We start from the raw sequence: 61,545 nt of genomic DNA, 5'->3' as shown, positions 1-61,545 counted from the left end.
TGAACGATGAGGGCTTAAATAAGCCTTTCTCAACTTTTTTACTGTTGAGAAACTGCTGAAACATTCTTCAGGCTTCAAGAAAGCCCAGAAGGGTCACAATGGAAAACACAGCAGTCTACACAAACAAATATACGTCCACCTGAGGTCCCTTTCCATCTTATCCCCTCTAGGCCCATCATTGGCCATTTGGGGAGGGAGGACTGGTCAACACGACTGTATATGGTCATTCAATAAATGCTTAACACATTTTAAAAATATATAAAACATTAACTCCTACCCATTTGGGAAACCCAGGGCTATCAAGAAACTCCCAGGATTTCACAAAACCCTGGTTGAGAAAGCCTGGTTTAAATGGAAAGTGTTTGCTGGATGCTACTGCACAGCTGTGATAGGACAATTGCATAATTTGGATGCCCACCCACACACATAAGTGACATTTCCTCCCTGATTTAGGAAAGTGCTTTGTGTGTGTTGTTGCTTCAGAATACAGAGAAAAAATAATGCTTAAGATCCATCCTCCACCAACTGCAGTGGCTGCCAGTTTAATTCCGGATCAAACTAAAGGTTCTGGTAATTACCTTCAAGGCCATACGCGGTCAGGGCCCAGTGTACCTGAGGGATTGTCTCCCTGCCTATGCCCCTCCAAAAAAAATTACACTCCCCCACTACCAACCGGCTAATGGCCCCTGGCCCAAAGAAGCCCGCCTGGCCTCGACCAGGGCTACAGCATTCTCTGTTCTGGCCCTCACCTGATGGAATGAGCTCCTGGAGGAGATCAAGGCCCTGATGCAGCTTGAACAGTTCCGCAGGGCCTGCAAAAAGGAGCTCTTCCGCCAGGCATTTGGTTGAGACCAGGCACAACCAACAGCGACTGAAGGGTCTCTGCTCCCCTCCCTCCCAGAATTCCCCCAGAGTGCTCTGGACCTGTTTGCACTGTTGCATTGTCTGCACTGTTTATATTGTTACCACAATCAGTTATTAGTATTATTGTTATGGTTATTCATATGGATTGTTTCATGTATTGTTCATACGTTCCATGTAAACCGCCCTGAGCCCCTGGGGAGGGCAGTATATAAATATAATAAATAAAGACAGGCACAGAATCCGAAGTCAAGCTTAAAAGCTTACCGCTCAGAAAATCTGCAGAGTGCATATCAGGCTGAAGAACCCAGGGCTTCCCCTCCACTCTGTGTATATACCCAGCTATAATCAAGAATGTGGGAACTACACATAAACAAAACAATGCAACTAGAATGTCCAGTTTCTGTGATCTTTGTCAGTTATGCCAGTTGAACATATTGGAATAATTCCTTAGTTGGCATGATATATTCTGACTTGGTTTATCCAATAAAAGAGGCTTCGATATCAAAGTTATTGTAATCTGTGTATCAGAATACATTTTTTTATGAACTGCACTTCTTGGGTTTCTGGGTTTTGGTGCTGTTCGTGTGGTGCAGTTTATTCATTTAGAAAGTTGGCTTTCCCATAAGAAAAGTAATTATGATAATTACCATTTATGTATGTGCTATCTCAAGGATTCAAAGTGCTTCATATACATTATTCAGTAATCCTTGCTCTCTAAATACATAATCCTTTCTGCAGGAATCATTTTAGCTGGAGTGGGAGACTCATGGTTATATACTAAATTCTGTACAACAGATAGTAGTAGTAATTTAAAAGGACAAGAAGTACATGTTCTTTTATGTCACGTATTGTGGGCTAGAAGCCAGCTGTAGCATTAAACACAACATGTTTAGTGGGGCAGGAATGTGGAGCGTTCAACCTATGTTTAATTTACACATCCAAAGAATTCTTCTTGTTCCCATGGAAACAGATGCTGGTCTGTGAAAACCCTTCCAGTGGGGTGGCTTTCCCCAGATTAAACACGCAGATATGAATCTATAATCTAGCTTTGTTTTCATAAATCTGGGAGCAATTTTTGCTCTCAGCTAATTTTGCAAACAGGACCTGAGAGACTGCGTGGCTCCTTTGGTGCAGCCAGAGCATCTTGCATCATAAAACATTCAGGTTCACCTCAGACTCATCATGGAGCAAGCCAATCTGTGAGACCCAAGTAGCGGCTAGAGCCAATGGAGCCTGCCCTCTTAGCAGTGCACAGGACTCCTGATTATATTTCAGCTTAAAAAGCAGCTATATACAAATCTTTCCCCGCTGCATATCTCACTCTCTTTTTCTCTCATTTTCCTTTCCTTGAACAGCCTTGCTCTTCACGTCTCTTTGATGAGTTTGTTTCCATGGCACTAACAGTGGCTGTCTCTTTTTACACAAAGCATCTCTCCCAACCTCCCCCCCCCCCCCCCCCAGCATTCACAGGAAGCTCTAGAGACTGTCATTTGGCTGTGTTTTTTAACCTTTAGAAAAGGACCTGCTAGACAAAGCCAGCTTCTGTCTTTTTGTATCAAGAGCCTGATATTATATAAGCATTTCTCTTAAACATCCATTGTTATCTAGTTTGTCAGTTCTGAGCTGAGCATTAAACCTGGACCGTGCAGCTTGGATTTGGTATTATGACTGAGATGATCGTCTTTCTCTGGGATGCATTTCTGTATCTAACACAACCCAACTGCCTCCTCAGCCTTGTTAGATCTCTTTGTTTTGTTTGAGTTTGTTTGCACTTGATAGTCTGAGGCTGTTATCTTCTGCTATGACAAGGTAAGACCATTAAAAGAATATTCTAATTGCTGCCGTGGACATGAATGACTGGAACATTCATTGTATGTTTTAAATAAGGTAAACAATACGCTTAGAAAGACAAGAGACTAGATTTATTTTTCATCATCTGCTAAAATTAGATCTCGTGGTTAAGGATCTGCAACTTGCTGCAGAGGTGCGGCCTACAACTGGAGATGCTGTAAAATTGGGCTTTGAGGATCTGTGAGACTTTTGTACAAGGTGCAGAGGAGGAATACTATTAACTTATTAATGCTAAGTAATGGTGTATGATTTCCTGACCAATAATCGTTTCAGTTCCAGAGGGGTATCTCTGTTAGCCTGTTGAAGTCAGAGCAACAAAAAATGCCCTAACAGGGACAGTCTTATGCTGCTGCCACTGTCAATACATTGCCGGGGCAGTCCGTCTTCTGCATAGTACATTCTCCCCTAGTTTCCCTGCTCCATTCAATGACAGCAGCCAATGTCCTTCACACCACCAAGGCATTTCACCTTGCTTCTTAAGCAGCAGTTGAATATCATATTGTTAACAATCTGTGTATTGGGTCCCCAACATTTATGTTTTTAAAAGTAAATCTCTAGCCATTTTCATAGCTGAGGTATGTTTTCTCCTTGTAGTTCTGCTACAAAAGGGACTAGTGACTTTAAAAAAAAGGAAGAAAGAGCAAGATGAGAATTCAGAGAACCTGAGATAGCAATCTTTGTATTGATATAATGATACAATGATAGTCAATGGCTGATTTTTTAAAAATCCCATGGGGTAGGGAGAGGAAATGGCTGCCATGGGCACAAGGGAAATCAGTGGCATGTAGTCACGATGTGGAAAATGTTAACTTTATTTCCCACACAGTACTTCGTTGCAACCATTCCCAAAACTTCAGAGCAAAGCAGGTTTTGGAAAGACTGGAAAAAAGCTGGGGAAACCCCAGGAGGCACAGAAATCTGCCAGGATGCTGAGGAGGGATGTGGTTCATGGTCAGTGGTATATCTCCAGTACCTGGTTTTACATTTTATGGCACACCTGGCCTGACCCAACAAAGTGACATTTATCAGATTTGGGCCTTGTAACAAATGAGTTTGACAACTCTGCTCAAGAACATCTCTTGTTGATGTTCATAAGCACTGGGTCTCAGTGGGTGTTAATTAATTTATCGGGTTTATATACCACTGATCCCGGCTGGGCCCACGGCGTTTTACAAGGATAAGAGAATAAAATGCAATAAAACCCCATAATTCCCCTTAATAATGAATATTATTAATACGAAGGTGGCAGGCAAAAACAACTATTACCCCTTGTTCAGCCAGGGGACAACCATCCTGTTCTCCTAGTGGCAGTGAGGCACCAGATCAATCAGAAGGACATAGGGAGTCCTAGGTCGAATGTCGGGACCCCACCCTGGCCTCAACCATATGCCTGGCGGAAGAGCTCCGTATTACAGGCCCTGCGGAAAGCTGACAACTCCGACAGGGCCCTTAGCTCTTCCGGGAGCTCATTCCACCAGGTTGGGGTCAGGGCCGAAAAGGCTCGAGTTGCACTGGCTGCACCATCATCATTTTGTTTTAATCTCTTTTAAGAAAAGAGGAAAGATGGAGAACTAAAGAGAAGGGGAAGGAGTCATACTTACAGGTGAAATTTTTTTTAAAAAGCTCCAAAGTCTCTTTGAAGAGTTGGTGGCTATCCACTTAATCTAGTATTCTGTTTGGTAGTGTTGAAGCCCTAATGTATGCATCACTTTCTGGACCATAGGGGTAGTTGTATCTAGGCTATCTATGTATTGCCACGGTTTAATATGTAGGGCTCCAACTCCTGCTGTAGGCATGCCTACATAAACCTGTACAGGACTGCACCCTGATTGTCTGATAAAATCACTGTAACCTTGTTGTTATTGTTATGTGCGAAGTGGTGTCTGACCCATCGCGACCCCATGGACAATGATCCTCCAGGCCTTCCTGTCCTCTACCATTCCTCAAAGTCCATTTAAGTTTGCACCTACTGCTTCAGTCACTCCATCCAGCCACCTCATTCTCTGTCATCCCCTTCTTCTTTTGCCCTCAATCTCTCCCAGCATTAGGCTCTTCTATAACCTACTGGACCCAAAAGCAGCTAGATAGTTTGTGTTTTTTCCTTCTTTATATGTGGCAAATACAGCTTAAATTGGCATTTTTTACGATTGATTGGTTAAATTCCTAAAAAATTCTATTTATATGCAAATTAAATCCTCCCTCTGGAAAGCTAAAGGAGACTAAAATAGCTGTAGGGGGATGAGAAACTGACCGGATCTGAAGCCACTATAGTCAGCTTGTTCATTGACTTCTGTCTTTTTCATGACCTGTTTTACTTTTAAAAACAGAGCTGAATTCTTGAACTGCTCAGCCCCTGGACCAAGCTACTCTTGGTGGTAGCAGAAGACAACCAACCCTCTGTTGGCTCTTCAAAAATGTGCCTGGTAGCTTTCTTAGTTGATTATAGCCAAATCAACAAAGGTTCTTGTGACACTTTAAAGACTAACACATTCCTTGTCCCATAAGCTTTTGTGAAAAGGGGGATGCTGAGCTAACTTACAATTGTAGCTCTCAGCTCTTCCGGGAGCTGATTCCACCAGGGGCCATCTCGCACATACTGGATAATGCACTTTCAGTATGCTTTTGCTGCTGGATTTTCCTGAGCAGAATAGGAAAATGTACTTCGAAAGTGCATTGAAAGCACATTATCTAGCATGTAGGCCCAGGTTGGGACCAGGTTGGGACCAGGACAGGCCCTGGTTGAAGCCAGACATCCTTCTTTTTGGGCCAAGGATCACTAATTTATTTTTATTTGAGGATCTTAAAGTCCTTTGGGGAGTATATTCAGACAAGTGGTCCCTCAGGTATACTGTGCCCTGACTGCCTATGGTCTTAAAGGTCAGCACCAGCCCATTGAACCAGATTTAGAATTCAACTGTGAGCCAGTGCAGTTACCACAGGGCAGGCCAGATGTGACTCCTCCATAGTGTCTGAATGAGGAGTCGTACCGCTTAAACTCAAGCAGTCTGGGTTCTATTTAAATTTATGCAGTGACTGCCTGCATTCTAGTTTTGCAGATGGAAACGTCTCTTTAGCATAATTAGCTCTATCAGTGGGGTAGATGCAGTTCCTGATAGGACTGGTCATCACAGAGTTCTGGGTAAAGTCCACATTTTGCAATTTCAGTGGATGAGAGGAGTCTCCCAACTCTCGAATAGCAGGGGCATGCAGTACAGGGGCTAGAAAGACCGAAAACAGACAGAGGCCATTTTCAAACTTCCTTTGTATTGCATTTTAGTAACTAGTTGCTAATAGATTTTTTCTGTCATTTCAGTCAGACCTGTTTTAGTAGCCAGCTGCTAGCAGAATGTATTTACCTGTTCATAAAAGCCCGCTTGCGTCAGCTTTTGAAGGAAATGGCTTTCTTCATTTTCTACCCCTTCGTTGCACTTCTTTATTCGATGTGGTACGCTATTTAAAATGTCCATAGTGCTTCCTACAGTGCAGCTCCCCCCACACCCTTTTTTGCAATGCAATCTTCTGCAAATGTCTTTTTAAATATTTTAACTGGAGCACTGTAGTGCTAAGCCAGTATAGCACTTCAGTGCAATAGCAGCACCATCTAGATGACTCAACTCCATTTAGAAAGGTAATGTGAAAATCTTCATAATTAACACCAATGTATAGGGCATCTCAGCAGGAAGACTATCAGTCTACAGTGGTTTGCTATTATAATGCACACTTAAATAATGTATTTCAACTTTGCTTCACATACAGTTTCCCAATAATCCTTGTAATAACCCTTTAAAATAGGTCAGTAGTAATATTCCCCACATTACAGATGAAGTGGAGCTGAGAGACAGTGCTTTTCCTAAGGCTATCTACCCAAATTTAAATCAGGGTCTTCCAGTTCTCTGCTATTAATTTCTTGGGCTCATACAAGATGGCATGGTAGTTGCATGCGCTCATTTATGCGCCAGCCTCACTCATGTGTAAAGTAAAGGCAGAGAGGAGGGGACTGTTGGCCTACCCAAGTGGGGGAAGCCTTTGGCTCCCTCTTCTTCCCTCAGAATGTTCTTTGTATGAAGTGCTTTCACTTGGAGCATGGGAGTTAAGCTGAGGTGAAAGTGCTTACAAACACTGACCTGCATATTAGTTGGATGGGGCTCACCCATCACACTTGTATTGTCATGCTCAAGCAAAATAGATCTCCACCCTCACTCTACATAGGACCAGGACAGCCATGTGAATAAATTTACATGGCTGCTCCCATTACATCTGCTTCAGTCCTTAATCAGTAACCTACACTAACACTCTGACATGACTGGCATGGTTTTTCTTCTTAAATATGCAAATGATGTGTGGACAATTACCCGTTCTCCAGGGTCCTGTACACAAATTATTTGCCACAGATATAACTTGTGTGGCAGCACTTCTGTGCATATCACCCCCCAAAGAGTTAAACAACTATGAAACCTATTTGCATTCTGTTAAGAACCATTTACATATAATGACCAATCTTTTAAAAGCTGGCTGATCGTAACTCCTGGAATAAGAGGCTTGCTGTAATATTTTTGTAAAATATGATTCAGCGTTTTCCCATTATCCTTTAAATGCTAACTACGGCATAAATAATTTGCATAAGTGCCATGAAATCTTTACTATCAATCACTTATGAATAAGTTTTTCATATTCAGTTATTTGTGGCACTTAGTAATATGCAGAATAACTGACCCTCAGGAAAAGGCTTGCTGGATGCTGCTGTAATTCTCAGCTGGAGAGTTTGCCCCCCCCCCCAAGGCTGGAGTTCAAATTGCAGCAGATAAATGCTTGCTGTTGCTGACTGTGAAGGATGAGGGACCAGGGAGACTTGAGTTCCAATTCCCACTTGACCACGAAGCTCACTGGATGACCTTTAGCCACTCACACTTTCTGTCACAGCCTAACTCATTTCACAATGTTGTTGTGAAGATACAGTGGAGACAGGCAAAACCATGGGTGCTACCTGACACCCTCTGAAGGAGGACAGGATAAAAACATGAAACCATTTTCGCACTAGCGATATTGTCCAGATTTGCATATTTACAGGTCGACTTTTTTGTCGACCTGTAAAATTTGCTTCTTTGGGAGCAGTCTCAAATTGCCTCCTCACTTACCCTGCTGCAAAGGAATCCCCAGAAAATAGGATTTCGTTTTTTTAAGTAGTGTCTAATGAGGTCTAATTCAGGATTACCCAATGCAGATATGCGTGCAATTGGGTTTTTCCCCATGCCCACCATTTTGAGCCATTTGGGAACACCCCTTTCTTCGTTGCCAAACTGAAGAAGGAGAGCTCAACGGTTTATGGCATTCAGGGAGAGGAACAGGCTTAGTAATGGTCATTGCTCTAATGCTTCTATTTTTCCTTTCTTAAAAGCAAGCTCACAAAGTGCCTCACTTCTGGGCTCTTATGCCTTGAGTCCTGGGACAAGTGGGATGTATAGCTGAATAGTCAGTGTGTCATTTGGGGGCACAGTTGGCATAAAGGACGCAGGAGGTGGAGAGCTTGATATCAAGAATGGAGTCCAGTAAAAGTAGCTGGTGTAAACTGATATTAACACATCATTGTTGTTTTTATTTTACAGCTGTATACAGACCCCTGCATTTTGAAATATATTCGAATTATTTTTTCCTCTGTCTCTGACATTTTCACCCTTCCCTGCCTCGAATCCCCTCCGGAATTCTCCCCACCAGTTTGCCATATGAGATCCTGTTGCAAAACTTCCTGTGCAGCCGTGGGAGCCATAAAAAGGCTTATTCTGGCTCTTGTAATCCAGTGCACAGAAACACACAGGCACGCTTTTCTCGCTGACTCTAGGCACTGAGTGAATAGAGGTCACTAAAGCAGATGGGGATTCCTCCGCATGTAATTGTCTTCCAGTTCCTGTAACGAAAAGTGAAGATTATGAGAGTTGGATTTGTGCAGCTGGGTGATCCATTCCCCCTGCTCCTGCTCTACCAACATACAATCAACACTTCTTTCGGATCACCTCCTGTTTACCAGGGACGGCAGGCTCCCAGGAGAAGGCAAGATCACAAATGGTATGTGAATAATTATGCGCACGTTTTGGTGGAGTGTGGGCTGCAGGAATTCAAGACTCACAGTGTTTAGGAATTTGGAGTGTCTTCCGTTAGACTCACTGCTTATTCTAAAGAGAAAGTCTGATTTTGTGAGAACATACAGGGCTGCTTCTTGAAAACCGTAAATGCAAAACCATCTTGACGCATTCCTTGGCAGACAACCAAAAATGCCATGCTTCTTAGAGGTCATCAGGTTATGTATTTGCGTGTCTATGAATATATTATTATTCTGTGCAGGTCCTGTCCATTTAGCACAGTTTTTGAGATGACTCCTGAAATTAATCAAATGCTCCTGTGAAAAAAACTGTGTGTCAGTTTGGTAAATTGTTTTTATTTGTTGATAAAGCTTTATCATGGATAATGTCAACTCTTAAGGTTGCACTGCACCATAATTTGTCAGCTGTTACTTGTTCAAGTCTCTATGAATATGTTTGTGGGTTTGCATATCAGGTCACATTTTTTGATCCCAAAGTAAGATGCATTTTTCTGTTCTTCTCTGAATTTTGTTGCTTGGTTGACCTGTGATTTGGCAACTGGGACTGTTTTTACTTGTGAAAACAGACATGTGACAGTGCTTATCCCATACTGGATGCTTTCTAAATCCCAAAGGATTTCCACAGTATATAAAACATCTGTAATGTCTGGTCTGTGTGGGGTAAACACCGTCAGAGGATGGCAAATAAAATCAGGGAAAGACAATAAAATCAGAGTCCAGTAGCACCTTTAAGACCAACAAAGAGTTTGTGTTAAATTATTTTTTCTTCTTCTGTGGGACATCCATTTTTCAAGATACTCAAATCCTGACAGGAATTTAACAGTCCATTACAATTCCATATGGTTCTCACAGGCCTTCCAAAAAAGCAAGATGAAGAGATTCTTGGGCTTCTGAACACAGGGCCAAATAACCTTGCCTTATACAAGTCCTCTGATACATCGGCCTCTGCAATGTGTACCTCACATTGGCCCCATCTCAGGCATGCGTATGGGACAAACCATCAGCATAGTAACTTTTATATACCTACAACCTCTTTCATGAAACTCGGAAAATTTTAAACTCTTTTTTTTTAAAGATGAATATAGTATATTGGTGCTATATGACAGATGAACTAGGAAGTCCATGAGGAGTCTTTGCTCAAATTCTTCACCTGATGGTGATAGCAAGAAATGACAAGGCATAAGAAGTCATCATTCCTGTCTGCATCTACACCCTTCTGATTAGTGCAAACAGGAAACAAATTGTGTAATGAAGCTGAAGTGAACAAAAGAGTAACTCAGGATCTGAAGTTGTCAGGCTCCTATTCAGAACTGTGCAATCCAAAATATTGAGAAGCGGAAAATAGTCCAAAATTTAGCTTGCACTGAGTCAAAAACAGTCAACGGCAACTCTTCCATCATTCCCATTAATTAGACCAAAAGCAAACTGAAAGATGATGTAAACCAGAGGCATTTGTTCTGAACTTAAATCTTAAAAAGCTAAACTAAATTCATGCATCACAATGCTATCTAAACATGATTTGTTCTGTGTTCTTTGTTTTCACTGACTATTATCAGATTGGTTAGCTCTCTTTCCATTTTCGTCTGCATAAAAAGTTTTACGATTGCTATCAGATTTGTCCTTTGGGAAAATATTACTCAGGAATAGGAGTACAAGAATCTGAAACAAAGCTAAAACTTATGTTGGGGTAGTGGTTAGGAGTGCCGACTTCTAATCTGGCTGAGCTGGGTTTGATTCCCTGTGGCATGTAAGAACCATTCTCCTCATCATCATCCTCATCATGGTATTATACATAATGGTATTATAGCATACAGTCCTGTTGCCCTTTATAAAAGCACCTTCTTGAGTAATTTCATTATAATATAGCTTTATTACCATAATAAAAGCAATTTTTACATAACAGAATGACAGAAGTGTAGACCAAGAAATATACTGAGTCAGCTCAGCTGGATCAAAACTGGAGTGCTTTGATCAAACCAGCTTTCCCCCATCAACTATCTGGGAGCTTGCCTTTGAATCAGCTGGAGTATATGAACATGCTGTGCGATTGACTGGAGTGGCAATTGTTGGGGACAATCAACTTTTCAGACTTCTTTTAAGAGAGTGATAGTAATAACCCAATAACAGGGTGACTAATTTGAACAGGACATTCGGAAACACCAAGGCTTTGTAGTTGAATTTACTCTAACTCAGTGCTGATCTGTGTCTTTGGCAAGATCTCCTTGAACAATTTCTAAAAAGTTACATAATGCAGGAAAGTAAACAATCTTCCTTGCACTGCGCTTTAGTTTATTTAATACAAAACTCAGTGGCATGCAATGCTCTTCCCTATATAGTCCCCTTTATGTGGGCTTTTAAAGACAATGATGGAATCACTTGTGTGTTACACATATGAAAAACCTTGATAGTCATTTTTATCATGAATAGCATTTTGGGGATGGGGGTATTTTCAGTAGAGTTGCTTAGAACTTTTCCCGTGAGTTCTTTTTCTGTTCAGCATTGACTCTGGTGGCTCCAAGTATACATTTTGAAGGATAAAGCGTATCTCATACCCAGGGTGAGTGTGTGTGTGTGTGTGTGTGTGTGTGTGTGGGTGTGGAGAAGGAGAAAACTATTTTGTGCAGAAAACAGCTGCTCTATTCAAAATAGTCTTATGGATTTATTTATTTATTTATATATTAGATTTATTCCTATATATATTCCACCTTCCTATAAAATGGAGATCCAGAGCAACTTATGGTGTTCTCTTTCTTCCGTTTTATCCTCACAGCAACCCTCTAAGTCAGGGGTAGTCAACCTGTGGCCCTCCAAATGTCCATTGACTACAATTCCCATGAGCCCGTGCCAGCATTTGCTGGCAGGGGCTCATGGGAATTGTAGTCCATGGACATCTGGAGGACCACAGGTTGACTACCCCTGCTCTAAGGTGCGTTATGTTGGAAGAGTGTGGCTGGCCCAAGGTTACCCCATGAGCTTCCATGGAAGAGTAGGGATCTAAACCTGGATCTTCCAGACCTTAGTTGAACACTCTAAACACTTGACCGGGTTGACTCTTTGCCATTTCTCCTTTCCAGGTTAAATGACAACTACTGGGGCTTCCTTTACAGTATCTGAACGTAACATATAGTCCCCCCCAAGAATCTGATAGTAAATAAATAAATAAGTAAATAAAATGCCCAACAACTGTTCACACACTCCATACTGGCACAGAGAGATCCCCATCTTGTCATGTCCTACCTCTGAAGATTTCAGCCACAGTTACTGGCAAAATGTCAGGGCTTAAACTACCAGAACAGGCCACAGAGCTCAGAAAACCTACAACAACCAATTTGATATTAAAATCTCCGAGTTGTTGATCTCAGGACTGTTAATCCTGTTTGTATGAACAAGAACTGCTAAAGTTGCTAAGCCATTCCCTCACTTCAGTGATATCTTGTTCATTTGTTGTTTCCCTCATCCTTAGTCTCTGTCTAGCAGTCCTTTATCCAGTTACTTATATTTTACTGCATTTTGGTTTTAGAGCCACCCGTTGTCAGAACTCAGTTTGGTTAATCATCTCATCTTTCTTTGGCCCCATATTATGAGGGCAACAAATAAGGCACAGCTGGACCTCAACTACTCTTTCCCCCTGGAGTGCCTTATTTGTCTTGACAAACCTGTGCAATGCATTCCTTAAAACTGCTGGTTCAGTGAAGCTGAGAAGTGCATGGCACTGTATGACTGATGCAAAGAAAAAATACTGTGGGCACCAGATCAAGAAGGAGGACATAGAATTATAGCAAGAGAATTAGAAGAAGGATGGAATGAGTTGACCTAGACAGCTGGTGGACCTCTACTCTCTGCTATGGCTGCCAACCTCCTAGTGGGACCTTGAATTCTCCCAGAATTATAAATTATTTCCAGACAATAGAGATCAGTGCTCCAGAACAGAATGGCAGCTTCTATGGCATCACATCCCCAGTGGCTTCTCTTCCCTCCCAAATGCCACTCCCAAATCTCCACAAATTTCCTATGCCAAAGTCAGCAACTCTACTCTCTACCTTGAGGCATTACCTAATTTAAAGATGCTCTCCTCCTCCTCACATCCTGTCTATGTTTTTGTTCTCACACTGGGAAGGCAACATAATTTGGCTTATACTTTTTCTGGGTCATGTAGTTGCCATAGCTGTTACAGGAGCTAGAGCAGCACAATGGTTAGGGTGGTCAATTATTTATTTTTATTTTATTTTTATTTATTATATTTATATACCACTCTCCCCGGGGGCTCAAGGTGGTTTACATAGAACATAAGAACAATACATGAAACAATTAATTAGAAATGCAATGCCCTTTCAAGTTACTGCCTAACCACAGACTTCATTGAGCCAGCCGTTCCCTCAGCCTGATCTCCCTCACAGCATTTCTGGTGAGGCTAAAGTAGGGGAGAGATGCACACACTGCTGTCAGTTCTTTGGAGAAAGGGTAGGATTAAAATGTGATGGAGAAGTACCTGGCTTACTCGGGTGATGTCAGGAGGAAACCAACAAGAAACTTTTAGCATCCCAGATAAGAAAAACATGTTTAAAAATTGCAGGGGAAAATACAGCCAAGGTCTGAACAAGGATTTCTGCAGAAACTATGATGGAATGCAGCCTGGTGAACATCAGCTGTACACAGTGTTGTCAAAAGCATGAATTTAAAAGTTCTGCTTTTTAAATGAAGGCCTGAGGGGATGTCCTTTACTAAGTGGTATTATGCATCTGAGTCATAAAAAGCTTCACCTGCCCACTTCCACACATTCAGTCCCTATTAAAGGGTGAAAAAATGCCCCCCGCCCCCAGATTGTTTATAACCCTAGGTATACATGTGAGGAAGTCTATAAACCAAGCTACTGTAATGGATCTGTGTATGATCATCTTCTCCCATGGAATCATAGTGCAGAAAATCCTAATCAGATCCTATTTTTGACAAACTATACACAAAACATGATCCTACACTAGTTACAGGGAATTAACATCTGTTGGTCTTAAGTAAATGTGCATAGGATCACAGTCCCCAATATGATGTGAGAGTGCAGTTCAGGGTAGAATACTGCAAGAATACCCAGATATAGATGACTAGTCTGCTGTCAGATGTCAGAAGAGAAGCAGGACTGGCCCTGGTTAGTATTTGATGGGAGACAACCAAGGACTCCCATTCAAAGTCACTATGCTGTGACAGGCCCTCTGTTTGTCTCTTGTCTTGGAAACACTGTGGGGTCACCATAGGTTGGCTGTGACCTGTCAACACTTTTCTCCAAAAATATCATCCTTACACGGGCAGGTTAGGTAGCATGCAGTTATAATCTTACACTATTTGTATTACATTTGGAGAAATGCTCAATGACTGTGTTTTGGAAGTGAGAAGCTATTAAGAAACAGTGGACAGTGAACCCCCAGTAACTAAAAAGAGGAGAGAGAATAACTGTCTTAGGCAAATACATCAGGAATTTTCCCCGTAACTCTCAAGGTGCTATTAGGAAATCCTGAAGCTTCTGAACAATCTGTTTTAATGTATTTCTTCCCACGTTTGAAACTTTGTTTTACCCACAGTACTTTTCAGGTGAATATTTTTTTCCTTCTGTAGTAGTGGTTGCCATGGCAAGGAAACTGTTCAATTAGATGTGAGGTCAGAAAATGCTAGATACATATAGTTGAAACTAAGCCAATGCTAAAGAGAAACAGTGTTCATGCCAAATTTTCAGAGGGAGGTTTCAGCTTTGTTATGGTCTGCACTATGGGCTATCTGCATGTCAGGGCTGGTTTAGATATGATCCGATGTATGACACATACCATCAGCATTGGGTGTATTCTCAAAACTGGTGGCTTTGACAACCAAGGACCAAGGTATGCAAAGGGGTAAAGGTAAAGGTATCCCCTGTGCAAGCAGGCTCAATACGGGGTGGTTTGCCAGTGCCTTCCCCAGTCATTACCGTTTATCCCCCAGCAAGCTGGGTACTCATTTTACCGACCTCGGAAGGATGGAAGGCTGAGTCAACCCTGAGCTGGCTGCTGGGATTGAACTCCCAGCCTCATGGGCAGAGCTTTCAGACTGCATGACTGCTGCCTTACCACTCTGTGCCACAAGAGGCTCTTGTTCCCAAATGAACCTGAGATTCATGGAGATCCTCTTCCAAGGTCAGATGCCTGCTTGAGGAGATCAGGAAGAGGGTTTTACAATGTTGGAGCTCATTTGTGGAATAGCTTTCTTACTGATGAACCTGATATGCTCTTTTTGAAGCCAAGCTAAAACACCCAAGCATTTATTAGTAGGTATGGGCATGAACCAGGAAAACACAGTTCAATTTGTGGTTCACGGTGTGTGTGGTTTGGGAACCATGGGCCATCACAAAATTTGGGGGCTAGATGAGCTGGTTCAGTTTGTGTGGGTCATGATGTAGTAGAACATTCCTCACAGTGTGCTGGAGACACCAAACTCACAGGGGATCTCCAGCTAACTCTCCTCTACGTGCCCTCCAGGTTTGGTGAGGACTGGATTTACAGCTCTCAGGAAAGTGCTTTCTGGGGAAATGAGGTGCAGGTTCGGGATTGGATCTTTTCACTATGCTTCCTCTGACACTGTCATGCATTTCTCCATTAAGAAATGGAAGATCAAACCACCCACTGTAGTTGGCAGTGGGTCATCTGCTAGGCTATGATTCTAGGTAGGTGCCCAGGCATCCTGGGTAGGTGGTAGGAATCAGATGGGGAAGGGTTAAGCACTCCCCGCCTTCCTGCCAGATTCTCCTCATGCTCATATTATTATTACCAGGAGACACTTTATTTCTGTGTTAGAGACCCAGTTTCTGCTCAAAACAGGGATGCCAGCCTCCAGGTGGGACTAGGGGACCCTTTGAATTACAGCTCATCTCCAGACTACAGAGATTGGTTCCCCTGGAGAAAATGGATGTGTGGTGGATAATCTCTGTGGTATTGTACATCACTATGGTCCCTGTCCCCTAAGGCCCCAATCCCAAATCTTCAGGAGTTTACTAACCTGGCAACCCTACCGCCCCATCCCCCGCTGGAGGTCTGGGAGCACCTGGCAACCTTAATCTCCACTGTCAAAGAAATATGCAGCCAAAGAAAATTCACTTGACTCGGCTTCAAGATGAGCAGCTGTAATATAGCACAGAACAGCGAACGCTTACGGGAGGAAAACCTCTTGTATGCACTCTCTTGGTGCCAATGTCAGTGTTACCTAAATGAGACCATAACTTTACCCTTAAACACAGTGTATTAATTAACGACTGAGGTGCTCATAATTACCACAGAAATGTTGTTTTTCAGAAAGGATCATACACTTGTATCCCTTCAGGCACCACCTGATACACCCACTGAATTCACCCAATGTAGCTTGTGAAGATGCCTTCATGAAAATCAGATTTCTGCTTCCACTTTTTAAGTTGGACCTTTCTTGTCCTTGCCACTGCAGTGTTTTCCCGTAACTTGTCACTTGCTGCGAGATGAAAATGTGCCTAGGGATCTGGGGACGCTGCACAGCTAGAAGCTGTTGTTGCATTAATTTGTTCCCGGATAATAACAGCCAAGGTAGCACCAGCATCTGACTCAGTGAAGTGGCAAGAAACACCCATCCCTAGCTGAAAAACTATCCCTGTTCAGGTTTGGTTTAAGGTTGCCATTTGTGCATGGAGACTGTGCATATGTGTTTCTTTCAGGTTAGAAACACTAAACTATATATAATATTATAATGTATTTGTTTCTGTGTGCTGCCTTGAGTTATTTCATGAGGGGGAGGGGAAGATATAAATTCAAAGAATGAAAGAATGAAATAGCAACCAGACTGCAATAGCAATGAGTCCAAGGCAAATATAAAACAGGTAATTTACATGGTAGAAACTAGAACCAAATCCTCCTGAACTTCATTCTTTAAAATCATAATGACCTTTCCAGAGTCTCACAAATCATTCATACAATCCAGGACCTGTAACAAAATGTTATGGATTGTTTTCAGTTTGTCCAATACTGCCTATAAAGGTGAGAACAGCTCCAGCTTTGTAACCACTTTAGAACAAGCAAAAAAAACCCTTTTCTTTCCTTTCCAGGCAGAGATCGCCGAGTAAGATGACTCTGTTGCAGTCCCAGCTGGTACTCTAGCTTAGCCTACCAAATGGTGATCCTAACCCTTTCCAGGAGTTCTTGAGGTTTATACAGCCCCACTAACAGCTGGCAAGGGATAGTGCACTCTCCCCTTTCTAGACTTTCAAGGTTCCAAACATTACCTGGCCAGCAACCTCTCCCTGCTGCAAGCTGGACTCCAAGCCCAGAATCACACCTGTTTTATAAGTGAGTTAATGTAACTAATTTGATTGCAAAGACTTCCAGCATTCAATAACAATTAGGAATGTTCAGATCTCACCATAATTCCGGCACCTCACTGTCTGATTTCATTTTTCTAGACAGTAAGGAGAGAGAAACTCAGCAAATACATGTCCATCAGGGTCATCTTCTAACCAGAACTATTTGCCAATATAAATTTCACTCAGAATTGTTCTGCTTCACATTTCTAAACCAATAACCTGCTTATTTCTGTGCCACTTTCTTCCAATCATTGCACCATTTCAGTTGCTTTGAGAGAACTTTTTGATTTCTGTCTGCATAAACATCCTAATCTTTTCCCTGGTACAAATTGTAAGGAAAGCAGGAAGCTACTGGGTCTAATTTTAACTAAGACCAGAGCATGGGAGGGAAGGAGGGTTGCCAAATCCCTGTAGGGTTGACAGATCTCCTGCTGAAAGTGGGGGTCCTCCACTCCCAGGCCCCACCTCCCTGCCAATCAGCTGGTAGATAGGGGTACCTCACCCAGAAAAATAGGGAAATATATCACCATTGCTCATGTGACCCAAAAGTCTGAGATATTGGGAGTGACACTATTATTTGGGCAAAAACTCAATGATAGAAACCAAGTTTATCATAGAGTTTTTGCCCAAATACTAGAGTGTCACCCCAACATCCCAGAGTTAATGACATCACTTCTGGTAAGTCCTTACCCGACCTGATGCTGGTTGCCAAGAGGGACCTGGCAACCCTAACTCCTGGTTGAGAAATATTTAAAGATTTGGGGGTTGAGCCTGTGGGTGGCAGAGCTTGGGGAGGGGGGGGGACCTTAGCAGGTACAACGTCATACCCTTCAGAACATCCATTTTTTCCAGGAGTACCTTTGTACTCTAGAGACCAGTTGTAACCATGGGAGATCTCTAGGCCCACCTTGAAGCTTATAGTTCGAGGGGGAATAAAGGAATTAATTTGTCCTTGTATTTCAAAATGCTCTTGTCATTTCCTGCTCACAAAAGCAGACTTGGTTGATTTAGGGTAAGTACACAACACACACTGAAGCAATTGTGAATAACCCTGTGGACAAGACTCAGGACAGGCTTGTTGAGAAAATGCTTGAGATTTTGGGAAGGCCTTATCCCTTTTTACTCTTTGCACTTTAAACAAATCCTGGGACCAGAGCCATTTCTGCTGCCTTTGCTGCAGTTCTCACCTGCAGTTATCCAGGTCTTAGTGGAAGAGGCAGGGACTATTCTTCTCCCCTCCTGGACTGCCCGCTGCGGAAGTGAGCTTTGGAAATTTACATTTTGCACTCTCACTGTGCAGCGTTACATGAGCAAGGAGTTACTGCAGTGTGCCTGAGGAGAGTAACCTTTAAATTAGACCTTAGTGACTAGAGTGGCAGGTTCAGGAGCGGAAGAGACAAACAAAAGCACGCCCTTAAAGACACACTTTGCAACACTGGCTCTGTAATGAGCCCCAAGGCTTCTACCTGCATTTGCTTGTAGCTTGGGGATCGAGGGAGCAGCTGCCTCTCTCCATATCCTTGGTGCACATTGCTCCTTCTTCCTAAATTTATTCCTCTCATATACATACTTGTCAGCTGTTCAAAGCAAGAGAGCAAAAATAATCCCCTGGCTTGTGATAGGAGCTTGTGACTCTGCCTGTGTTCTAACTAATGGGCTGTTCTCTCGCACGGCTCAGCACTGCTGCTGCATGAGGGAGAGTCAGGTTATGGGGGCTGGGAAGGACGTTGCTCTAGCTGGTTCAGGAAGACAGTGCAGGACTGAAGGACTCATCAAGAGAGAACTGGGGGCGGGAACAGATTTTGTAGAAGGAAAGTTTTTAGGGTAGGAGAAGATCTGATATTTCTGAATGTCGGTGTTAAGGAGCAGAGAGGAAGAAGAAGCAAGTAATCAAATCCAGCCTGTTGGCATTATTATTATTATTATTATTATTATTATTATTACTATTATTACCATTATTAATTATTTATTTATTGTTTTAGGCTCAAGCTTCAAAAGATGCAGCAATGGAGGATTAACAGAGGCTCAGGTATGAAAGATACGGGAACTGCATCTCCTGAGTCATCTGCCCTTCTTCAGGCTATAGGACAGAGGCATATGGCTTGCAAAGGTCTCAGTTACCAGTTGCTGACTTGGATCCACCAGAGCTTTGTCAAGGACAACAGGATTTATATTCACAGGGTGCAACTTTCATGCTTCCCCCTGCTGCTGCAGTTCAAAGCACAGATCCTGGGGGCAGAAACAGTATGTGGAAGGAGGAGGGAGGAAAATTGTGTCCCACAGGCAAAACATTTTCTTCCTTAAACAAAAATGCTCCATGGAATCCAGTCATCTATTTCTGATTTGCCTTTTCCTATGCAAATGACCTTGCTCTTTTTTTCTTTCTGCAGTGTAAGTGGACCATCCGGCAGGTGACAACTTGCCCCTGAGATGGAAGTGCCAAGTGTCAAAGACTTCCAATGGAAAACTCTGGCTCCTTTGCCCAGCCCAAGGGTTTATTGCTCCCTTGTGGAAGCTGGTGGGCAAGTCTTCGCTATTGGGGGCTGTGATGACAATGGAACTCCCATGGACTGTTTTGAGGTCTACTCGCCTGAAGCAAACCAGTGGAATTCTCTTCCCCCAATGCCTACAGCCAGGGCTGGAGTTGCTGTAGCTACCTTAGGCAAGAGGATAATGGTGATTGGAGGAGTTGGCGCTAACCAGATGCCCTTGAAGATTGTGGAGATGTACAACATAGAAGAGGGCAAGTGGAAGAAGAGGAACTCTTTGCGGGAATCCTCCATGGGAATCTCTGTGTCCGTAAAAGGCAAGAAAGTTCCTCCTGCAAAATGACAGTGGTGGTTAGAGTCCCTCAGAGTATTTCTGCTAATTAATTTGATTGGCAGGGTGGAATGATTTTCCTCTTCCTCAGAGACAGATATGGTCAATGGGGAACTATTAAGTAATTTCTGTTATGCTGTGAATATGCCCTGGCTCTAACCTTTTGTGCCTTAGTTGCTGAAATGACCATCTTCGACTTGCTCAGTGTAAGATCAGGAGCTTTTCAACAGCCTGGCCTAGAACGAGCTGTGATATCTGTCTTGTAATTGGAGTGCACCATCTGTTCCTATGACCTGCTCTTAGCTTGTTAAAAACAACTGTCAGGCATGTTCTGTATTTCTGCCAAATACAGCATGGCCTGTTTTCTGCAGATCTCTTTGTGTAATTCTTGAAGTATAAATAATTCCAGCAAAAAGAAAGTTCTGGTGCATGCAATACATTTGAAGGGTGTTTCCCCCTCTCCAGAGCAGTGCATGAGAAGCATAAGGCCAGTGTCCAGAAAGCTGTGCAGCCAGTTGTCAGGGCACAACAGAGCCCTCCTAACAGTGGCTCTGTGCCTCAATCAACAAGCTGCTGTTGAGAACCTGAGCAGTTGGTTTGCAATGCAATGGGATGACCTGCTATAAGGAGGAAGGAAATCAAAATGTCTTCTTCACCAAAAGAAGCCTTTGCCTGACTTAAGGGGATCTATGGATCTTGCCTTAAATAGGAGAGTTGGAAACTGAACTAGGTTCAGAAGATGTACGTTATTCACTTTTTTCTTTTGCCGTGTTTTATGAGACAGAGAATGAGTTCTTTTTGCATTGGACTGTATTGGAAATGCCAAATACACATTTCTAAGCACATTGACTTCCATGGACACCAAATGGTGAAAGCCAGCGTGGTGTAGTGTTTAAGAATGGCAGCCTCTAATCTGAAGAACTGGGTGTGATTTCCCCACTCCTCCATATGCAGCCAGCTGAGTGACCTTGGGCTGATCACAGTTCTCTCAGGGCCCCAGCTACTTCACAGGATGTCTGTTGTGGGGAGAGGAAGGATTGTAAGCCACTTTGAGACTCCTTCAGGTAGTGAAAAGTGGGGTATAAAAACCAACTCTTCTTCTTCTGGTTCCTATTTAGGAGTCTGCACTGTGAGTCAAGGATACCCCAAGTCTAGGCATGGCTCTGATTCAATATGGAGCATTCCAAAGTTGAGTGTGTCAGGACCGGCCTATCAAGGACCTTTCCATCAGAAATGCTGTTAGTTGTATGCTGCAGATGACCTGGACAGAAGGGTATTCTATGGTCCCTGTCCATTTCTGGGCTCTGTATATGAGTCCCCTACAGTGTTCTTTCAAGAGGACTGCCATACGTCACAAAACTAGCCAGTAGAACCCAGTGTCCTGACTGGTGAAATCCCTATGCCAGAGTTTCCCACACCAGAGGGCCTGATTCCAGGGCAGAAGAGGAAGGCTACTTGCAGGAGCAGGATAAAGGTGGCTACAGTTGCCTCACTCTCCCACAGCACTCCGGATCTGGCAGAGACCAGACAGGGTCTTTCTATCTATCACATTTCTTCACACTTTTCTTCCAAGGAGTTTAGGGGAGCCTACCTTGTCCTCTCTCTATGATATCCTCACAGCAATCCCGAGGGTGTGGTAGAGTATGTCTGACCCAAGGTCACTCAGCAAGCTTTTGGGCTAATCGGGACATCTCCAGTTATTGGCTGGGCATACAGTGCCCCCCTTGTGAGTGCCAGAATGGGGCATGAAACAACCAGAAAGTGAAGGCCACTAAGAGGACCTGGAAGCATGGACAAAGTTATGAGCTTTGTCTTTAGGGTAGAAAGTGTGGAGTTTATAAGCGATGAAGGGGGGGGGGAATGAGATAGGCACTGACCCAAACCATCTGTTTTTAGCTGTGGAGGTGTGAAGCAACTTCTTCAAGGACAGCTGCTGTGTGACAGAAGACATTCTTTCTTTTGTTTCTTCTGCCTTTTGTTGTTTTGTCCAGACTACAGGATCTATGCAGCAGGGGGAATGGGAGTAGACCTGCGCCCTCACAACTACATGCAGCATTACGACATGCTGAAGGACATTTGGGTCTCACTGGCAAACATGCCCACGCCAAGGTATGCTGCCACCTCCTTCTTGCGGGGCACAAAGATCTATGTGCTAGGTAAGAAATGAGCCTCTCTTCAGTTTGATTGAGTTTTAACCAATGGACAGAATTGTCGCATTCCATGTACTGAATTTTCAATATGCCAGAATCTTTGGAAAATCTGTCCTACATTGCCTTTTCCATATCAGTGTTTGCATATTTCTGCTGAGAACTGCAAAGGATAAGGGAGAGGACAGAAACATCCAGGGTGGGTTACTGTAATACATGGACCTGCCTGAGAAGACTGTCAAAAATATCAGTTAGTTCAAAATGCAGTGGCCAGGTTTCTGTCAGTGGCGGCATAGAGAGATCATATCTTCCCTCTGCCAAAAGGTCTGCACTGGTTGCCTATCCATTATCACACAATTTGAACTACTGCTTCTTGCCTTAGTAAGTCCGAAATGGCTTAGGACCAGGGTACCTCTTTCTATACTGTCAGCTCACAAGTTAAGATGTTCATTTCAAATCCTGCTCCTGGTAAAGAACTGAGGCAGGGGCTCCACTTGTTTGCTGCCCTTTGAAGCTTTTCTAGAGTTCTTAACAACCTACAGAGGATGGAAAAATGCTCCGTTTCTTTAACAGAGGCCAGTGAGATATTATTTACCAGTTGAAGTTATTTAGTTCAGTTTCATGTTGAGTTTCAGCTCTCCAATCTTACATATTACGCTTGTATTAAAGGAACAAGAAATTTTGGTCTCCAGGTTACTGGTAACCCAGAACTTGCCTGAGACCTGTATTTTTGTTCTCCCTGAATTTTAACCGAACCTTACCTTTGTGCTCTGTTATTTTATTTTAAATGATTTCATGTTTGCTACCTCAGGCTGGTTCTCAAGAGTGAAAATCTCCGTGTCAAAGAACTGAGCAGACTATAATCTCTCCTCTTTCTACTCCCCCCCCCCCATTACACCTCCCAACATCCTGGACCTTCTGGAGTCTGCTCAGTCTTTCCTGAGCCCTTTTGTTTTGTTTCATCAGTTTACAAAGTCATTTTTATTTGCCAAACTTCCCATTTTATCTGAGTGCTCTGCCACTCTGCTCTCAGATATAGTACAAGGTGAGAGGACTGTGAGGAAGGGAGGAACAATTTGGGGACACCCCCCTGCAAGCTTTTACTACAGGATTCATTCAGCTTTCAGGTGCTTGAGCAAGCTCATTCCCCCCCTCCCCCTTAGCCTGGCTCACAGCTGCTGTCAGCATTCCATGCTCCTGGAACTTATTCAATCCTCGACAGGCAAGTTCTTTAGATTTTTCATATGTTTTCTGCATATCTAGGGAGTCCCCTGAGTATATAGAACTTGTACCTTGTCTCTGAGTGGCCTGATTTTGCAGCTTGCATGACTGGTATAGCTGCAAGTCTCTTTTCTATTAGGTGTAGGGATAATTCGGTTTCTGACTGTCACGGGAATTGGTAAAATCTAGGTGCAGCACTTGAGTTCTGTCCCCCTACCACTAGATGTATCTCAACCCTGTTGTCTAGCTTCTGCAAGTTCACTTGCAAATGTCTGCACATTTTTTTCTTGAGAAATAAAAGCTACACATTTAATTTTTGAAAGACAGGAAGGAAGAACACAGTGAGTCTAAGGACGTTGACTTTGTCATTAATTCCAGATTTGAGTGCCAGTACAGAATCTCTTGAGACCCCGTGGTCCTACCTACGTGGTGTCTGCCATAAGATCCTTTTGGAGCATGTATTTTCACATGCAGACACCAAGGCTTCTGATATGCAGGTGCTGAAGCAGAGAAAAAAGAGATAGGGAAGCGGTACCTGAGTGCAAAGGACAGCTGAAGCAGTTGAAGCAAGGAGGAGTAGGGGAATAGTTGATGATGTCAAGCTTCCCACTCGCTTCCTTTGGAGAAGAAAGGTCTGCGGGTTATGGGACTGCATTGCCTACTCATTGGGGTCCACAATTACTGGCCCAGTGTAAGCCCATGGAGTGCTATTTGCTATTTTGTAGGAAAAGTTCTGCAAATCAGCTGAACTATTGATGAAGGCTACATTTCTCACTTGCCCTGAGTACTATTGTTTGTTTGGTTTCTCAAACAGTTGCCTTTCTTGTATAGAATGATTTCACAGAGAGCCGGAAAACTTTGTGTCTTGCTCCTGTCCATAAAATGTACATTGCAGGCTTGTTCATCTCAGTTTGCTTCGGGCCCTGCAGGGAAGGGAGCTCTAACCCTTCAGTCTGCTCTCAGCTTCCCTTGCCAAAAATGTGCTCACCACTTTCTTATTAGCCTTTTAAAGAAAGGAAAAACACATGTTTTAAAACATATCTTTTATTCTTTATGGTGCTACTAACATGGCAATGGATGACAGTTCCAAATAACAAAATTCAATAGGAGTTGAAGGATTAAACCTTCTTTGCATAGCTCTGAGGCAAATGGAGACTGGAATTTGCATGGAATTTGCATGAAACTTAGACTGTAATTATGAATGGATGCATGATCTTTGGTCTGTTTGCTCATCATTTATATCCTGCCTTTCTCTCCACTGGAGACCTAAACCAGCTTACATGGTTCTCCTTACCTCTATTTTGCCGTCACATCAACCCTGTGGGTAGGTTAGGCCAAGAGTGTGTGACTGGAACAAAGTCCTCCAGCAGGCTTCCATGGCCCAGTGGGTATTCAAACTTGGTCTTCCAGATCCTACCCTAACCACTACATTGCTCTCTAATTTTAGTTGCTTGGTTAACTTCTGTCACGAAAGAGGAAAGAACTGTAGTCATAGATAGAAGCCCTATCCTGGGGCTGACTTGCAGATTTTGATGATAACAAACCAGTTTGAGAATCACTGTCTTAAAGTCTGATTGTGTTGCAGAAAATGAAGAGATTTATATGACTGCCAAAGTCATCTTCCCATTGAAATTGCCTAGTCTCCCCACAGAGTGACCAGGTACTAAATCTGGGAAGATTTTCATTGAGGTGGGGGGCCCCAGTTGGTCACAAGTTTTTCTTTTATTTGCTATGGAAGCAGAGCTGCTTTTATGTGGCTAGGATATGTGGTATAATTGTATAAGGTTTCTATTGCTAAGGAAAAGGACTGTACTAGGAAGATACTGCAATCCTCCATGGCTGTTTGTTTTTTAAACCAACCATTGTTCTTCTAATCTAATTACTTTATAGTCTTCCAGTGCATCTGGTACACTTGCCCAGACTTCTCTGTGCTAATTATTTGGGGCCCAGCAGAGATCTCTGTTATTCTCAGGTCTGAACTGGAAGCAGTGGAAAAATCCTTTCATTTCATTAATGTATGATCTTTTGTTGCCATTAAAGCCCAACACTGTCATTTATTCAGTATTGCATTCCTGGCCATGTATTACTGGACATCTAATGTTTTATCGAACACGCCTTGAAGAAGCGTCCTTGTGAATCAGTTATGACTATGCCAGTGCAATTTCCCCACTGTTTCCAGCACAGTGTCATAGCCAAATGCATAGTGAAGTAAAGAGACATGTTGTCACTAACATGCTGTGACACACAGAGTCTTGCATTTAGCCACATGGGAATCATTCTTTGAAATCTTGCTTATATTTTCCTTTGAAAATTTATATTCTTTTATGAGTGTTGAGTGCTTTACATCATAATAAATTAAAGCATTTATTCAGTCTGGTTGACATATCCATGCTGCTTTCATTCATGGCACGCCGGGGATATTTTCTTGTCTTGGCAGAAGATCCAGCACCGCACTCATTCTTGGTGGCTAAAAGAAAAGGTTGCCTAGTATTGTTATGAGCTCCCTACTTTTCTGAGTAGTGAAAAGTCCCGGAGGCTGTACTACCTGGGATGATTCCCTTTGGAAGAAGAGAGCACTGGAATCTTGTGACAGTTTTTAATATTTGGGGCATTTCCACGCCCGTTAAATATAGTGAAATGCTTACCTTAAGTAGTCGTTATATTCTGGCCGCTGCATATGAGGTTGCCAACATCCAGCATCTGGGCAGTAACTGGCTGGCTACATCCTCCATTTTAAAGCGCTAGTTGGAGAATTGCATGAAGTGGATTCCCCAACCTATTTAGCGCTAAGGGAGAGCAACAAGCAGGCAACCAGCAGAGGGAACGTATGGAGGCTCAAATGCGCTAAAGGCAACTGCCTCATCCAGCCCTCAAACCTGCCTCCCTCTCCCTTGTTCCCAGGTACGGGAATGTCTTTTTAAAATGGTCTAACATCCTGGAGCAATGAATGGACAGACAAGTGTGCAGGCGATGCCTGAAATAATACCCCCCAAAAAATGTTGTAACAAAAAGCATGCTTCTAAAGTCCCCCCCCCCCAAACAAAATCAGGGACAAGATTAATTTTTAAAAGTATCAAGATTCCATATGGCATTCAAAAAGTACTATGCATCTATGATTAGATGTACAGGCATTTCAATAGAGAACTATGAATTTTCTTTTTTTTAAAAATAGCGGGCATCGTGGTCCCTTTAAAACATAGATAAAGGGGACTGGCTGCCTGGATTGATTAACAGGTGGAAGAGAGTCATGTTGCTCTCTTCCATCATTTCCAGCAGCACTTGTGGAGGGTGAGGAGTGCGAAAAGGCAGCAGATGAAAGCAAGACAGCAAAAAGGTGCGGAGAGGCTTGGAGGCGCGATAATGTTTAGGGCTACACCATTCAGATAGCATTGCACTATTTGTGCCAATGTGCGGAAATGCCCTTGCTTTCTTTACAATGTTTGTTTGTTTGTTTGTTTGTTTGTTTGTTTGTTTATGTATGTATGTATGTATGTATGTATGTATGTATGTATGTATGTATGTATGTATGTATGTATTTATTTATTTATTTATTTATTTATTTATTTATTTATTTATTTATTATATTTATCGCTTGCCTCTCCCCGGAGGCCTGAGGCGAGTTACAAAATAAAAACGCCTACTAAAACCATACAATAAAACATATGAAAACACATCATACACCACTCCCCACCTAGTAAAACAAGATGCGGTAAAAACTCAAATCACATCTACATTTCCCTCAGTAAGCCCACTATAGAGGGGGAGGATAGAGGGTGCCATCCGTGCGTCCCAGCTTCATCCCATGACCTGGCGGAAGAGCTCCGTTTTGCAATCCCTGCAGAACGCTGAAAGCTCCCACAGGGTACAAGTGGACAAGTAGCGTACGCATAGAGGCAGAAAGGCACAGTCAGGCAACAAGTCCACTACTCCATACTAAATCCCAGAGAGACAAAGAGCCTGCATCGCTAAGATGCTTCAGCCAACAGCCAACAGTCTGTTTGCCTCTCTCTCTGTTCTGAGGTCAGGCCCAATGTATCTTCTTTCACTCTACCATCCCCACAGCTGGAAGGCGGTCACTTGCTTTTGTTGGCTAAGTTTGAACATGCAGAGAGCAGAACTTCAGGCTGCTTAAAGAATAAAATAGTTTTTTATTTATGCAGAGAACAACTATGTATAAAAAAGAGAGAAAGACATAAATGTCTAGCTAGCTGTTGTCTGCAGTCATTTTTCTGTTCAACTGCTATTCTGGAGGCAAGCAAGAAGGAAGTGTGCTCAAAAAGCAGAAAGTCCCTTGTGAACTTACATATTCCAACACCTTTAAGTTCTGATGCATCGGGGAACCGTCTCCATACGGTTAGCCTCCACTAACCTCACTGTTCTTAAGAAAATTAGGCAAAATCTGAGATCAGATGTTGGGCTTTGTAGAGTCAGGCATGCTCAAGACCATTGATCACAATAGACTTAGATGCAATTAACTCTGCATAGGATCAGCCACACTCTTTAAAAGAGCTCCTTTCTGTCTCCTTACTTGCTTTATGTTAGAGCCAGTCCTGGTTTTGTTCAGTCTCATTTTCAGTTTCTGATGAGCCACAGGATCACCAAGAGTTGGACTCAACTGAAGTAACATACTTGATAGGAAAGAGGAGAGACTGAGGTCTAGCTGTGAGTGGGGGTAAGGTTGAGTGTGGCACTTCTGAGAGTAGCAATCTGGAGATAGAAAAGGAATAACATTTTAAGAGAGTGAAGGGCCTGTCTACCTGTCTTGCCACCTATCTTGCCACTCCCTGCAAGGTCTTTGTATGCCAGACATTGCTTTTTCCATACTGACTCATATGCAGCTGCTTACAGCCTTCATGTGTGAGTTCCTTGCTCTACAATTTTAATATATACAACAAAACTGTGCTGGGAATGGTGGAATATAAATATAATAATAAATATAGACAAACAAGAATTGTTAACGATAAACCAGAGAGTTAAAGATAAAGACTCAGTCCAGAGTTCATAATATTGTGATTTCCTTTTTATAAAGAATAAAACCAGAGGCCAATGGATTATTTTAAAAGCCTCTGTCCCGTAGCTTTTCAACGAATATGAAAAACAGAAATTACCCCTTCTCCTTTGGAGAGAAAGATTTGCTTTAAATTTGGTACAGCCCTCCCTGAAATACAGACTCATATTGAATAGCGGCAAGGAATCCTTTTGGTGCTCAGAGATGTATTGAAAACAAACATGTAGGTGTCAAACTTCCAATCTGCCCTTTGAAAGTTTACCCCAGATAATTATGCATGCTGGTGTACCTTTTTCTGAGTAATGCGTGCTTTAGATTCTTCTATGAGTTGTTTCTCAGTTGTTGCTATTCTCTGATGGCAAAACTCCCTTCATCAGTTTTTATATATTTTTAAATATTTTTTTATATTTGTTTTTTATATATTTGTTTACAAAACTCATCACCCATTTTGTTTCCAGAGTGGTTTATAATATCTGAAAACATAAAAGGTATAAACAAAATATTAAAATCACAATAATAAGGCCAATTGTAAACAAGAAGGGCAAAAAGTTATATATGTATTTAATCCTGAAACAAAAATCTTAACCATCTTCTGTGGAACACCCACACTGATGGAGCCCAGCGAGTCGCTTCAAGAAACGGTATTCCAAAGCAACACAGCTCAGCAAGGTTAAATGAATTGTTCCCTTAATGAAGGGTTCTCTAATTGATATGGAGGTTTCCTGAGAGATTCAGGACTTGGACCTTTTAAGGTCAAAATCAGTACCTTGCAAGTTTCAGAAGCATTTAAAAACATGATTCACTTACATTATCTGATGTTGTGTCTGAAAGTAATAGCATTTGGCCACACAGAATTGTCTCAAGTGAAGCTTTGTCCAACGTATGTCCATGCCAGGAAATGCTTTTCCTGATGGATTTGTGTTTGTCAGAGTAGAACTGAACATTACAGGTTTTACAGGGCTGTCATCTAAAAACTGTACTGAGCTCTTCTCTTGTGTGTTTTATAAGTAAGGATACTCACATCACATTTTGCATTCCCCCACTTTTGCCTCTGTTTGTGTGTGGGGGGGGGGGAACGACTCCGGTGGTGATACTCTCACATTATGGGATGAATGCTCTTACAAGTTACAAAGCAAAATATGACAGCTGGGTATGGATCATGCTGATTTGATAGCGTTCCTCCCATATGTAGAACATTATAGCTTCAGCCTCATGTTGTTGAGTAATGTACAAGAGTAAGGCTAGTGATAAAGAGAGCAACCCAGCAGTTTTCTGAACCAGCATACTGGCCCACCCAGCACAAGACAGCCGTCAGGAGTGGACATGGGTAGACGTGATGGCAGCCAGCGTTCTACTGCTCATAAGCGCATCTGTAGCATACTGCAGGCAGGAGCCTTGAGCTAAGAAGGCAAGCTCCAGATGGATCTTTACAGCCCATCTGCTTCCATAGATCATATGCCTTTGACTGCCTGCATCATGGATGCTCCTATCTACTAGAAGCTGGATAAGAAGGTTCTTTCTTCCAACTACTCTATGGCAGCCATGCATGGTGTAAAAAGTACCTGAGTGATCAAATCACATCTTGAAACTTGTGTGGGGAACCATGTCAAATTTTGTTTATTTCCCTGTAAGAAGAAGAAGAAGGGGAAGAAGAAGAGGGAAGAAGAAAGAAGAATTGGTTCATATAAGCTGCTTTTCTCTACCCGAAGGAGTCTCAAAGCAGCTTATAGTCACCTTCCCTTTCTCCCCACAACAGACACCCTGTGAGGTGGGTGAGGCTGAGAGAGCCCTGAGATTACTGCTTGGTCAGAACAGCCTTATCAGTGCTGTGGCCAGGCCAAGGTCACCCAGCTGGCTGCATGTGGAGGAGTGTGAAATCAAACCTGGTTCACCAGATTAGAAGCTGCCTCCCCTAAACATGACACCAAGCGTGGATTGTCCTTTAATAGTGACCCCGTACCTGTCCTTACTCTTTCCACAATTCCCTCTTCTTGGCAAAACATCCCCAAACCCACATTTTGCTGTAGGTCCATGGATGATACATACAACATTGATTTTTCACAGTCAGCAGTGGAATAGGCTGCCTAAGGAGATGATGAGCTTCCCCTCACTGGCAGTCTTCAAGCAAAGGCTGGATACACACTTCTCTTGGATGCTTTAGGATGGTTAGGGCTGATCCTGCGTTGAGCAGGGGGTTGGACTAGATGGCCTGTATGGCCCCTTCCAACTCTATGATTCTATGATTGTTCTCTGTACTCCTTTCTTTATCCCAGGTGGGAGGCAATCCAAATATGCCGTGAATGCCTTTGAAGTCTTTGACATCGAGACTAGATCATGGACCAAATTTCCCAGTGTTCCCAGCAAAAGAGCTTTTTCAAGCTTTCTGTGCACCGAGGACAACATCTTCAGCATTGGGGGACTGCGACAGGGCCGGTTATACCGTCAGCCCAAATTTATGAAGAATGTAGATGTGTTTGACATCGAGCAAGGTGAGCTCTCCTTGGGTCCCCACCTGTTTTCTGTTATTCATAATTAAGCATAATGCAGGCAAGATGAAGGTGAGCGTATGTTTGTTTGTTTTTTTAAGTTGGGGCAATATACAGACTTTAAAGCCATTCATGAAATCCACCCACCAGTGAATGACAACAGTTTGCATGAGCTCATGAAACCTATGCTGCTCACCTCTCTTGAAAGCTCATGAATGGCACTACTCATCAATGTGGTGGCAGTTATGCTTTCTGAGTGACAAAATCCATGTTGTGGGTTTTGTTCAAGCCTTGAGCTCTCTCATACGTTGCCCTACGGATAACTAAATCAACAGTAAGAGGAGACCTTGGCACTCTGTGAAACCTATGAAACCAGGTGTTTGATTCAGCCTAATGAAAGGCTTTAAGTACAAGGCAAAGCATTTTTTTCCAGCTGCTCTGTGGATATTTCACTCAACATCAGATTAAGCCACATCTTCTCCTAGTGAATGAGTGCTCTACCTCCAACAGACGAGAGTGCCTTTGTATCTGCCCGTCCCAACAGCATATGGGATTGGCTTAATTTCCAGATTTTAGAGCTGGCTTTCCATCACTTGAATGGATTGTGCCTAGTGGTTGGATGCTGAAGCTAGCGTGCTCTTGTAATGAAACACATGCACCAAGCCGTCTCACATTTCCCCAACCTTAGTGTCAGTGAAACTCTTGGTTTCTGTGAATTGAAAAGCTTCCATAAAATCATAGAAAATCCTGATTCATGGATGATACGGTTCATTTCAGGGGGCTGGATGAAGATTGAACGGTCTTCCTTCCTGAAGAAGCGGCGAGCAGATTTCATAGCTGGCTACTTGAAAGGAAGAATCATTGTCGCTGGAGGACTAGGTGAGGACAGTCCCAGCCTGTCTTCTTCAAGTGAAACCACTATAGAGTTGTGCTTCAAATTATGTTAGCAGAAAAATATAAAATCTTTAAAAAAATGACCATCTTAAAAAGAAGAAAATAAGATTCTAGCCTGAGTTTCTCTGAGTAAAAGGCAGGGGAAGGGAGCAGAGTTGTTTCCAGGACTGTTTTATTTATGTATTTCAAATGTGAAGACTCATTAGGGCTAGGCCTGACCGGGAAGTTTGTGGTGGAGTCTGAAGAGGGAAAGATTTGGCCTCAACCAAATATAATGTCATAGTGGTCCCCCCCCCCCCTACAAACATCATTTTCTGCAGTGGGACACATCTTTCCTCTTGAGTTCAGGTGTAATGCTAGGAAAAGGGGAGTGGCTGTGGGGGCTTTCTGAAAAGAGAAAGAGTTAATAGTGGGGGAGGGAGAAATTAGATGTCCTTGCAGGTTCTCACTTGTGTGTGTGTGTATCTCTGTCTATAGGAAATCAACCAAATGTTCTGGAGTCTGCTGAAGCCTTTCACCCTGGCAAGAACAAGTGGGAGAGCCTGCCACCTATGCCTACTCCACGATGTGCCTGCTCCAACATTGTGGTAAAAAACTGCCTTCTGGCTGTAGGTGGAGTGAATCAAGGCCTGAGCGATGCTGTGGAAGCACTGTATGTGTCTGACTCCTAGCTGGTCCTTCTCTGCTCCCTTCACTACCTTAAGCACTAGGGAAAGTGATAGCTCTGCAGGTCAGTGTATGGGGCCAGCACCCCCCAGGCCACACCACACAGGAGGACTTGGCACTCTTCCCTTACCCCGCCTCCCACGTGGCTGCTTTTCTGTAACCCTTTCACTGTGTATTGGGGGATGTGAGCAGGTCCTTGCCCTCACACAGCTACACAATTTTGTGACTCTGTTTAATTAGCTCAGCTCTTCCTTGTGAAGTCATCTGTGCTGTAGAGCTTGACCACTTAAGGAGCCAACAGCCACCTCCCAGTGTCAATTTTGAATGGCTAAGGAACATGCTGCCAGTAAACGTTCACAGGATAAACTGGGATGCTCTGGCCAAGGATTAGCCAAGAGCATCCTCTATCAAATGAACCTCTTTGCCTTTCTCTGAAATATGTTCTACATGGTTATTAACTGAGTTCTTTTGAGTATTATTCATATATGGGAACAAACAGAGAGTTGAATTTCTTGGCACTGAAGCTTGCATTGCCCAGAACTCTGAACATCCCCAGTGGTGTTGGTGGATTTTAATGTTTTTCCCTGTAGGAACCAGCAGCAATGCACAGCCCTAAAGTCTCCCTGCTGTGACATTAGTCTTCAAGGCATGCAGAGTTCAATGCATCCTGATTGAATTTCCAGGGAGCATCCTCTCTGAGGCTCTGCTTCAATTCATAGCTCCCTTAGTTAGAGCACACTTTGTTGTGGCTGATGCCTAAAAGGCAGTCACTAAGAGATCACTCTGTGTAGGGGAATGCCTCAGCCCCCGGGATTTAGATTGTGCTCCTTACAAAGCACATTGTCTCTTGCAGGTACACTGCACATTCTTGCTCTGTCTCTCTCACACACAGAGTTTGTATCCAGTGTTCAGCCCATTGCACACAAGGGACCATTTGCAAAACCTGGATTCAGCTTAATATGCCCACCGTTCGTGGAACAAGAATATTGTAGGCTCAGCACATAACAGCTTTTACGTATCCCACAACAACAATAAAGTGCAGGTACAGCCTTGCCTAGAGTTTTTATTTCATATATTGTTTCCTTCTTTACTTTAGCTCTGAGGTTGAAACTGTCACTGTGTTGTCCAAATGGTCTATATAAGGCCATTTGTAGTACCACTGGAACACAAATTCTATATTAATATGGTACCTTGAGCTCATGTTACAGAGAGTTAGCCTTCTGCTTTGGATTGTGCACATAGTGGGACAGTGAGAGCATTTGACAGTATGATATCTGAAACATTGTCTTTGAATGGGGAGGTCCAGAATCTGACTTTCCAAGATCTGATTGTTGTCCAAGTCAGTTCTCTGAGGCATCACATTCTCCCCAACAGATGCTGAGGGAAGTCTAAAAAAATGGCCTAAGCCCAGCCTAAATGAGACCATAATATGTCAGAGCGTCAATTCAAATGTGTTACAGGACCAAACTCCCCACACAGATGTCCAGGAGTTCCCATCACGTTTCATCCTGAAAAATGCCAATTCCACATGAATTCAAGACCAGATTCCATATACATTTCAGCATGTGCCTTTGCTATATCCTGGTGATTCATGGGGAAAAAGCATTCTCACCTTTAAAAGGGCTGGCCCATTAGACTTCCATCACTAATGACTTGGCTTATTTGCCTTACTGAGAGTGTTGATTTCCTAAGGCTACAGTTGGCAATTAGAGTGTGAGGGACTGCACTGGTTTCTTATGGAGCCTGGTATGCCTGAGAAAGATCTGGTCTAAGGAGGCTGAAGTGTGAGTTTAGTTTTCACCACTCCCCTTTTGGATGTTTCCCTCACTCTCGGCCCCCTGAATACCTGCCGTTGGTACCCATTCATAATGGTCGGAAGCTGCTCACTGTGCCAAGTCATACAGGTGTCCCATCCTAATTCACAGGCGGAAATGCAGCTACAGTGGGCTCTGGGCTGAACAGCCATAATAGGTCAAGTGCTTTCAAGCTCCATTAACCCCAATAGCAGAGCAATGCACAGGCTTAAATCTTACCCACTGAAAGAAATGAGACTTACATGCACCCGGCTGTGGGCTGGATCAAGCCATGGTATAAAAAGGACTGCGTGCCATAGAAAGTGGCTGTAAGAATACGGAGGTTACACTAAACACATCTTCGTCACTGGTGCTGGTATGGGAATAACCGTCAGGCTTTTTCAGGGAGTGATATTTATGTACATTTGCTAATAAAGTCCCTGGTTCCCTGGGAAGAAAATAGGATTTAGCACATCATAATCACAGACATGTTGTGCAGAACAAGGTTTAGGGGCATGGAAGGGGTGGAGGAATCTATATGGCAGCTTAGTGAGTACCTAGCTAGGGTGTAAACGGGCTAAGCCTCTTTCCTTCTTTTGGAAAGCCACTTGCTGTTTCTAATGTGGATTACAAAAGCAGGCTTTCCTCTGGCTGGCTGATAGAGCTGTCTGTGCTAATCCTCTGCCCATACTGAGCTGGCAGATTCAGCAGATGATGCAAATGCTGGCGGAGGGAGCCTCTGAAATGCTATTTCCGTGTTGTGTAACCACGCAGCAGGCAAAACATCCTCCTGCTTTCCTTCAGTGAGTCAATATTGGAGGGAAAGATACTTGCAGAGACACAAAGAACAAATTGTGTATATCTAGCCTACAGAAGGAAGACTAAGGGCTGCTTCATATGTATGACATTGTCTTGAGCAGGATCTTATGAGAAATGGCTGTGTGAACATGGCTGTTTTATCTTTTCCCATTCCTTAAGGAAGGGATTCCCAACCAGCAGTCCATGGACACCCGGGGTCCGTGGGAGCTCAGGAGGGTGTCCGCAGGCTTTCCCCTCCTGTCTTAATGGTCACAAGCTAGGGACCTGGTCACTTCCACTGCTTCCCCTCTCCCATCCCAAGTGCGAGTGAGGTCTCTCATGGTTCCTGTGCCTGGGAGGGGGTGGAGCTTGCATGCCTATTCCTGACTTAAACCACCTCCTCTCCCCCCTCCCAATCAGGCCTCCTCGAAACTGCCTGTTAACATGGGCGGTGATGTTGCTTTCGATGACATGTCACTTCCAGGAGGCATGGCAGGGAGGCGTGGCCAGCTGATCTCACTTCTGGGGCTCCTCAAAGTCTGAAAAATTATTTCAGGGGCTCCTCCAAGGTCAAATGGTTGGAAAAGACTGCCTTAGGGAAACCAATGGCTGCCATGGCTTCTTAGTGTATCAACATGTGTATGATTGTCACATGTAACTGTCTCTGGGGCTGTTCCTGAATCCAGTTATACTTGTGTAGTGGAAACTTCATATGTGAATTGACCTTAATTGGGAAAAGTGATGGGTATTCTCAAATAGTTAGATGGACAATAATGAAGAATAGGTAAGCAGTAGTTTTTTTCATCCCCTGACATTGAGGTAATTAGGTAACATTTTATAGTTGCATAGAATGTGATGGATTTAGGGTTGCCACCTCCAGATTTGGAAATACCTGGAAATTTGGTGCCTGGGGCCTGAGGAGGGTGGGATTTGGGAGGGGGGATTTCAATGCTATAGAATCCACCTTCCAAAGAGGCCATTTTACCATGGTTTTGACCAGTTCTTTCCCTGGCACTTGCCAAATATGCAAAGCCATTATAAGGTGGGACTTGTTGGCTGCCATCATTCAAATGAAAGTTGCTTTTTACAGCTGCAACAGCAGCCCCTGGAAGATCAGGAGGGATTAGGGATGGGCACAAACCAGCTGATGAACCTGTTCATAGTTTGTGAAGCAATGTTCACAAACTGAATAACCAGCACAAACTTTCACAATTTTTAATGCATTTCATGGTTCTTCACAAAAAACAGCTGAGTGATAGGGAGCTTCCTGCCACTCAGCTGTTTGGTTTAAATGGCTGCCACCCATTTCCTTTTTGCTTTCTGTGTACTACCATTTAAATCACTGCTTTCTGATCCCTGCAAAAAGCCATGGAGAGCAGAGAGCAGGGAGTGAAATGGCTCGGAAACATTTAAACCCCTGCTTTTCTAAGGGGAACATGATATCTGGTGAGGAGCAAGAGCTATCAACCAGCATCTCATTGTATCAGCTTGCGGTTATTTGGAGGGTGACAGGCTGTGTGAATCTGCTCTGTACACTTATTTTTAATCAGTGTGTCCTCTTCTCAGTAAAGTCTTAAATCTCATGTTGTAAGTGCTCACTGTACTTGGATAGTACTGGGTTTTGCACAGCCAATCAAATGAGGTAACTGATAGCACTAAGCTATACAGAAGAGATATTTTATTATGCTTTTTAAACTGCATCTTTGTTTTCCAGCCAGCCAATGATAAAATGAAATGCTACTTCAGTCTATGCTTTTATTTATTTAATTAATTTATATACCCAGCGAGCTGGGTCAGGGCAGTGTTTATTTTTATAAATCATGGACCCTTTAAAAATAAATAAATAAACTTGCTGCTGGATTTGGAGCCAATTGTTGATTAAAATGAGCCAAAATACACTTTTATTGTAATTTAGCACACACCTAAACAAATTATTCTGATAATCAAGGTGACTGGAACACAAAGCAAAATCCAGTATTATTGAAAGATTTGGGTTAGGAGCACAAAATGAAGCAGCAACTCATAGAATTTGTTCATTGAGAACACATGGTTCAGACAACCAAACACATGATTGTATGCATTGACATCACCAGATGGCCAATACTGAAATTAAATGGATTACAGAAGCAGAAGATGGAGACACTCTGTATTCTCTGCTAAACAAGACCAGGAACTGATTGTGGTACAGAACATATTGACAAAACAGTCATATTGCCAAAATACAATCTAAACAACATTCCTGTGGAATTTAGACCATAAATAGAACTGCATTACTAAATTCAAGTGAATGTGATCCAGAAAACCATTCCTCCTCTCACAGCTTTCTTCCGCTACAAACTGAATCCAATCATTGCTTCCTTTAGCATTGTAAAAATCCTGTCAGAAGACTTTGGGTGCATTTCCGCACATCTAAAAAAATAGCGTTATGCCAGCGAAATGGCATAGCACTAAAAATTATCGTGCCTCCAGCCATTCCTCACCTTCTGGCTCTCTCACTTTCATCAGTAGCCTTCTCGCACTTCTTGCACTTCTTTCACTTCGCAAGCCCTGCTTGAAATGGTGGAAAAGAGCAAAGTGCTTTACATGCAACTCTCTTCTGCCTGAAAATCAAGCCAGACAGCTAATCCCCGTTTGCAATGTTTTAAAGGGCTGGAATGCTTGCTAATATTCTAAAGTAAAACTTCTCCATTGAAATGCCTTTGCATCTAATCATAGATGCATAGTGCTTTTTATAATGCCGCTCCTTGTGGAATCATGACTCTTGATACTTTTACAAATTAATCTTGTTCCTGATTGGGGGGGGGACTTTAGAGAGGCAGGCATGCTTTCTGTGACAGATTTGGGGGAATTCTTTTTGGCTTTGCCTGCATGATTGAACACCTATTTGTTGCTCCACGCAGTTTGCTCTAAAAAAAACAACAACCTGTTCCCGGGAGAAGGGAGAGAGTGGTGGGTGCGAGGGTGGGACATTGGAGGCGGAGGTAGGGCTTTTTCACCTCCATACATTTCTTTAACATGTGGCCTGCTGGTTGCTCTCCTGTAGCTCACACTACATAGGCTGGGGAATTCACTTTGTGCGATTCCCCAATTAGCACTTTAAAATGGTGGATGTTGCTTGAGGTTTGCTGGATGAACACGGGAAGTTGGCGAAGTCATGCAAAATGCCAAAAATATGGCGTCTTCATCAGGTCAGCATTTCACTGTATTTATTGGGTGCAGAATTGCCCTGGCTGTCAGTGCAAAGGTGGGGATTTTCTATATCTCAAGATATGTTTTAGGTCCTTGCCTCTTGTTACCCATGCAAAGCCTAAACTTTACAATCATTTATTTTAAAAATTGCTGGAAACCACCTTAGGGATTTTTAGTAACCATAGTTTAAATAACAAAAACAGCTTCAGTCTACCACCTAAAAATGAAGGCTGCATTATTGTGTAGCTCTGAGGACATCTTGTGGATTATTGATAGATCAACGGTTGAAACTTGCTGGCTTTTCCACTTTCAGAAACAGAGGACAAGTGAGATGACCTCTGAAAAGGACCATAGGACAATTTCAGATCTTCTGCATCTGTGAAGGAATCAAGCCTTTCCTCTACTACATGGATTGCCTAGGCCTCTGGGCCTGTATCTCTCTATTTTATGATTTGCTTCCCTTGTGTTTTTCCTCTGGACACAGGGCATCATTTTAATTGTCATTCATTAGTAAATTGCCTTTCATTTTGTAATGGGGTGTATATATAGGGAGGAACTGTATATTGAAAAGTACTTGGAGGAGGTATCTATGCATATATCCACCTCCCCTCACAGAAATCCTGACAGTCACAGAGACAGCCAGGCCACTGTTAAAGATGCAAAGTAGGATTCACCCTTTCTGCAGCATTGTTCTGAAGGTAGTGCTTAACTTTGAAGAGAGGGCCAACTTTTTTATTGCAGCTTTAGAGACAAGGACTAGGAGCAATGGGTTCCAATGATGGGAAAGGAGGTTCCACTTAAATATTAGAGAGCATGGTGAGGGCTGTTCGTAGATGGAATGTGCTGCCTCAGAGGGTGGTTGAATCTCCTTCATTGGAAGTTTTTAGGAGAAGATTGGATGAGCACCTGTCAGGAATGTGTGGTTTTTAAGTCCCTGAGAAGGTGTGTGTGTTGGGGGGAGGGGGTGGAGTGATGGCCCTCTGTGGTCTCTTCCAGCTCTGTGTGATTCTGATTCCCTATAAGGATGATTGTAAACTATTCATTTACATGGAATAACACCACCAATTGAACACCAGCAGCTCCATGCCCAGTGATCTCACCAGGGACCCAAAGCTGCTCCCAATATTGTATGTATTCCAGCATATATTTTCAGAAAACAGAGCTGAAATAAAGGTGTTAGTCCACGCTTTTTCAACCAGGGCTTCTTGGAGGCCCGCCCTGGGTTTCCTGAATGGGTATGTGTGTGTGTGTATTTGTTTGTTTATTTAGTGGGTGATGTAACCATATATGGTCATGTTGACCTCCCCAATGGCCAATGATGGGCCCAGAAGGAGAGGGAAGGGGAGGGGCCCTGGGTGGGTGTGTACACAACTATGCTTCACAACCATATTCTGCACAATCACACCATTTCTGGGGTTTCTTGGAGCCTGAAGAATGTTTCAAGGGTTTCTCAATGAAGGCTGTGTTAGTCTTTCAGGTGCCCCTGAGCTGCTACCCATTTGTATTGTATACAGTTACATGATCTCTATCCACTCCATACTGTGATGCTTTTCAGTGCCGTCTTCCTGTTTGACTGATGCTGTATATAGTAGACTACTGTGCATGGATGTATTTGTCCTGCCTGCCTAATAAGTCATTAAATGGTAACATACATTCCAACTGCTGAAATGGGAGGCATAGATCTAGGAATCCAGTTTCTTTGAAATATATGGCATGGTCATTTGAAGTGCGAACCTTAATCTTCTTTCCCACAGTCATCCCAACGCATTGACTGCAGCCTTGGGATTGCGGATAATGACATAAATCAGCACTGCTAGTTTGAGAGAGAGATCACCAGCCTGTTTTCCCTTGCCACTGAGAAGCCCCTCTGATGTGCTGCTGCTGCAGCTGCAGAAGAGGAGGGTTTCTGTCCGATCCTGACCTGACCCCTCACACAGATGAAAGGCAAAAGAAATTCACTTTGCAGTTGGTAACACCATGACTAATTATTTACATCCCACCTGTTTTTCTTCAGCTAAGTAAACTGAAAACAGCCATGTCCCTCTTCTGTTTTTACACCTGACATGCCATGTACTGAGCGATGCTCCCCTTCCATCTACTGGGGATTTAATTCAGGCAGGCAGTCTCCTTACAGTCTGCAGCAGTAATGGGGAGGGGGAACACTGGTTCTCAAAGGGCAAGATTCTAAGGGCCCAAGACCAATCCTGCCCATCTTGCCTTACTTGCAGCGTGGCAAATGATACTCCCAGCAGCTATTTAGGCTTGGGGAAATGGCATGTGATGCCGCTTCCCTGATCCATGGGTCCTGCTGCACTGGGCAAATAATTTCCTTTAAGTTGCCAGCGGCTACTGGGAAGATGAGCTGGGTTGAGAGAGCCCCAACCTGCCTCATCAACCAAAGTCTCATGTTGCTCTGCATATGTGCCAAAGCCTTCCAGGTGACTGGGCAGGACTAGCCTCTCGCCTAGCAGCCAGCCTTGTCCTCTCATTCCTTGCCACACTCAACTGGGTCTACAACCTCCAGCCTACAAATATCCATATGAAGAACTTCATCTGGAGAGATGGTTGATGCTTCTGGTCAGACCAGAACATTTGGCCCAAGTTTGCAGTGCTTGAGAAATATTTCCATAGGGACAAGGTGACTTGGAGAGCAATGCTAAGCTTCTCAGAGCCCTACTCTGGTGGGGGCTTCCTACCAGGGAAAGTGTTTGCAGGACTGAATTGTTATTTTCATAATAGTGTGTCAATAATAGTGTGTCAATAATAGATTCACACAGTCCACTAAAGTTTACCCTGATAAACCTTTCAGCCTTACCACCTTTTTTTTAACTGCTATAGCACAATTTTAATGAAAGGACTTCGAAAGGACGCTGAGGGCTGAGTCGAATCAGATTACACTACACTACACTGATTGCACTAGGAAAAATTCAAGCATATGCCTGACAGTTACTCATTTTTTTAAACTACTTAACATTGACTTGAATACATCTCATGTATTTCAAAAATATCCCTGAGAGCTAAGAACAAAAGGAAGCAAGCATCCATTTCAGATGATCTTCTGATTATTGCTAGGCAGTTCTTCTAGAAAGCTGCAGTACTAAACACACTTACCTGTGAGCACATCGTATTGAGCTCAGGGAGTCTTGCTTCTGAAGAAGCATCAAAATATTGGCCGATATGTCCTAAACAGACATTATTTAGCTTTGTCCGAGAGAAGTGATGAGTATTGAAGATGTGCTGATCACACAGTACTGAGGGAAAGGGGAGGGAAATGTCAACACATCTCTGCTGTCAGGGAGGTGGCAAGAAGGAAGTGCCAGGAATATCTGTGAAAGAACAGAAGACTGGAGGCCTTTGCTTTTCTAAATAGTATGTGAAACTAATCAGATACTTTCTCTAAACACATCCTGGGAAGTTCTCTGGAATGGATCTCTCAGGTCAACAATAGCTTGCTGTTGTGGGACACAGTGAGCTTGTTTCTTTGACATATTGTGGTTGGGTTAATTAAACACAAATTAACTTCTACGGTGTGTGAACATCAAATAAGCAGTGCAAGGCTTCAAGGAGCAGGGGGTAGAAGAAATGTTCTTAATAATTTCCCCAGGAAGGATGGGGGTGGAGTGGAGGGAGGAATGTCTCAAAATCCTCACGATTCAAGAAAAAGTAGAGATATTGTGGAAGTTAAAATACAAGGCAAAATAATCAGTGTCTTCGGAATATTAAGGTTGAAACCAGAATATTAAGGCATTGATCCAGAAAAAGCATTCCAACACCAGAAATACCCTATGTTTTGGAGTCACCTTATGGATTAGCTGGTGATAAGGATTGCCAGGTGGGGATAAAACCACCCATGTTTTTGATCTTTGGACTAATTTCCAGAGGTTTTTTAAAAAAATGTATATGCCACAAATTTATTACAAGAACTTTTTGAACAAAGCTAAAATTGTTTAAGCAAAAGTCTATGAAATAATTCTCTTTTAGTTCTTATGACTGAACGAAGGCACCATCACATTAAAGATCTTGGTGGTTATATCCAGCCGGAATTAACCTTTTCACACAACTCTGCAAGGGAGTCTGCCTGCTTCCTCCTACAGGTTCTGCTGAGCTGAGAGGGCAGCCAGGTAGTTCCTTGACTGCCTACTAGGGCCCAAGCACCGTAACCTCCCATGGGAGCAAACAAGCATCAGTTATAGGAACAAACAGAACAATTTTGCTATTAGCACTACCAGTGGAGTCCACCAGGTCCACCAGACGTATCCGAGATTCCATCCCTGCCCCCATCCAAGTACCAGAACGTTTGAAATTAAAAGTTAGGAACTGTAGTACTAATCTGGAATGATGTAGCTTTCCTAATCAGACTGCAAGCAGATGCCAAAAAAGGACATTGCAATCTATAGTACAATGGAACAAAATGAAAGAGCTGGGCAACTCAGACAAAATGGTTGAACAATGAAGCATCTCAAATTCCAAATCCTGACTGGTTGATAAAATCAGCCATGTCATGTGATATTATGCCACACTTGCCCAGGTAATTAATAAAAACAACTGAGACAAAAGGAATCAAAGAGGGGGCCCCCCAAAGCAATGGCCTGTATTTTTAACAGTTTTAGATATGTGAATAGTTTTCATGAACTGAATAAGCCTCATTTGTTTCAACTTTAATTGAAAAGTTGAAAGTTCAGTGCTGATGAAAGGAAATACCTATCCAAGCAACTTCTAATTAGCTTCTGGAATGTGTTTTGGAGTAAGGTCAAGAATGTTTTGAGATTAAATACCAAACTTTCGTATGAACTTCAAAAATCAGAACTGTTAAAAATGCCAGTTTGATAGACTGACTACTACTTTACTATAGTTATTAGAAATCTTTACTATAATTACTATAATTATAGGAATCTTGGTAGAGCAAATTACCACTCATCTGCAAGACTAAGCGGTAGCCAAGTTTTCTTGTAAGATGTCTGATGCTCACTAGAGAGCTGGACTCAAGAATGACCTTCCTTGAGTATGACCCAGAATTGCTTTGGAGCTTAATTTCATGCAACATGGCTGGTATCAAGGTGTGACTGTAATGACAGTGCATGTAAGTCCCCCAAAATTATTTTCAAACATTTTAACAAGCCAAAGTTACTAATTTATGAGACATTCATGGTCTGGATTTTTAAAGGCGCTTATAGTAGTGTGACATGCCCATCCAAGAGCAGAGCTCTTGAACCACAAACCAAACCACAAAAATTTGGGTTGTACCCATCTATAGAGCAGATAAATTTGGTTTCTCATGGTAAATGCCACGCACTGACAGAGATTTTAACCTTTCCAAAGAATGACTGATTTCAATGGATTCTGAATTAGGTATTTAGAGTATCCTGTACAGGGCTTTCAATTGGGAAAGTAAATAGCTCAATGCTAATAGGTGTCCCCAAAAACATCACCTCACAATTTATTATGCAGATTCTCCTCAGTCCTTCACTCTACAGCAGTCCTAACACTTTCCATTACAATCAAATCACCCAATGAAGGTGAGAGACCATTATTTGCCTTAAGAAATTGTTGAGTAAGGCTATGTGCATTTGAATCCAGATTTTGTATGTCCAAAGCCAGCATTCTATTCTCTATATCATGAAAAATTATTTAGGGCTTGTTCCTGAAATGTGATTATGCAAAAGGGGGTAGGGGGTAGAAAAGGATTGGTTGATGGGGTGCCATTAAAATTACACTGTTTGTGGTGTTTTAAAAACAAGTCCCCATTTAAATGCATAATCAAAGAAGAATTAATTGAACTTTCTGGCCTGAACTTCCTAAGGAAAGAAGAGGGGAAAGAATGTCAGATTATCAAAAAGGGTAAAGTACCTTTGTACAGTTACAGCCTTGGCATTCTAGAGATTCATCCAACAATGTAAAGCTTGTAGTGTTCCTCTGTGCTTTAGAACAGACAAAAAACTGAAGCAAGATAATCCAGATCCCACACCAAGAAAAGCTAAATGTGTAAATGTCTAAATTGTCTTTTAATTTGCATAATTAATTTTGTGAGCCTTTTAGTTTATAAAATTGGGAAAAAAGAAGATAAAAGACACCCATCCTAAGGAGGGTTGCTATTAATAAGGAATAAAATATCAGCCGAGGCAATATAGCAGCATCCCAGTAATGTAGTATGGACCTCAAGTTCACAGGGCAGAGTGCCCAAATAAATGATGTTTTATATTATTTATTATTTATTTATTTATTTATTTATTTATTTATTTATTTATTTATTTCTATACCACCCTCCCCAGAGGCTCAGGGCAGTTTACATTAAACTTATAAACAATACATAGAATAGTCTTCATTAATAATCATACAATAATAACAGTAGTTGTAACAGAATAACAGTATAGTAAACAGTATAACAACAATAATAATATTACAGTATAACAATGCACAACAGGTCCAGAGCACTCTGGTGAAGTTCTGGGAGGAAGGGGGGGGAAAGCGGGTGCCCTTTGTTCGTTGTTGTGCCTGGTCTTAACCAAATGCCTGACGGAAGAGCTCCTTTTTGCAGGCCCTGCGGAACTGTTTAAGCTCCGTCAGGGCCCTGATCTCTTCTGGGAGCTCATTCCACCAGGTGGGGGCCATAATAATATTTTAAGTTTATAGTAGAAATTTATAAACCAGTTGAATTGGCAGATTTATTTATAGAGAACACCGTTCAGAAGACAATACAGCAACAACAACTAGCTTACAATATGACTTTTCTTACTGGTATCAGGTGGCTCTATCTTACTTCCCTGCAAACGCAAGCCTCTGCAGCAATTCATACATGTGCGGGAGATGAAATCCAAGCTGGCCTCTGTCTCCCAAAACCTAGGCCCAGATTTAATGTTACGGGACATTGAAGTCTTATGTATAACAAAGACCAATCAGGTGTCATGCCTCATCCCTGCCCCCTTTCCAACACAAATGCCCAGATTTTTCATACAAGCCATTACCCAAAACAGTAATCTCGCCTTGACAAGATAAGCAGAAACCAGCCAGAACCAAGCACCAAGTAAAGCACCTGCATTTGAATTCACACCACCACATAATGGCCTTATAAAGGGTGTGCGTCCAAAAGCCGCTTTGTTTGCCACACTTCCTCCAGAGGTCCAACGGCAGGGCAAAGAGGTCAAGGTCTTCCCTTGATGTCTCTGAATGTGGAGGTTCCTTTTGGTCACCTTGGCTAGTAGCCACTGATAGTCCTATTCTCCCTGAATCTATCTAATTCCCTTTTAAAACCAATTATGCCTGTGACCATTGCTAAATCCTCCTACCAGCTGCATCTCCAGCTAAGGTTTCTAACTGTGGGCTGGAGATTTGGGGGTGGAGCCTGGAGACGGCAGGGTTTGGGGAGGGAAGGGGCCATATTGGAGTATAATGTCTTAAAGTCCATCCCCTGCAGCAGCCATGTCTCTCAGAGGAAATGGTCTCTGTCATCTCCTGATCAACTACAATTCCAGGCAATCTCAAGGTTGGCAACACTATTCCCAGATGTTTTACTACACCCCAGGCTTCTCTGCTTTTCATAACTACACAAAAAGCAGGAAGCCAGGTGTGTGGCAGGGGGAGGGGACCAGCTGAATTTCTGTTGGTATTTCAAAGCAAGAGGAGCCCTGCCAGAAAAGAGGGCAAACTGACCATTTATCTGAAGAAGTGAGCAGTGATTCATGAAAGCTCCTACTGGACCACAAATCTTGTTGACCTTCAAGGTGGTACTGGACTCTTGCTCTATTCTACTCCAACCTGCCAATCACTGAAGCTGAACCTCAAGGCTCTGAAGCACAAAGGAGAATATATGAAGATAAAACAAAGTCAGGACTGGAGCAGGCAAGACTGAGGCCACCCAAGGCAAATGAGCAAAAGTCATAGCTATGCTGGAGTTAAGCAACTCATATTGTAGACAAGAGTTCTGCTAAAACTGTGGGTGGCCCCAGACTCCTAGCCTGGGAATTAGAGAAGGAAAGGCAAGCTATGAAAGAAGACAGAAAAGATCAGAGGCTAAATTACCACAGGAATGTTCTTGGATGGAGGAATGTTTTCCTCCATTAGCCACCTGAAGGATCTGTAACCAGCAGCAAATTGTGTAGGTGATCAAAAGTTATACTGCAGAAAGCTAATCAAAGACGTCTAGGAAGAACTACTGCATATCTCATACATGACAATACACCATGACAGAAGCAGAGTTATGCCCCCAAGCTAGCTCAGATCTGTCACTCTTTATCTCAACTGGTCCATTTAAGCTGCTATCACCAGTCTAGGAGTTGCCAAGAAAAAATACACTTCATGAGGTGCCAATATCCACTTGAAATGAAAGCAGGAAAGCAACATTTAAAATGTAAAGCAAAGACACAAGACACCCACCTCTTAATGCATCACTGCCGAAATTAACTATTCCTAGGACTGCCTTTGGCCCAAAATTTGACTCTATTCAGATTGACCAGGAAGTCAGTTACAGTAACTAGAGGTTAAAACAAAATTAAACAGCAGCTGAAGCTTCAAGAATTCAAAATGAACTTTTCCAAATTTCAAATGCATTCAGAGTTTTTGATTTTGAAGAACAGTTTTGAAGAAAACTTGTAAAAATATAACCAATTCACACACATGAGCAAAAGTAAAATCACATTGATTTCACCTGGACATGTTTACAGAGCAATCCTTGTCATGATTTCTCAGAAATAAGGCCCATTACTCCCATGTAAGTGAACATAGGATCAGAGCCTTAAATAGATACATAACTCTTCCTTTGAAATGTTGGATTTAAAAATGCTTTTGTTTGGCTTATGACATATTTTTTATGATTTTTATTATTTGATTTGAGAGTGGTTGAAGAAATATTTGTAATAACACAGTATATGTGTTAACTATATCACAAATATCTCTCTTGCCCCGGAGGGATGGACCAGAACCAATGGGACAAATTAATTCAAAAGAAATTCCTTCTAAACATCCGGAAGAAGTTCCTGACAGAGCAATTTCTCAGTGGAACAGGCTTCCTCAGGACGTGGTGGGTTCTCTATCTTTTAAACAGAGGCTGGATAGCCATTCTATGATTCTAGATGATATACCATTTTTGAGGATGCATACTTAATGCTGTGATTGAAAAATAGGACTGAGTTCTTGCTGGGTTACTGCCCACCCCACTTCCTGTCTCCCTTTCTGAGCGAACACAGCTAGATCAGCAGTCGAAGACCCCCTAAGCTGGTTGTCCTGGGGGATTTCAGCATCCATGCCAAGATTGTCCAGTCAGGAGTGGCTCAGGATTTCTTGGTCCCCATGACAATCATGGTAATAACTGGATCCTATACATTGTGCAGGTCACACTCTTGATCTGGTATTTTGTTCTGGGCAAGAGGAAAGTTATCTGAGGGTGAAGGAATTTACAACAGTTCCTTTGTCATGTACAGATCACTTTAGACTTACAGGGACATGAAGACTTTGAAGGCTGAGAGATCTAGGAAGGTGATCCGCCCCTAAAACCAGATGGAGCCAAATGTACTTGAGGGGCAACAGTAGGAGAACTTCTGTAATTCTGGCCCTACCTGTGTTTTGGCCAGTGTTGGACTGAATGGGCCACTAGCCTGATCTGACATGGCTTCCCCTGTGTTTTTCTGGGGTTCTAGGGGAATTTCCTCTTGATATGACTTATGTCCTTGTTGATACCCTTGTTAACCTCTCGAATAAGGAAATGACCTAGGCCATTGACACAATCACTCCTGTTTACATCCCTTCCAATCTGGTTTCACACTTGGTATGAGACTGAAACTGCCTTGGTCACTTTGGTGGATGATTTGCTCCAGGAAACAGAGGGAGGTTGATTCTGTCGGTTCTGTTGGTTCACCAAAGCTCTCGAACTCTCTCTCTAGGGAGATTCATAGGTCCTGTCACTGTCTTCTGCCAGTGCATGAAGATTTTTTCATTTTGTTTGTTTTTCCCTCCATAATCCCTCCTCTCTAAGTAATATTTTATGTTTTATATGTATTTTAACTCTTTTTCAAAGTTGTTTTGATGGGGTATCTTTGGTAGAGGATTTTAGTTTTAGTATGTATTTTATCATGTATGCTTTAATCATTAGTTGCCTTATTGGCCCTTATAAGGCTAGAAATATGGGGCATTTCTTGACCTTTGTAGTATGTCTTGATTTTAGTATGTCTATAGATCATAGACTCATGGGGTTGGAAGGGGCCATACAGGCCATCTAGTCTAACCCTCTGCTCAATGCAGGATCAGCCTAAAGCACCCAGGATAAGTATCTATCCAACTGCTGCTCGAAGACTGCCAGTGAGGGGGAGCTCACCACCTCTTTAGGCAGCCAGTTTCACTGCTGAACTGCTTGCACTGTGAACATTTTTTGCCTGATATCTAGCAGACTACACCTAGTCTAAAGCCATTACTGCAGGTCCTATCCTCTGCTGCCAACAGGAACCTTTCACTGCCCTCCTCCAAGTGACGCCCTTCAATTTCTTCCAAGCTGAACATTCCCAAGTCCCTCAGCCTTTCCTTAGAAGGCTTCACCCCCGGGCCCCAGATCACCGTCATTGGTCTCCTCTGCACCTTCTCTATTTGGTCCACATCCTTTTTGAAGTGAGACCTCCAGAACTGCACAGAGGACTCCAGTTTCTTGCGTTTTTCAAGAAGAAGAAGAAGAAGAAGAGGTGGTTCTTATATGCCGCTTTTCCCTACCCGAAGGAGGCTCAAAGCGGCTTACAGTTGCCTTCCCATTCCTCTCCCCACAACAGACACCCTGTGGGATAGGTGAGGCTGAGAGAGCCCTGATATCACTGCCCTGTCAGAACAATTTTATCAGTGCCGTGGCGAGCCCAAGGTAACCACTACACCAAACTGGCTCTCAACCCTGTGACCTCGAGGAAAAAATGCAGGATATTAATACATTTTGGTTAGAAATAAAATATCTAATACTTTTATTTACTTCTCCTCCTCCTTTAATTCTTGACAAATTTTAAGACAATATTAATTACCCATTCATCAAATTCAATTATATTCCATGTTTAATCAGCAAAACACCAATAATACGCCTATTAGCGGATACTGGGGGGGGGGGGAAATCAAAGTAGAAGAACTTGCTTGGAGATTCCTCTCCCCCTACCCCCCCCCCCGGTAATGTGTTATACATTTATGATCATACTGGATCACAAATTTGCTGGTATTCATTATTTTTTGACCCTGCCCACATTTAAAGCGCTGAATGGCACTTTTGAAATCCATCTTTGCAATGCTGCTTTGCAGGCCTTTCTTATTACCATTACCAGACAGGGAAGTGGGAAAAGATCTTTCCGAGGGTCACCCAAAGTCTCCAATAGCTTCCCTTCATTCTCAACCCCCAGAAAGGCTTCCCTACCTTTAACAGCTGCATGTCAGGCAAGGCTTTTTACAGCATGGTGATGCCACAGTGGGAGATGCAATTTTCCCTCCGAGACAAATGCTCCAACAATTGGTTAGAACAAGAAGTATTGACAGCAGTGGGATAAAGTACTAACATTCTACAGATAACAGTTAACAGAGGAAATGGAAGTCGTAAATTCTTCAGAGAGGATTCACACAGAAACCTCATCTCAGCTCTGAAGATTCTCAGGGGGTATGTCATCAACCACTTATCCTGCTATGGTCACGGCAACTTCACTCTGGCGACTGTGGCATACATGAACCATGAACTGCTTCCTCAATGTTATATTTGCAAACTATGCAACCATCAGATCTTATTCCTGAGAGAGAATTTCCACAACCTGTGCTAAGCAGAATACCTGCCCCCACCCCCTGAACTTCAAAGCAAAAGGACTGTCTTTGATCCTGCTTCTATAAATCCCACAATCCTTACACAGGGCTAGCACTGAGAACCTGTGTGGTCTAGCAGACAGGGTTGGACTTGGGGTTCAAATTCCCTTGAACTCTGTGGGTGGCCTTCTCACTTTCAGTTCCATATCACTAAAAGGGAATTTAATGAGAGAATTAACATTTTCTTTCTGATGTTACAGAAGAAATCTTAATCCCCCCCACACACACACACAACCTAAGATCTCCCAGCTGAATCATAAACACCCCACAGTGTTCTCCAGACCTCTTCGCTTGTTTCATAGATAAACTTCATCCCACTGATCCCCAGCTTTGTTTGCCCCCCTTTTGCTGCCTGAAGTCAGTTTTTTGCACCCTGGGTTCTCATTTATATTTGCTATTTGAAGAATCTGCATTTTGAAAACACTGAAAATGGTGAAAAATTACATAATATAACATTACATGGCACGCTGTGCTCCCATTTCCTAAATGTTTCCTCTGTGGTAGAAAGTGGTGGGTATTTTTCCTTACATAGAAGGATGCTTTCCCCCTGAAATCCCATCTAGGTATTTCCATTATGGATGTTCCAGGGGAGAAAGTGGAAAGCAGAAGCCTTTGCTACCCTCCCGAAATGCCTAAGAGCAGCTCAGCTGGGGAGTAAGTCTGTGTGGATCATAGTAATGAGTTATTATTTGGTCAGAATGAGAGCAGCCAGGCTATTTTGATCTCTTTCCAAATTTTTCTGTTGCCTCCTAGATTCCAAGGAAGAGTCTACACACACATGGCGAGGAGTCTCCCTTTCCTTACCATCACCACCAGAAAGGCAAAGGCATTTGCACTGAAAATGCAGCAACCATGTAGGAGTTCTGTGTGCACTTTCATCCTACAACTGCCATTTCCCCTGCATTCCCCATAAAGCGACTGGCCTGCTTTTAAAGAATGGGTAGCTGCCATTGTGCTATAATGCAATAATGTTATAATGATCCAGTTGTATGATCTACTAGTTAATCTGAATTCCCAATGGTTATTTTTTTAAAGGAAGTATCTGTTTTCATTGTATTTCACAACCAAAGGAATTGTATTGTTCATGTCCTTTGTAACTCCAGATGGCTTACAATCCAAACATCAATCTTGCAAAGCATAACAGAGCCTACCCCCAATGAATGAATGCACCCCTAAAGCCCTAGTGAGTAGTCAACTTGCAGTAGTCAACTATGGATGGCGACCTCTCACCTTCTCAGAGAGCCGATGCCATAAATCTGTGAGCTCTGACTGATGCCAGGTAGGCTACCTAAAGCACCAGAACAGCCACTATGGACAACCTGAGGTTACAGATGGTTTTTTTAAATACCAAGTTGGGAGATCAGGAGTCTAGCATTTTCCATTATCATGATCTACTAGATCATTTATTTATATTTGTAATTTACAGTCCACCTTTCTTACTGAGACTCAGGGTGGTTTCACAGAAACATTGTAAACCATCCCAGTCAACAGGATGTGAGATTTGATACACAACGAAATCAAGACTAGAATAATGGACTTTGAAACAAAGCAAAAAGAATAAGACATATGTTAAACAATGCATAAAATGATATTACATAAATAGAACCCAGTGTGCTAGCAGTAGGGTAATATATGTAGAAAACAGATAATGCCTACTATATGCAGTGGTAAATCGCACTTTCCCGAAGCATTTTGTTGTACTATAGTCCTTTTTCCTTTATAGAAATGTCATCCTGGACAATTCTCTTGCATAGTTTTCAGAAGTACAGACACATTGGAGACTTCCTGGCCTTCTCAGGCAGGCCATTCACCAGATGGAGGCCACAACAGAAAATGTACATGTTTGCGCAGTTGTTGATCTTGCCCATTTGTAGGGTGCCACATCCAGAAGGCCCTGCATGAACCGTCAAAGCTGTTGGGAAGGAGAGGCAGTTTTTCAGACACGAGGAACCAAGGCCATGAAATATCTTGTAGGTGATAGGACTTTGAACTTAAGTCAGTCACTGAGGGGTTGCCAATGGAATGACTGCAGAATGGGTGTTATTCAGCTGTAGCATGATAGCAATTAAAATAACAATTATCTGGGGGAGGGAAAAGGCATAAAGTTAACAATATAATAGACCCCCTTCCTCTCAGTATGCTGGCCTGCCCCTTTAAAATGCAGTCCCCAATGACTGCATTCTTAACAAAAAATTATGGGGAAATTATTATGTAGCTACAAAATGGCTGTGTGAGAATATTACCCACAAGGAAACATTGCTTCTTATAAGAAGCATCTCCCTGTGAATGGCACTTGCATCCTCTTCCCATCCTAGTACAGAATACTTTATGCACCCCAAGCATATCTGAACAGTAGAGGGCAGCAGAGCTCTGAGACTAACATGGAAACCAGAAGCCTCTCCTTTTCCCATTAACTTCAGATGCAGGTTGTTTTCTTAACAGCTGGTGACAGGTTTTCTTTTCTTCGACTGCCTCCTGTTCTGGTGACAGACAATGGTCCTGGAATTTCTGATTCTCTTGGGCCATGGACCTTACATAGAGCTGCCCTGAGAACAGCATCAGTATTCTTAGATACACAAATATAAGAATCCTAACGATATTGTTGATCATAGTGATTGCTGTGGTAACAACCTTGCTCCGTGTTCATCCCTGAGCAAGGTTGCGACCATCTATTCAGTGCCCCCTTGAACTGATATATTTTCCCTTAGGGCAGAAAACTACTCAGTCCGCAAGGTCTTAATTCCTCTGCGGTCACCCTCCAGCATTTTCTGTTAAGGTTTCTTCAGCCTTGGTTTGGGTGCCCAGCCCTTCTCCCCAGATGTGGCCTCAGGTTGGCTAACAGTGGAATCCTTGAAAGAGGCACACCCTTCTAAGAGCAACAAAACCAAAGGGAGTCTGGACAGCATGGCCGCACTGTTAGCCTCATCTAAGGTGACCAGATTGTTCCACTTTTGGAGGACAAATTGTACTTAAGTTGAAATTAAATATATATGCATACACACACACATATATATTACAATACTATTTTTGCGTTCTATGCATTCTATGAAACTTTTTGTTGCTCCATATAGACCAAATTTTTAATCAAGATCCAGAGACTACAGCTGGTACAAAATGAGGCTGCTAGGGTCCTCACAGGAACATCATATCCACCCGGTGCTGAGGCAGCTGCACTGGTTACCGATTGCTGTCCAGATCCGGTTCAAGGTTTTGGTTTTAATCTTTAAGATCTTGCGTGGTCTGGGACCCACATACTTGAGGGACTGCCTATCGCCCAATGCCCAATAAGCAATAACTTATTGGTTATTCCCGGCCCCAGGGAAGCACGCAGGGCCTCGACCAAGGCCAGGGCCTTTTAGGTCCTGGCCTTGACCTGGTGGAATGAGCTCCCGGGTGAACTGTGGGCCCTGTGGGAGCTTTTGGCATCCCACAGGGCCTGCAAAACAGAGCTCTTCTGCCAGGTCTACAGTTGAGGCCGGGGAGAGTGAGGAAGATCAGTGGGGTCCCCCCTGCAGTGGTCAGTGTCATCTTGACCCTCTTTTCTTCCTCCTTGAGGTAGAGATGGGAAGGGAGGTCTAAGAGGTAATTTTACCATGTTGTTGCTGTTTTCTATTGTGTTTTTATTGTCCATTTCAATGAGGTTTCTATTGGGGTTTTTAGTGGACATCTGTAACCTGCCACAAGCCGGTTTCAGGAGTGCTGGGTAATAAATTTAATAATAATAATAACAACAACAACAACAATAATATCTCAAACACCTTTGTAGAAGCCTACATTGTCCTGGTCAGGGAAAACAAGGACTGCTGTGCAGAGGAAGGCAATAGCAAAACACTTCTGTCTGTCACCTTGAATCCCGTAAGTCAGAGGTAGTCAACCTGTAGTCTTTCAGATGTCCATGGACTACAATTCCCATGAGCCCCTGCCAGAATTTGCTGGCAGGGGCTCATGGGAATTGTAGTCCATGGACATCTGGAGGACTACAGGTTGACTACCCCTGCTATAAATCACCATACGTTGGCTGCCACTTGACAGTACTTTCCTCCCCTTCCCCAAGAATATCATCCTTATTCAAGCAGGTTTGGTGGCCAGCAATTAGAATTATGTTTTGGAGGTGGGAGGTTATCACAAAGCAGCCGGCAGTGAGCCCCTCAGTGAGGAGAGAGAAAGGAAGCGGCAAACTGTCCTGGGCACCTGTGTTAGGGATGTGTATACATCTTAAAGTGTAATGAGGAAATTCCTGAAGCTTCTGATCAATCGGTTTTAATGTATTTCTTCCTAAGCACGAGGCATGTTTTACGCACACCATATGTCCCAGATGAGAAAGAGCTGGTTGGTATTAATTTCTGCTCATCTTGTGCCTTGGAAACCCCACGGGGTGGAACTTCACAAGGTTAGCACAAGTTGGCAGTGACTTGGTGGTCCTCTGAAGCCTTTGACAGAAAGAGGGTCAATCCCCAAACTGGAAGGGAGAAGGAGGGCTCACCGAGGAGGAAGGGGCTGGCCTGAGCGAAAAACTTTCTCTGCTTGGGGAAGCCTCCTTTGTGAATGGCTGCCAGCAGCAGGCTGAAGCAAAGCTCCTAATTCCTGCTTGTGATCTCGAAAGAAATGTGGCGGGGTTCCCCTGCAAGATTACAAGCAACCTGCTAAGTATATTTTTCAGCAGCAGGATCTGAGAACTTTTCCATCTTTGAAAGTGATACTTGATGGATCTCAGTATGCCCAGGGCGACAAGAGAAAACATAAGGCAGGCAGCTTAAGCTGGTGATCAAGCCAGGCGTTGTTGCGCAGGGTCTTTGATCGTAATTACCAATTGCGGCAGAGCTAGTTACCTTTGCTGAGGGTGATGGGAAACTGCCTGTCAGGATGAAACAGTACAATGAAGTTGACTGTTTGCCAAAAATATCTTGGTGGCTTCTGAGAGGAGAGGGAGTCAGCCTCAAAGATCTGGGATGTGATGAAGGGGGAGATTGCACTGTCTACGTGTCCTTGCGTAGAGACACAGCACAGCTCCTACATGCATTGCAAATACACGTAGACAGTTGCATGTGCAGAAAAGGTAAAATGGCACACACAAGCGGAGATGTATATGTGCAACCTCACATATCTGTGAGGTGACCTCCCTCAGTCCCACTCTATGGCTATACTTACCTGTCATTGTTGTAAGATACACTCTGCTGTGAATGTCTATCGTATCCTACTTGTGTGTATCTCTTACCTACAGTGTCTATTTGTACAAGCATTTATTTAAGTAAGGATTCATAGTTGTTTGGAATATGGTTAGGTTGCTCAGTGGAAGTTCTCTGCGGAGAATATGTGCAAGGGAGTATCACTGTCTTTACATTTGAGAGAAAAGGAGCATGCATTATTTAATTATCTGCTCTGATTTGCTGTAGGTTCACCAACAGTTCACCAACATTGGAACCCCCCTCCCCCAATTAAAAGCCTTGGTAGGGAGATACATTTTGCCTGGCCCCTAAAAGACAGTGAAGTAAGTGCCAGGAGAGCCACGTCAGGGGGCATTCCTAAGGGAAGTTGCCACCATTGAAAATGCCCTGACACTAGTTGGCACATGCCTCACCTGTGAAGCAGGAGCACAGAGAGCATGAGTTTTGTCTCTGTGTTTTAAAAAGCATAAAAAGAGAGATAAGTAAAAAAAAGTAAAAGTAAAATATAAGTAAAATAAGTAAAAAAAAAGTAAAAAAAAAAGGCAAATGCCATTTTGGGCTGTATCAACAGAGGCATCACATCAAAATCACAAGATGTCATAGTCCCATTGTATACGGCACTGATCAGACCACACCTGGAGTACTGTGTGCAGTTCTGGAGGCCTCACTTCAAGAAGGACATCGATAAAATTGAAAGGGTACAGAGGAGAGCGACGAAGATGATCTGGGGCCAAGGGACCAAGCCCTATGAAGATAGGTTGAGGGACTTGGGAATGTTCAGCCTGGAGAAAAGGAGGTTGAGAGGGGACATGATAGCCCTCTTTAAGTATTTGAAAGGTTGTCACTTGGAGGAGGGCAGGATGCTGTTTCTGCTGGCTGCAGAGGAAAGGACACGCAGTAATGGGTTTAAACTTCAAGTACAACGATATAGGCTAGATATCAGGAAAAAGTTTTTCACAGTCAGAGTAGTTCAGCAGTGGAATAGGCTGCCTAAGGAGGTGGTGAGCTCCCCCTCACTGGAAGTCTTCAAGCAAAGGTTGGATACACACTTTTCTTGGATGCTTTAGGATGCTTAGGGCTAATCCTGCATTGAACAGGGGGTTGGACTAGATGGCCTGTATGGCCCCTTCCAACTCTATGATTCTATGATTCTATGATTCTAAGTACCTTTCTTATCACTATAACTTGAAGCAGCATCAGGGAGGGGGATTTTCAATTGCACAAATGCAGTGGGGAAAGAGTCAACCCTTCATAGAATCATCGAATCATAGAGTTGGAAGGGCCCTCCAGGGACATCTAGTCTAACCCCCTGCACAATGCAGGAACTCACAATTACCTGCCCACCTACAGTAACCACAATTCTGCTCCATCTTATATATGATGGCCCTTCAAGTATTTGAAGACTGTTATATCGTCTTCTCTCCAGGCTAAACAGACCAGGCTCCTTCAATATTTCCTCATACAACTTGGTCTTCTTCCTTAGCATTTCAGTCACAATCCACACATTTCCTCTGCAGGTGCTGTTTGCTACTAAATCACATGCTGGGGAATCTAGTCACAGATGATAGTTTGGCTCTTATTTGGCCACTCAGCAAATTTTTGCAATCCCTGCTGGAACCCCAAGTTTCTTAATCAGAAACTGTACAGGTGGATCCCCTCCCCTCTAGTCCAAGGACATGCTCCCTCCATGGTGCAGATGTGCCCTTTGAGAAAGCCCGGATTGGAAACTGTCTTCTAACATTTCGCCTGGGTCTGGTCTTTCACCCAACTCCTTGTTAAAAACAAGGGGCGGTTCACAGAACAAGGAATCCATCGTGGGCTTTAAGGTGGGTATCCATTCTGAATAACCGCAGCTGCAATGTCTGGACTTCACTTCAAAACCTGCATTTCAGTTTATCCCATTATTTAGATTTAGGGAGCTGTGAAATTTGATTAGAAAAACACAATTAGGTTGCACACCAGGCCCAGGTATTAGACTCTGCACAACCAAGTCAAGAAGCAACTTGCCATTTGTAATTGTACTCAGACACTCCATTTCCAAGAGTCCTGGATATGCCATTGCCATGGGGCTCCTGAGCAGATAGGGCCAGGAGGAGAGTGTGTGTAATTCTCCCCCCACCCCAATCTGCCAGTGTAACCCATCCCTAAGGGGTCACAGGTGGTGCCCCTTTGAAGTTTCACTGCATGCAACTACAGGAATCAGACATTACATTTCTATAGCTGGGCTGCCTGAAAAAGGGAGGAATGTTGAATGCAGTGGCCTTGCTTTGGAAAAAAACATTTTCCGGAACGGCAGATCTGAGTACTGCAGTCTCAAAGAAACAGATGTGGAAACTTCATCCAGAGCACAAGAACTTCTCCTGGAATCCCAGAGGTTGGCAGAGTCCAAGTATGGCTTGCCAGCCTATGATGCACCTAGAACACCTGGAACTAACTCCATATGCCATTCCATTGAGACACAGAGGTCATCCCTTAGGTTACAAGTATAGCAGAAACCTCAAGGAGGTCCTTGAGTGACAGCCATGCAGCTGAAAGGAGGCCACAAAACATTCTCAGGTATTCCCCAGAGCTAACATCTTTCCATGCTTTTCTGTGTGAATTGATTACTCCTTAATGCAGCCTTTCTCAACTGAAGCATTCTCTAGGCTTTGAGAAACCATGTACTTGAGGTGAATATGTATGTTTGATAAAGAAATGTGGAAGCATGTGATGGTCCTGTCTGGTTTGAGACAAAACACTGGATGAAAGTCCGGAAGTTTTTTGAAATAGGAACAATAACTGTGATTGCCCTGAATGGATGCATGGTGGGTCTCCCTGGAAAGGAGACCTGCATTGCCTGGATGGAACTAAAAGCATATGTCAGGGGTAGTCAAACTGCGGCCCTCCAGATGTCCATGGACCACAATTCCCAGAAGCCCCTGCCAGCGAATGCTGGCAGGGGCTTCTGGGAATTGTAGTCCGTGGACATCTGGAGGGCCACAGTTTGACTACCCCTGGCATACGTGATCTCTTGACAGCTGCTAGGTAGGTGGATGGTGTATCACTCTGACATTTCTCCATAGTAACGGGGCCGTGTTGATTTTATCAAAGAAGGTGGAAGTGCCTTAAAAAAAATTAATTTCAGGGCTGGGGGGAGGGAGAAAGTTTCAGTCCACAAGAAAACTGCTGTGTTGTGATTGGTGACTTGCTGTGATTGACAAGCCAAGGAGTGGAGGGAGACATTGGGGGCCATTCCGCATGATTTCAAAGTTGCAGGAGGCTTGCAAATGGTAAACACTACTAATTTGCCGTTCCGCATGACGTCGCACACAATCTGCAACAGTACTGCAATGCTAGCGCTAAAATTGCTTCATTGTAGCAATTTCCGGTGAATCCAGAAAAGTGGATTCACCCTCAGAAAATCGCTACACTCCTGCCAACAACCTGCAACACTTGCAAAAAAGACCTGTGCGTTCTCAATGTAGCGACTGCAACAAAGTCACTCCCCCTGTCTCTCTTCTCCGAACTTCTGCCGAAGCGATCACCATTTTTTTCCCTTGGAGCGAGCGGGGAAAGCAACAAACCAGCGAGGCTTCATTCACCCAGCGAGGCTTCTCCGGCTACAGTCCCACCACAGAAGTGCTTTAAAGCTCTCCTAAGTCCCCAAGCACAACACAGCCCCCTGTTTGCAAGTTCCCTTTATTTTCGGCCGAAAATCGCACCCATGCGGGGGGGGGGGTACTTTTTTTTCACTCGGGGGAGCGTGGTAACGATCACTCGCCAGCTCACATGCCAGCTAGATGGGTCTCTACATTAGGAAGAATCAAGGCATATTCCTTGCAATGTGTGTTTTTCTTTTTTTTTAAACCTGTGCTTAAAGGGAAAGGGGCTTTTCCGGAGCATGATAACAACCGCCCATTGGCTGTTCGTTTGATTGACGGCCAGGGGCGGGAACAAGCACAGAAAAAATTGCTTCCTTTCTAGCAACTTTTGTGAGACCGGCAACCTGTGGGGAACAAATGCTACTGGATTCCACTACAAATGCAGGTATGCGGAACGCCGAGATTCCACTATTTAAAATAGCGTTTCCACTTTGTGAAACCAATTGGCAACATTGGTGCGGAAAGGCCCTGGCTTTTCCCCCCCTTGCAGCCTCATCAAGAGGCAAAAAGTTGCAACAGAGCAGAGGGAAAATGTGGGAGGGCTGCGAATGCAAGATTTACCATCCCACGTTTGCCAGCAGGAAGCCAGAAGCTTTATTGTCCTGCAGATATGCTCAGCTATTTTGGAGTGGGGAGAGAAGTCAGTGGATCTAATCCAAGGAATCCAGGCAGCTCCTGGAAGCCTGGCATCTGGCTGGTAGGGACAGTTCCATTTCTGCTTGGGAGCAGAGAGTGCAATTTGGTCAGTTTGGACGCAACTCCTAATGGACGGCCAGCTGTTCAGAAGTGGTGACTGAATGGATCAAGAAGAGTCACCTGAAACTCAACCCTCCAAGAACAAGGTCCTGTGGCTGGGGAGGACAGGGACAGGAAGTGTAACTTCCTTGCCTGGACAGAGTGTAACTAACATCTGCACCTATGGCCAGGAACCTGGGTGTGATTTTTGATGCTTCTTTATCTATTGGAGGCTCATGTCACGAAGGTAGTCCAGATGGGGTTTTTCCATCTGTGCCAAGCACAGCTACTAGTGCCTTACCTGTCCCCAGAACACTTGGCCACAGTGATCCATGCAACAGTCACTTCCAGATTAGACTTCTGTAACTCACTCTAAGCGAATCTACCCTTGTCCTTGACTCAAAAACTGCAACTGGAACTGAATGCAGCTGCATGGGTCCTCACTAAGTCAAGATTACTTAGGGCCCATGTCCAGCTGCTGCCAAGGCAGCTGCATTGGTTGCTAGTTTACTTCCGGTTCAAGTTCAAGGTACTGGTTTTGACCTTTAAGGCTATACATGGTCTGCAGGACCACTAATCTTCTTATGCCCTTCACAGGGCATTGCACTCTGTAAGTATGGATTTGTGTTGAGGATCCCGGGTCCCCAGGAAGCATGCTTGGCCTTGACCAGGGCCAGGGGCTTCTCAGTCCTGGCCCCTACCTGGTGGAATGAGCTCCCAGAGCCCATTTCTCTGTCTTTCTCTCACACACATATACACATTCACCATGAAGGACTCTCAACAACGATGGATGCATGATACAGGGAGAATAATTGATTTTCCCCACAATACAATACTGTGTTTTGTTGTATGGAAATGTACTGCCTTGAAGGTATGGCTATTTTCCTGCTTCAGATTCCCCAGGGGGAATAGAACTGGTAAGAAACAAGCTACTTTCACTCCTGTATTAAAAGAAGAAAGGTCTTCTATAACAGTGGTCTCCAACCTTTTTATCACCGGGGACCGGTCAACACTTGACAATTTTACTGAGGCCCGGGGAGGGGGTAGTCTTTTGCCATCGCCGCCACCTGAGCCTCTGTTCCACTTGCTTTCCCACCGGCGCCCCTGACTTCCTGCCGCCTGCTGGGGGGCGCTGCCAGCAGCAGCTGCACAGTGCCACGCCAAGGGGGAGCCCCAGCCATGGCGGTTGCTGGAGAGCACCAAAGGTAAGCCAGCAGCAGAGTGGCAGGGCAGCCCCTGAGGCAGCAGCCGGGGAGGAGGAGCCGCGGCCCGGTATCGACTGATCCACAGACCGGTACCAGTCTCCGGACCGGGGGGTTGGGGACTACTGTTCTATAAGACTGTTTATCACAAATGTACTGCCTTGAATGTATGGCTGTGTGCAAATATGAAGCAAGCATGGATTTATCACATGAAATAACGTTTTCTAAGGTTAATAACTTTTACTGCCCCCCCCCCCCATTTCTACCTATGAAATAATGATGCTTCTGTCCTGAAGCAGACAAATGGAATCATAAAGTCTACAGAAGCAGGTTCACAAAAGAATCTGGTGCACAAAAAGTGGATCAGTGTGCCTGACACACCGGAAAATCTGGGCAGAAGAGACCGTAGGAACATGCAAGATGCTGAGTACTTTGAAAACTCTGCCTGGATTCTGCAAGCTGTCTAGTCAGACTCAGCAGTCTTTGGGAAACCTGGTGCTTAGGACTACAAAGTCTTACCGCCAGGCTCAAATGAATATGCAGCGCAAAGCAATCCTGCCAGCAGAGACTTAATTGAATACTTATGGCTTTTCACAGGTGATGCACAAGTTGCTATTTCAGTTTCAAGCACCATTGCTAAGGGAGAGTTCACATGAGTACCCTCACCACCAGATGAGTGAAATGTTGAGTGATAGCTTGCATGTGTAAAACAGCCGTTATAGATCACTGCCGATACCACTCACATATTAGCCAACACTTTCTCAAACATAGGACTCCCTATAGCCATCACAGTTTGGCAGAACCTGCAAAACGGAGCTCTTCCACCAGGCGTTT

At 43.4% G+C, this 61,545-nt stretch overlaps 1 protein-coding gene across 5 annotated transcripts; it reads left to right on the top strand.

Moving 5' to 3' along the window:
* Nucleotides 1-8,613: 8,613 nt before the first annotated feature.
* On the top strand, nt 8,614-50,841 carry KLHDC8A (kelch domain containing 8A). 5 transcript variants are annotated; one of them, XM_077334724.1, is made up of 8 exons: nt 8,614-8,775; nt 19,130-19,176; nt 19,538-19,953; nt 21,959-22,123; nt 30,617-30,832; nt 31,607-31,708; nt 32,201-32,310; nt 38,483-39,669. In XM_077334724.1, the coding sequence occupies exons 3-8, from the start codon at nt 19,578-19,580 to the stop codon at nt 38,549-38,551; spliced, it is 1,038 nt and encodes a 345-aa protein (XP_077190839.1). In that variant the 5' UTR covers nt 8,614-8,775; nt 19,130-19,176; nt 19,538-19,577; the 3' UTR covers nt 38,552-39,669. The 5 variants fall into 5 exon arrangements, with proteins under 5 accessions (XP_077190839.1, XP_077190836.1, XP_077190838.1 ...); XM_077334722.1 differs by lacking the exons at nt 8,614-8,775; nt 38,483-39,669 and adding exons at nt 18,755-19,029; nt 50,722-50,841; XM_077334720.1 differs by lacking the exons at nt 8,614-8,775; nt 38,483-39,669 and adding exons at nt 18,755-19,033; nt 50,722-50,841.
* The last annotated feature ends 10,704 nt before the right edge of the window (nt 50,842-61,545 follow it).

This window comes from Paroedura picta, chromosome 4 (genome assembly GCF_049243985.1).
Source record: "Paroedura picta isolate Pp20150507F chromosome 4, Ppicta_v3.0, whole genome shotgun sequence".
NCBI lineage: Eukaryota > Metazoa > Chordata > Lepidosauria > Squamata > Gekkonidae > Paroedura > Paroedura picta.
Note: the sequence above shows the minus strand (reverse complement) of the source record. Positions and strands in the feature narration are given on the sequence as shown.

Bases quoted from the DNA above. Each gene is read 5' to 3' on its own strand.
- KLHDC8A (XM_077334721.1), top strand. From the start codon at position 19,578: ATGGAAGTGCCAAGTGTCAAAGACTTCCAATGGAAAACTCTGGCTCCT. The intron at 19,954-21,958 runs GCAAGAAAGTTC...TGTTTTGTCCAG, and splicing joins AATCTCTGTGTCCGTAAAAG to ACTACAGGATCTATGCAGCA. The intron at 31,709-32,200 runs GTGAGGACAGTC...CTCTGTCTATAG, and splicing joins CATTGTCGCTGGAGGACTAG to GAAATCAACCAAATGTTCTG.